General features: G+C 43.0%; 1 protein-coding gene across 5 annotated transcripts; it reads right to left on the reverse strand.

Annotated features, from left to right (window-relative positions):
- Window positions 1-282: 282 nt before the first annotated feature.
- Window positions 283-34,647, reverse strand: sulf2a (sulfatase 2a). Of its 5 annotated transcripts, none has more exons than XM_022199920.2 (22): window positions 34,218-34,647; window positions 27,081-27,149; window positions 11,427-11,688; window positions 10,435-10,674; window positions 10,171-10,322; window positions 8,859-9,028; window positions 7,106-7,256; window positions 6,654-6,829; window positions 6,386-6,514; window positions 6,046-6,102; window positions 5,801-5,927; window positions 5,158-5,365; window positions 4,459-4,717; window positions 3,901-3,997; window positions 3,707-3,801; window positions 3,571-3,630; window positions 3,318-3,484; window positions 3,003-3,145; window positions 2,711-2,819; window positions 2,586-2,619; window positions 2,029-2,082; window positions 283-1,640 (listed from the first exon to the last, which is right to left on the reverse strand). In XM_022199920.2, the coding sequence occupies exons 3-22, from the start codon at window positions 11,620-11,622 to the stop codon at window positions 1,610-1,612; spliced, it is 2,655 nt and encodes an 884-aa protein (XP_022055612.2). In that variant the 5' UTR covers window positions 11,623-11,688; window positions 27,081-27,149; window positions 34,218-34,647; the 3' UTR covers window positions 283-1,609. The 5 variants fall into 5 exon arrangements, with proteins under 5 accessions (XP_022055612.2, XP_022055610.2, XP_022055611.2 ...); XM_022199918.2 differs by having other exon boundaries at window positions 4,459-4,741; XM_022199919.2 differs by lacking the exon at window positions 27,081-27,149 and having other exon boundaries at window positions 4,459-4,741.
- Window positions 34,648-63,262: the final 28,615 nt, after the last annotated feature.

A 63,262-nucleotide genomic window follows, 5' to 3' on the forward strand; every position in this document is an offset into this window, starting at 1 on the left:
AACGGCATAGAAAAAGGAACACTGAGAGAACCAGGGTTTCTTGGGAACATTACCTGAACATTTCCTGAATGTTCTTGACCTTGCACATGGTCGGGGTCATATTTGAATTTCATATCAGGGATAATAAAGTGCTCATTTGTAACCTATTTTTGCATGACTCAGCCAGTCACAGATAATGCTTGCACTGTTGTAACTGACTTGTGTGTACCTTCATAGTGGACAAGCAGACAGAGACACCTGCTGGACAAGAAAACAAGTAAACCAGTAAAAAGTTGAGTCACATTTAAGGTCAAACAACACTTTATTCACAGTTACTATCAGCACTCTAGGTCTATGGAAATATTCGCTAAAAATAAAAATCAAGAAGCTAACAAAGGCAGGTAGCTAAACTTCACATCAATAAGTATTACACTGTTGTGTTTTTCCTCTGGCACAGAGTAAACTATACATCCATTAATGTACATCGCTTCACAGTGAACCCTTTAAGTGCTTTTCCGATGGAAATAAGGAAAGGACAAACATACAAACCGCGGGCAATGAAATTTTTCAAGCTACACTTCTCCCTATATTTTGTCGACTCATATCATACAATGAGGTCTGCCTCTTCAGTATTATAAAAAATATTGTAAACATTTATATTAATTGCACAACATACATTCAAATACATACTGTACTGTACAGCAAGATTTTACTTTCTGTATTGTTATCCTGTAGCACCATGTATAGCAAGCTGAACAAACTGTTTGGATACTTTTACAGTGTGGTACCGACAATACAAAGGAGTAAAATGGCATTCACTAATGACACATTCAGTCAATGGTCAAATATTCGGGAGGATTGTATCGTTGTGAGATAGTGTCAGTCAGCCTGTTCAGCGCCATGAAAAGACAGACACTGAGGCCTGTGTATGGGGTTGAATCATTGCAGGCAAACGCTGTTCACCTCACGTCTCAGCTGTGAGGACAATGGCGCTTCATAAAGGACATTCATCAGTGTTAAGTTCAACTATAATACAAAAGATTATGGCGAAAAATCTGATACAGTTGGTCGTTAAAAAGTCCATGTGCAGACACGTTGGTGCAGAGAAAGAGAGAACATATGTTTTATTGTTACTCCGAGTGTGCTAATCATTGAGTTTATCAGCCGGTGCCACAGAGACATCATGAGGACATGACATCGACGTGGAGCAGCAGAGTTGACATGTTTCCCCTGGGTCCCGTATGATATGAAAGAAAGCTGATTAAAGCTGACATATTGTATATTATCTACAAGCTTTGTGGCTAGACTGCATGGTTTGTGGACACCAAACTGCCCCACTTGATTTAGAGGATCCTAGGTGGGCTAACAGAAGATGGAAATCGGTATGAAATATGTTTCAAAGTAGATAATTGCAGAGTCTTTAAGCTTCCTCTCAGCTTTAGTGTCTCCTCCACCTGGGTGAGGGCTACGAAGAGCAGCTCTCACAAAAATTGTGCCCAGATTAGAGAAGAGTAGTATCTCAGGTTAATGTCCATCGAAGTGTGGTCAAGGTCCTTGGGTTTGCCTGCACTCCCCATTCTCCTTCCTTCGCTGGAGGAGGCCGATATGGTTGGTTGTGGGATGCGAGTGGTTAACCAACCCACCCTTCCCAAATCTGCCCTCTGTGCAGGGAAAGAAAACATACTGTAAGTTAACTGTAACACTTGTGGCATCCACTGGAAACCATGGCTCCAGTTGTGGTCTGTTCCTACCAACACTGCGAGGAAAAGTAAGAAATGACAATGACAAGACTGAAAACACAACGTACTGAGACAATGTCACGTCTGCATTGCTTTACTGAATTCGACTTGAGAGGGTGAATGAAAAAGAAGGTGGTACAGCTTTGCAATGCAGGTAAATGATCGTTACTGTAAGTAGAGGAGTACAGAACTACAGTAAATAGGAGAACATGCTGCTGGGTCATCTGACCAAGCTAATAAAAAACCTGGATGGAGACAGTAGTAGAGCTTGGCTGACTATAAAGGAGCAGATGGGTTATGACAAACTCACAGCGATTTGGAGGAGGGCTTCTTCACTTTTGGCCTCTTTCGACGATGAACTGGTCTGAAGCATGCAGAGCACGTATCAGGGCAAATGCACGTGCATGGAGACAAACAGACAGGTATATACACACAAAACACACACACAAACATACACACACAAATGCACACACATACATGCATGCGCACACAAGCGGGCACACACACACACACACATACACCCCCACACGCACAGCAGAGACAAGCAATTAGGCTTCATTACAAAAAGGGAGCAGCAGAAGCTGAAAAGCAGCCTTGCATTTTAGTCCTCTTTAGCTTCGGCTTCTGCATGCTAAAAGGCTTTGATCACAACAGTAAGGAACCATGGCAGTTTGAAGAGGTTCAATTTCAGAACAACATCACTGTATTTTATTTCCCTTAACTCCCAAGATGACTCGCATTGAGCAGAAACATAACCAAAGACTCACTGGGGAGGCTGTAACCTCCCTGAGTTCATATTGTAACTTGAATTCCATCTGCAGTGTTTGTAAAAGTAATCAGCTGTGAGCCGTTAAGAGGAAAAAGTACCTGTATTCACTGAAGTAGTTTCGCTCCTTTCCTCCTGTAAGGAAGTGGATGTAACATTAATCTCAGTCTGAAATTACTGGAGACACCACAATCAATCATGTTTACCTCAGAGACTTTTTACTCACCTTTCTCCGGGTTGCACTGCTTATGTCCCTTGCAGCCCCGTAAGTCCATGAGTTGTTGATGCATTGAATTCAGAGCATTGCGGTCAAGAGTGCTGACAGCATTTATCAGCTGCAGGAATAATAAGGACAAAATGTCAGCGAGGGTTCTGGAAACTTTGGAAAATGTCTGGAAAACAGCACCCCCTGCACTCACAGGAATGTACCATGAATCATGTTGTGGGCTCTTTCTATAGTTATTATTGGTACGTTATTTATACCTGCCACAATATGTGTGTCTGTACAAATGAAATACCTGGTATGGGTCAGTGTTCAGGTCAAAATACTCCAGGAAGCCAGTAGCAAATTCACAGAACAGGAAGTTGTGCGTGTCATTGATGGTCCTGAGGCACCAGTATGTGTTGTTGTTGGCACTGGTGCATGCACAGAACGGACCCACTGAGGGAGAAAGAGGGAGGGAGGGGGAGGACAGGAAGGGTGAGAGTGGAAAACAAGAGATTTTACGAGTGTCTCAAAACAGTGCTTTCATCCTATCTGCTCTGGAAAACAGAGCAAGAAACAAAAACACAATTCGTTTCTTATCGTGTTCTGTAGATATGTCATTCCTCACTTGTCCAGAAGGGGGCAGTCTGCCAGTGGTGGTTGTCATGGGTGAAGCAGGTTAGGCCTGGCATGCTGCAGGTGTCATTGTTCTGGAGCCTCTTGAGGAATTTACGTAGCTTCTTCCTGCGTTTCTGCTCCTTCTGCAGCCATTGAGTTTTCTGCTTGGATGGCATTCTGTTGTAGACACAAACATTCAGCAGAATAAGATTTGACACGGAAACAAAAATCACAACTTCACAGTTAATCAATGCAAGTTTTACCTGAGTGAGTGCATTCGTCCCGCACTCAGCTGGAAAGTGTCCTTATTCTTGAGGAGATAGCTGGAAAGACAAGAGACAGCTGTCACATATGATAGATGTCTGTGTTGGTGACACTCTGGCACTGATGAATTCCCACCTGGGAGTGTTACACTGGCATTCTTCTGGCCGCACTTTTTTCAGGTGACCTTTAACTTCACGCAGGTTCTTGATTTTGGTCTGCAAGGTTTCAATCTAAATGCAGCAAGAATAATCACAGAGTCACCCAAAGCTCATTATACACGACAGGCTTCTGACAACCTGTAAAATGAGCTCTATGTCTCAGAACAGTACCTCGTGCTCGATGTGCAGTTTGTGATCCTTCCATGCTTGGAGGGATTTATAGAGGCCTCCATCACACTTAACTGTGTCATTCATAAGGATGGAGCACCTGCAGGACACACAACACAATATAGTAAGATTACAAACCGTCCACATGAGAGAAAGAAAAGAAAAGAAAAGAAAAGAAAAGAAAAGAAAAGAAAAGAAAAGAAAAGAAAAGAAAAGAAAAGAAAAGAATATGACCCAAAAACTAGTTCTGGAAATAACTGTATTGTACATGTCAGTGGTATTGCACAGATTTTTTCATGAATAGACATACTGAGAGAGTATTAATGTTTATTGCACAGATTCTACAAAAGTATAAAAAATAACAATATAACATATTGTAGAATATGTAGAAAAACAGATATTGCAAAGGTTTATTAAAAGTACAAAATATTCACAGTGTGTTGACATTATACCAAAGAGAACTATGACGAAGTATGATGAGGAGCAGTGCTGGTTACACAGTCTAAGCAATTTCCTAACTTTTCACCTTCATTAATAATGCTGATAAATGCATGCACACACCTATAGGTGACTTTAAGAGCAGGAGGAGGTGTGAGTTTGTTGCTGGTGGTGGGCTTGGCTGTGACGCCCATTCCACTGAACTCCTCATTGTCATCGTCATCCGCTGCTCCTGTCCTCCTGTCTCTGCTCCAGCTGCTGTTCTTAATGCCCATCGGCTGGTAGCCCTCCTCCAGGTCCACAGCATACAGATCTCCATCCAGCTCAAATGAAACAGATCGGGCCCAGCGCTTTCTAGACACAGTCTTACTGGATTTCATCTCTGCATAAGACGAGACAGAGGAATCTGAATAAGATGAGAAAAAGGAATGTTTTTTTGGTATTGTAGCTCAGGACGTGTGGCGATGTAGACAAGTGAATACCAGCACATGACAACAAATACTGATGTGAATCAAAGTTCCATGCAATTAGTATTATATTACATGAATAATTTACTAGCTTTGGTGTCTGATACTTCATGATTAAAGTCTCACTTGTCTACTCTAGTCCACCACTTGATGGCAGCACTGACACATCCGTCTCCTCTCATGAATACTTCAAAAGCTGGTTATTTTAGCTTGAGATTAATGGCCCTGTTTGGCAAGGCTTTGTAGGCTACAGCAAGGACATTTCAAAGTAAAGAACAAGTGTCTTTCTGAACAAAATCACATCTATAAATAACTACCCGAACAATGGCAGGCGTGAGTGACAAGAGGAACTTACTCTTTTTGGTTAGCAGCCTCTTCCTCTTCAGGATGGATGTTTTGAAGCCCACGTCATCACAGTTGCAGCTGTCCGAGTTGGATGTAAGAGACAGCTGGGAGGCACCGCTGGCCATCAGAGCCTGCATACGCGGGGCGAAGAGACTAGCCATGCCCTTGCACTTATACAACCTCAGCTTGCCAGTCGGGTCCTCCACACACTGCCACTTCTGAAACGGGGCACAGGAAGTATGAATAAAAAGAGGTCTTCTGGCTCATTCTACAGTATAGCATCATTTGGGAACCATTCTTAATGGCTGTATGTTAAAACGACCATGTGAAGACCTCTACTTGTGCTTTGTAGAGTCTTTAAAATATCAGACTTAATGCAGATCAACATTATTCACTTTTCTAGGATGAGTTGTTCTTTTTATCCAGACTTTTAAAAAGCTCTTTATTTACATACACACAACTAAGCACTCTTCATGTTGAAGGATTTAAAAAACAGTCTGATGTCAAACAGATCTCTGTGAGTATGATGCCAGCACATTGTACTCAGTAAATTGTGAATCTGATTAAAAATATCACAACAAATGAGCTATACTCCATTATGTTCTCTTGAAACTTTAATAACCTCTCTTTCTTAGCTCCTGCAGGTCAAGTACCTGTCCTGGCTGCTGGCAGGAGGTCTGGTACTCTGCTTTCTGGCAAAGATCCTTCACTCTCTGGTATTTTGGCAGGAAGTTCTCCTGGGCCATTTCCTTCCCATCAGCTCTTTTGTGCGGAGGCTTCCTGAAAGCACACAAAAATGCACCTTTTTTTTCAACCAAAGACAAGAAGCCTGAGGTTGCCAGAAGACAATGTACGGAATGAGAACATGTCCTGCAAAAGGTCAATCAATAAAACATACCCTCTCTCCACCAGGAAAGAATCTCTCCATGCTTTAGCCTTCCTGTTCAACTGGAACCTGGAAATGAGTAAAAAGAAAAAAAAAATCAGACCTCTCTGTGGTAACATGCACTGCATTTTAAAATGCCATCCATGCACTGAAAATTAAATGCTGTTACACATTTATATTTGGATTGCAGATTTCACTACGTCTAAAAAAAACACAAAGAAAGTTTTAGTGCAAAGTCCAGGCAAATTGCTTTCTGACATATATCCAACCAAATCTTGGCATTTCAAATGCCATTCTTGAATTGTGTATTGAACGCTGATATACTGAGTTAGAAAGAGCAGAGTGTGTTCACCTATTGACTGGCCGCTCTGTGTCCAGCAGCTTGAGGATAGACTTGCCATCCATTTCTGCAGGAATATCAACACCAGCCATGTCCAGCAGTGTGGGTGCCAGGTCAATGTTCAGCACAATGTGAGGATTACTGCAGGGCAACAATAATAAAGCTTTCTAGAGAATCTGGCAGAAGAAAAATATCTGGCTATTGTGCTGCAAAGTGTTCCACTGTGAACTAATATCAGGATATTGAATATAACAGAAAAATAACAGTCTGAGTCACTCACGTGGCACCTTGCTCTACATTAGGTCCTCGTACGTAGAAGGGCACACGGATATCAAATTCATAAGGCATTGATTTACCCTTCACCAGACCGAACTGGCCAATGTGGTAGCCGTGGTCTGAGGTGTAAATGAGGTAAGTGTTGTCCAATTCACCTGTCTCCACCAGCATGTTGTACACCTACGGAAGATATGATTCATTGAAAACCCATAGAGTGTTAAAAGTTACACTTCACATTTGATAGCTCAAACCTCTTGTGCCAGTTTCAAGGAAAAGGGGATTGAACAATTTACCAAGTGTGTCAGTGAATACATTATACAGTCCCAGTCAGAACAAGCGCAGATCTCTCAGGATTTGAGGCTGTCAGACAAAATATGTGTGTGTGTGTGTTAAAGTGTGTATGAGTGTTTCTATGTTTAAGCATATGTCTGTCTGTCTGTCTGCTTGTCTGCCTACCTTCTCCACACTGTCATCCACAGAGAGCAAAGTCTGCATCCTCCTGCGCTGAAGCATGTTCGTAAATTGCATGTGGACAGGCTTCATGGGTCCAGTGTAACGCAGGATCCAGTGCTTGTCTAGGTTGGGGGCATAGTTGTAGCTGGGGGTTCTTAAAGAGAAGAGCGTTAAGTTTTTATCTTATCACAAGACTCTATGTGGCATAATAGACATTTCTATCACTTCTTTAACATCTTGAAGGAGTGAAACACATTTTCGCAGAAGTCGGTGCCATTCACCCTGTATCTGCACTGCAATATTTCCATATTCTATAGCTGTAAATTAGATTTCAGAGAATATACAGTCACATTGTGCTCCTACATCAATATTCTCTACCTGAGGTGGCTAATGTCTCCCATCCTTTTCTTTCCAAAGCAGCCAGAAAAGTGTTTATGCAATGCTAAACCGGAGGGTACATAAACCATGTAAAATGCAAAGTGTTGCAATCAATAGGCCTGCACACAGTGAGCACAGTTTGATCAATATTTAACTCCAAGCCATATGGAACTTTAATTATTTGAGAATAAAAACTGCTAAATAGCTAATGAGATCCAAGAAGAAAATATCTTTAACGTTTAAAGTTAATCGATTTGACTTTAAAGAAATGCTAATGTCTCACAGCTTAGCGTGCAGTGGCAACTTTAATGTAGTGTGAAGATGGGCCTGTAAGGTGCCAAGGTGAGACACTTAATCACCAGAAGAGTGCAGAACTTTTACTGCCTCGTTCTCTTTGTGCGAATGATAAGGACAGAGGGAGACGGAGTGAGAAAAATAGCCAGAGAAGGCGCTCTCGGAAAACATCACCGGAGGGAGAGCAAATTTATGGAGAAAGAGCAATTAAAAGTTTGCACAAAGACACAGGGGTTGAATTTTCTGAATATTCTGTGTATAAAGCCTTTGTGGCACAGGTTAATGATGCTGGAGGGATTAGATGAAGCAGAAGGAAGATGTGAGTGGGTTGCAGGGAGGGAGGTGGAAACTGCAGTCTCATTACTGGCTTTAGATGCATCTCTAGAGGCCAATGGTGAGTTTGCCATTAGCTGGCAGCACTAGACGGCCAGTTCCAAGCATGGTGGGTTAGGAAGACAAAGGGTGAAGTGTCAGGTACGTGTGTGTGTGTGTGTGTGTGTGTGTGTGTGTGTGTGTGTGTGTGTGTGTGTGTGTGTGTGTGTGTGTGTGTGTGTGTGTGTGTGTGCATCCACACATTTTAGATCTTATTTTATTACCAGTGTGATAAATATACACCGTCTTTGCCTCTCTTTGATCATGACTGGTAAAATGGTACAAATTGGCTGAAGTGGTTGTGGTTATAACAGTAATATGAAAAACACAGGAGACAAATAAATAAACTGGAGGACAATAATGGCTGTGTAAACAAAGGCCTCAGCTGCCAACAGCATACTGCAGGCAGTGGAAGATGAGATTGAGCGAAGATTGTGGAATTTGTGTCATTCTGGGTCAGATGAAAGAAAGCATGAATGTGTGGATGACTCACACGCAAGCAAATATCTGTGGATGTGAAAATGTAAAAACGTACTCTTGCACTTGTCAGCTTTATCCCATTTACATAAAATGGGCAAAGGCAGCCCTATTCAAACAGTTTGCAATTATTTGTGCATGTATTATCATAGAAGATCCCAAAACCTGTCACAATCCGAGGGCTCATAGCTTGGCTAATTAAATAGCTTGCGTTAGCATTTTGAAGCTTGCTTACATGTGCTGTGATGCGTTGGGGAACGCAGAGCTGTACTGTGGCGCTGAATCCTCTGGACCATGTGGAGCAACATGGCTCAGGACCATCATGACAGGCCGGTGAGGGTACATCCTCTTGGAGATGCGGAAATAGTTGACGCTGTCGTTGGTAATGATGTCTGTCAGGTAATCCTGTGGAGCAAGTAAATATCGTCTGTCAGGTCCTCAGTTTGTAACTGAGGGAGGGACAGAGCAGATGTCAAAGCTTCTAGTGCTGAGCAGGGTCAGTGTCCACTGCTGATATTGAGTCAAAGCCAAGTATTACTGACTGTACTGGAGACCCTCAGTCTCAGATAATGACATAAAAACATGCAGTATAGTGATTTTGCAAGTTAAATAAAAATTACTGATTGATTAATTTTTCAACTCTTGAACACTTCATTTTATTAATTCAGTAAAGATGCTTTAAAATATAATTTCCACAATATATTTAATTGCATAAATTCAGGGAAATGGTTGCGCATTTTAGGTTTCAACACTAAAAAAAAATTGCTGCTATTCAAGTCCCAAAGTCCCAAAAGTAGATATAGATAAAATATGGTTACTTCACCGTCTGCCAGCAGCTTTGAAAGACATGTTTTCTTTTTAAAAATGCCCAAATGCCAAATTTTTATCACTGTCAGGAACAGAACAGAACAGAATGAATTATCATATTTTCAAAGTCAAATCAAAGTCAAACTGAACAAGTCTTGTATGACATCCAGTTTATTTATAAATTTACCAAAGATATTTCACATACTAATCAGACTCTGTAAATACAAAATATTCTTAATCCACTAAAGATTATTTTGTGACAGTCATGTGACAGAAATTCAGGGATTTTTTTATTGAAGTGTGGGTGTTTAACCAGTACAGATAATATGGAAAGTCTGGAAGCAAAATAAAAAATGTGAGTAAGAAATGATCTATATTAAGCAGAGCTACCATTCTTCCCAGTACTGGTAACACTTGTGAGCACTTGCAAAAATATTGTACATGTTAAATTCCTTTGTCCTCAGTTTTTGTAAAATAAATAATCAAAGAATTACATTTTTTTTTCTTTCTCCTGATTCATAGGTCTCTATGTCTGGTTGTGCTGTTTCCATGGTTGCACGGGACTTTATATGGCAGTAAAAAATGAGCCCACGATGTCACATGCGTAAATGAGAAGATAACTACATCTCAAAGCAATGCCAAGAATTATTTGCTCGACTTTCATTTGCATCATGCAGGGAGTTATTCCGTTAAGGTAGGTGTGAAATCTCCTGGAGAGAGAGAGAGGAATGCATCAATACCTTTTGGTAGTCACTGCTGTGTTTCTCTCGTACTCCATTTCTGCAGAGGGTGTAGTTGTAGAAGCGGGAGTTTTTCACCAGTGCTACCCATTCCTTCCATCCAGGGGGCACATAAGAGCCATTATACTCATTCAGATACTTTCCAAAGAAGGCTGAGCAAAGAACAGGTGAGGAATATGTTAACATTGTTCTTAAACCCACATTAAATCTCTTAACTTTAACCAAATGCTTGAAGTTGCTCTGCTAGGACTCGACAGCGCTCACCTGTCCTGTAGCCAGAGTTGTTGAGGTGCACAGCGAAGGTGTGTGGCTCATGGTGGACCTGCCACGATGGTGAGGAGCAGTTCTCGTTGTTGGTGTAGGTGTGGTGGTTGTGTACATACTTCCCTGTCAGGATGGAGGAGCGAGATGGGCAGCACATGGGCGTGGTGGAGAAAGCGTTTGAAAAATGTGTACCGCCCTTCTCCATGATGTGCCGAGTTTTGTTCATGGCCTGCATTGAGCCTGGGAGAAAACAGTGGAATAGGGAGAGAAAGGGGGGAGTTTATATGAGGGGACAGGAGATTCAAAGGCCAACGATTGAAATGAAAGGGACCCGGAGGGATATAAAGCAGTTGGAGAGGAACAACAGTGAGAGATTGAGGAAAACAGAGAGGGTAAGGAGTGAAAAGTAAAATAAATATAGGACATGAGGGGGTAAAACCATTATGGGCACTGTAAGAGAAAAAGAAGAGGGAACATTAAATGAGGGAATAAATCTTTTTGGTAAAGTGTAACCCATTTGGATTCCTGTGTACTAAAAGCTTTTCAGGCTGATGGTGATTGTTTGGGGAAACAGATGCTTGACCATAAATTCCTGCTTTTCAATGGGAGTCTTCTCACTAGCGATCACAGGAGGACAAAGGATGTCACCGAGGCCATTATGCAGCCACTCCAGTCCAATACGCCGCTAAAGGACTTAAGCGGGTAGGGAGATGGCCAGGGTTTGGCAACCAGACAATGGAAGCCATAGGCCGCACTCATTTCATGCCAGCAACAGAGGAGTTGGCAAAAGGAGCACATGACTTTGAGTGGGCCAGTTGTTGTGGTGCCAAGAGGCAGCATTAGGCTGACTTTCCCTTGCTGATGCTGTTGGATACACATGGACAGAATATCCATACCAATGGGACATGGAGACAAAGCAAACAGAGAGAGACAGATGCACGACCACATAGTAAACACGCACAGCAAAGTATCAACGCAGAGAACCAACTTACCCAGTTCTATGTCCTGGTCATCAGTGAGAATAAGAATGATGTTGGGTCGGATGTTGCGAATATGCCGGTCCCTCTGCAAACGAGTCCTGAGGCGATATCCAGACAGGTAGCCAGAGCTCTGGGCCTCGGGAAGGACTCCCACCAGGACAAGAAAGAGAAGAAGAGGGAGAGGGGCAGGGAGCCCCTGCCCTGCCATCACGCTATCTTGCAGTCACCTCCTCAGTTCTTCGTTCAGAGAAGAGTCAGCAACTCCTCACTCAGCCTGAGAAACAGGACACGGAGGGCAACTGATAAGAATAAAATATACAAACACATGCACGTACACATGGACGCACACAAAACATGCTGAAAAATAGCAGACGCAAGCCTTGCACAGCCATTACAGGGTGCTCTTCCATAAAAATGCACCCATTTGGGCTGAGCTCAGCTCGTTAATCAATCATTAATGATGCATTAGAGTGGTGTCATTGGCTGGTTGTAATGATCTCTAGTGATGAGCACATGGCTGCCAGGCTGGGGCTAATGGGCCTGGGCCCAGGGCCAGCTCAGGCCTCACCTCCCCCTGAGAGGGTTAGGGTAGATATGAGGGATGTGGGGAGGTGGGGCTGGGAGGAGGACTGGGGGGGCAGAGGTGAAGGAGAGACAGGATGAGAGGAGGAAAATAAAGACAGGGGTCAATGAGCAGGGTGACAGTCTGAAAGACTCTAAAGAAAACGCTGACTTCAAATTGTACCAGGTCAATACACAATGTGTACCACAAATATTCAAGTATCTGTGAAAATTAAAACAGGAAAAATAAATGTGGCAACATCACTAAGTAAATAAAAACGGCCGTTAGATGTGCAGAAAATTACAAATTCTACTCTCCTCGCACAAGTTTAATACAGCAATTAGAGTCAAGTACGTGTTAAATTGAGCTTTTACTTAATTAATCTCTACATGCAGTTTGCTAAAATTACACTTCAATCCTATCAGCTCTCTAATAACTCATCCTCATTAACAATATATCCCCTCTGAGTTTACCATGGCAACTGTTGGTTAAACTCCCCTACAAACACACAGCAGTTGTTACCTGCAGTGTGAAATAAAAGCTAGAATTACAAGGAAACTCAAGGAACAATGACTGCTGGAACTCACAGAAATACAAAACAGCAGTAGAATCAAGAGCACTGTAATGAATTTCAATACATTATTTGCTGTTCAACGATGTTCACTTCATTTAAAGCTCATAAAATAAAGCAAGAGTCTGTTGTATAAATGTATCACATTGCAGAGTATCATTTTGTTCAACACAAGATACCACATTTTGCATCAATGAAAGAACACACTTTTCAATGAGCATCTCTTCTTCATATATTTAGCATTCAATTTATATTTGGGGGCAAAGCAGAAATACTGAAATGTTGTGTCTAATTTATGATGACACATAATCAGAGAAGCTACACACCACAGTGACCATAATCGTAAATACAGTTTACAAGCAGCAGCAGCAGCAGCAGCATCAGTGTGCCCACTGAGATGCTCCACTGTCACTGAAAGGTGGGGGTTTGGGTATGTGTGTTTGTGAGTCCACAAGGAGTATGTGGCCAGAGAAAACCCTGTTTGAAGATGAAGACAATAACAACACAACGGCAAGCGCTGTCTTTTGGGACTGACACTCCTTAACAACAACCTGACTGGAATAAGTTCGTCGCGGGGATAAGTAGGAACAAACAAACAGACACACACATGCAACTGTGCCTGGTCGCACACACAGCTGAGACAGTCATCAAAGACAGAACGAAGAGCTCAAAAGCATGAATCTGAAATGTATTAAACATTTAGGGAACGGCCAATTACTGAAGAGGAACTTTACTCCTGTTAATCTTTACCTCTCTGCAGAGTCGCAGCAGATGAAACAAGTTTGAGCTGAATGTAGAGGAGCTCCTCTCTAACGCAAAGTTCCCTTGTTCCTTTCTCGTCTATGCTGTTGTCCAGATTGTGCTCATTAAGGTCCTCCCTATCGCACAAACACCCACACACGTCCTCCATCTTTCTCCATGGTCCTGCTTTGCAACAAATGCATACACCTACACATGCAAATACACACATGAGCATGTGAATACATCCATACACACACAAATAAAATGTATAACAGCAGCAGTGTTTGCTCTGGTTTCCTACTCCCAGAGCATTTGGTTCTCCCCTGGAGGAACATGCGAGCTCTGACCCGGGGCGCTGTGCTGTTTGAAATTGTCCTTGCTCCTTTTTCATGTTCTCTCCCTGCCTGCATCCCTCCTTCACTTCTGGCATGGGATGAAAAACAAGGCACCAGCAACAAGGAAATCCACAAGAAAGAAAAAATCCCAATGAAAGAACACACATTTAACCAGCTCCGTCTGCATTCATCAGTGAATACCTTTCCACCAAAATGGATTCCAGGACATCTACTGTGAATAAAGAATAGATTCAGTGTGCTGAAATTAAGATAATCCTTCCCCACTGGCTGGTGATTCAGAGTGGTTTGTGCTGTGGAAGGTAGAGTACTTGCCTTTGATAGTTGTTTATTTGCTCAAAAAGCTGATGTGGGCAAAACCCATTACGGGAGGCTAACAAATATAGGCCTGACTTACAAGAAAACATTGAGTTCGATTTTTCACGCTGATCTATCAATAGCCAAGTATGTAAATGCTGTGTTATTGTCATGCTGCCGTGATGGATACTTCCTGACATTACTCCCATGAGGCCTCCCTCTTCTCCCTGATACTGAGGACTAATTGGATTTTCAGGCTTTTATCAGCTCTAACTGACACATACAGTCCTTTCTTTCCAGTTTGTTCTCTCCTTCTCTCTTTTATCTAGCCGTATTGTTTATCTCTCCGGGTGGCAGATGCTACATGAAACCACAAAGAAAGAAAAAGCAGATGAAACCAGCACGTCCACACAGACAGAATTACAGATTGAAGATGTGTGGAAAAACAGGAACGGACAGCAGTTAGAAAACAGCGGTACTTAGCAAAGCCACTCTCAGTCGCCAACAACATGTCCAATGTGAGGGTTTGTACGCATTCATAATGCAAAGGAAGCCATGTTGTTTCTGTAAACTGGGATGATGTAGAGCTCGTTTTCCAGACAGAGCTCTGCCCACATCAGCTCTTTGCACTAAGTGAACTGCGAAAAGACAATGCTGATTCAGCCCGATAAGGCAGAATGAAAGGGGAAATTTTGCCATTTAGACAGAAGCACAAGACAACATGGGTAAATATAACTCTCAGCAAAACTCATTAAAGGCTGGGGGCTCGGAGAGGAAGGCTGTGGGAGTAAGCCGGCAGAATATGAGATCATAGAGAATAAGCTTCTATAAGCATGTGTAAGAAACAAGGATCATCTAAGGTTACACTAATGCCAAGTGATGCCTGGAAGTCAGAACAGAGAGGGAAAGTTTTGCTCTTCAGTCATTCGCTTGTAAAGAGGCTCTAAGAGACAGCAGCACTGCATCACTAGATAAAAACTTAATGCCACCCATCTTTTATTGATAAGACTGAATTATAAATGTAGTGACAACAGAGCTGGCCATGTCACAGCATGGGCATGATGGTAAGACGGTGGCAAGAGAGGAGGGATGAAAACACACACCACATCGACAGACAGATACGTTACACTGCCCAGCAACACACATCTGTACTTTAAGTATCCAGTTCAAGAGAGGCGCTGAGGAAGCTGAGAGAGTACTTGATAAATCTTCCAGAGACTTTGCAGGGGCGTTAATGTACTTTTTCCCTATAAATAAAACACCTTGGGCTTTGAAACAGGCATAAAGTCTGATTCATCCAATCTACAGCCTCCTGAGAAGGCACAAAACACAGATAGAATATGAGAAAACCGAGGGAAAAAAACAGACATTTATTATATATTGAAGGAGGACGAGTCATGGCTTACACTTGCAATTTAATCAGCCGTGTCTCATAATGCATATGAAATATGGAGGCAAAAGCCCACAAGCTTGAAGCCAGACTCCTGGATTCTCTATCACAAATGTTCAGAGAAAGATTGAGAGAAAAACATGGAGAAAGTGTGAGAAAGAGAAAAAAAAACCTCTAGGCGAACAGTCTGGAGAGAACAAAGACCGAGCACTTCCATTGCAGATGGATTTTTCCAAAACATGAAAACCAGATACACAGACCAAGGCTTCCATATAAAATAGAACAGAATGAAACAGAATGCGGTAGCAGCGAACCTCCATATCTCCTCTGTGTCGTTCTTGACACAGGAATTTGCCATCCGCTGTACTCTAGCGCTGAACAACATAAAGGAAGTGGCCAGGAAAGTTTAAATAGACACATCCAGTGCTGAATGTGGCCTGCTGCAATGCTATCAAGCCAATCCCTTTGGTCATAATTGAGGCTGGCAGGGCTTTGCTAATGTGTGACTTTGTTCCCACTGGCCTGCCTAGCTCTGAACAGAATGTGCAAAACCTCCAAGGACCCTTGAATTTACCAACAAAAGTTGGTATTCAGATGCAAATCGTCCAACGGCATGCATCTATGTGAGAGTAACTTTTTCTGAGAGAAGTTTACGTGCGTGTGTGTGTGTGTTCGTGTGTGTGTGCGTGTGTTCACCCATGTTTGTGTGTGTGTGTCAGTGAAAGGAGGGGTTTGCAAATCTCAAACTGTATTGAATGCCTTTTTTATGATAATAAGAAGCCATGGTTTGTTGCCATCCCTCATCTATCTTTCTCTGCTCACAAATCTCTGCTCCACCACCAGATTGTAGAGAAGCACAGCAGCAAAATTATTCCTTTCAGTCAGGTCTGTCGGTTTCAGATACGTGAAAAATATATTCTTAATATTCAAATATGACCTATATTAGCATTTTTGCACATTTGACCCTACATTTGAGGTAGAGTAAAACCTGCAATAACAGGGGGAAACAGAAATGACTTCTGAACATAGTGCTGGAATGTCAATGCCTTTTGAGTTGGCATGGTGACCTGAACTTAAATACATATTCAGGAGTCACAGAGCACCATTAACAACTAGTCCTGCTTCAGACCGCCTGGTGGACAAAAGGCCAATAATTACTCTCCTTTGTCTCTGTTTTGGTCTTGACTTAACATAAAAACACAGAAAAAAAACTTTAACGCTGAGGGCGTAGCTGCAGCTTCAGAGGATAACCATCCATAGCGTATTAACTACAGCTGGGTTTCCATCCAAATGTATTGTAAATGTTAATCACATTTTCAGATAATCTGCAAAATAAAATGCAAAGCTATGCGCGTTACCATCCAACACTGTTATGCAAATATTAGGAGTCTGCTCATCAAGAAAATCAGTAGGTGGTGTTAATTCTCTCGTCAGGTGTGATGTACCTCAGCAGAAGAACAGAACATTGTGGGACTATCAATAAATGGATACCGTGTTTATCCATTCGAGGAAATTCAAAGCATCTAGTAGCTCACGCATTACATACAGATAGATAAAAGCAATGTACAAAAGAGCATTATGTAATTGAAATAGCACCAGTCAAATCTCAAATGAGGTCAAATGAACCACAAATGTTTTAGCATGATTGAAAGCTTTGCCGCACATGACAATGAGAGTTTTAAACAATTAATAATACAGCTATGTGTTTTTGGAAGAGTTCTGGTAACAGCAAAAAGTTGAGAAACATTTAAGCCATAAGATTTCTGTATATCATCACTTCTGTACAGCATTTTCTTTCATATTGCCACAAGTGCTTCACAGTGTCATTTGGTTGGCCGATTAGATGATTTATTAGCTACCGGCGACTGGTTGTTTTCATAACCTGTTAGTGCTCTTTGGGGGTGGCAATTTTTGGTGGATTTTTTGTCATTTTATTTTGCTATGGTGTGCCTCGTTCAGAATTAATCTCTGCAATTATTTAACCTGTAAAGTTAAACTCAAATGGCTAATTTGAATTGGCAGTTGGAGTTGCATAGTTGATTGTTAGCAGCACACAGAAGTATTTAAAGTGGACGATTAAAAATGTGGTTAAGTTACTGTCATCAGCCACCTAGTGTGTAGAGATGTCCAAATTGAGTATAACTACCTAAATGTTGTGTAATGTGTTCGCTGCCTCAGAAAGGGAAGGAATGGCTTAGTTCATGCAACGTTGTGTCTCTGCAGAGTTGATTTGAGCAGTAAAGGCTAGTTAGCATCTACGAGCCTGACTAGAGTGAAGACACACAGTTAGTAGAGGTCTACTATGGTTAGGAGCTGGGGATTTGCAAATTTTACGCAGCATCTTACATGTTTACAGTAACATCTCGAGGATAAACAGCAATGTGTTAAGAACGGACACTAAACTATCAGAGTTAACTGATACATTTGATGTTAATGATTTGCAAACTCTACATTGTTTTTATTCTGTGGGGAATCCCAACATCAATCTTTCCTCTGATAAAGATTCAGATTGTGCACTGAGATAAGAATCTATTCACAGACAGGTCAGCTGTCAATGTGTTTGCAAAACAGACAGAGAGACAGAGAGAAAGGAAAGAGAGAGCAGAGTGTAATTGCATTTTACCCATTTTAAATAGTAAAAAATGAAAAATCAATATGTGGAGGTCAGTGTTGCGATTGTGCTGGGTTGCCACAAATGAATTATGGTGTGAGAGTCCAACATCATCAGAACACTGTTTTAAACAGAGTCAGACACCTTCACAAATACATCAGCAGTAACCAGCTGTTGGACTCGGTTGCCGTTTGGAGAATTGTTACATATCACCCAACCCTAATAGGAATGTTCCTGCTTTGATACTGAGTGTAAACATGGGGAAGTTTAAGCAGTTGCAGCTTATGATGCTATCGCAGGAAAGTCTTGCTTTGACTGGAGCCATAAGTATCCATGTAGCACTGCTGCACTCCACATCGTCTTTTCAACCGCCGACTACTAAACTGCTGGCTTGTCAATTTTTAATGTTGCTGTGATGACACCCAAAAACAATTACTCCTTTAACAGGTCAGCTTGGTCCATCCAAACTCTGGCTGATAACCCTGAAATCATATCCAATAACACTCCAGCTGCTCTTTGGTTTAAAATAGCGCCTGCACATTCTTTTGACAAATGTGCCTTTACTTCCTAATAACTAACTTTAATAGTCGAGAATGACAAGAGATAATGCCGAGGCTGATCCCATTCACCAGGAAGATTTAATTTAGATTTCCCTCAGGTTCCGATAAGTTCAGCACTCTGCAGACATTTTAAGATGACAGTCAGAACCTGCGCAGCAATTTTCTGTTTGAATACGCAGACACAAAAGAGCAGTGGTTAGACTTTAAAGTGAGAAAATGAGATTTCTGCCGCGATGAAGTGACTCAAGTGTAAAACATTTCCTTCTGCAGTTACTGTTAAACTGTTTTTCTCTACGTTTGTGTTCTTCTTCTTGTTTATACATAATATTCTCCTCTAACCTTTAATACCAAGTGGAATGTGCTGCTCAGACGCTGAAATATGAATGTGTGTAATTTTAGCGCTTAACACATCATTAATCCTGCAGTGAGTCTGTTGCTCTGTGAAAAGGGGTGAAGCCGTGACTTGTTCTGGCTGGAAATCTCTCTATATCTTTCTCTCACACTCTCTCAATTTTATCCAGCAATAAAAGAATGTTTTTTCTTTTGCATAGAACACAATATTTATACGTTAGCAAGGCCAATAAATAAGCCGTTCTCCTAGTCTTTTGTAGAACTTGATTGGTCTGCATAAAGCACAGACCTAAACTGAATCCAACACCTTCAGGATGACTTATCACTGGCCGACCTCATGCTCTCGAAGCTGAATAGGAAAAATTCTGTGTAGCCATGGTTGAAAAACCTCCTGAAGTTTTCATAGAAGAGGAGAGGCTGTCAAGCCAGTTTTAGAATAAGACATTTAGCAATTGCATATGGGTGTTTTTTTGCAGTGTGCAAATTATGGCCATGTGGTGTACCTCTTCCTTAATGATTTTAAAAATTCAGATAGGGCAAATAATATTTATGAAGTAGTATGTAAGCGAAAGTTACACGGAAGTAGGGTAATAAACAAACAAACTGATAAATTATAAATGCAAACACATGCACTTAGAGACTGTTCTCAGGAGTCATTTTCTGGTAGTCACGCTATACTTTGGAAGACTTCCTCATAGAGTTGCAGCTTAGTCCACACCCGACAGGCAAAAAAAAACATCTCCATCTCTGCAACTCCATAATCCACAGGGCCCATTATCTTTTAAATGGTTTCAACGCATGAGGGAGAAAGTGATGGGAAGCTGGGTGAATAGTTTGGTGGAAAAAATGAGAGGTTGAGGAAGAGACAGACGTAGACGGAGAGTGAGGGAGAGAGAGGTAGGAAAAGAAATAGATTGTATGATGGTGTCAGTTCAGACAAAAGGCCCAGTCATGATGTGTTCTCGCTAGAGAACAAAGAGCTCTGACAGACTCCCCGGGTCTGCTCTGTTGACTATAAATGTACACACACAGTCACACACACGCAGGCAGAGCGACAGACAGGCACACAAACACACCCACACTCTGCGTATCAGACTTCAAACTTCTCTCTCCAACAAGAGGACATAAAAGGAGAGAACCACAGTTAGGCTAATTATCTCTGAATCTGGAGGAAATGAACGGCATCATATTGTTGTATTGTTCTCAAATTGTTTGGCCCAGGCAGCACTGGAGGGACATTGCACAGCCACTGTCTGTCTTTCTGTGTCCTCAAGGCTTGACAAACTAACTCGGTGAAGATATTTCCCATAATGAGTTTGGACTGCAGCCACAGCACAAATAACAACGTCAAAATCTGCTGCAGTGGGGATGTTTTGGTGTCTGGATTCAGTCTTCATCCCTTAAGAGGCCGGTTTTTCACTTTCATTCACACACGTCCACTTTGCACTCGCTCTCTGTTTCCAGTGGCAACCGAGTGGCATGTAGGGCTAGCGTGGTGGTCTGCAGGTTTTTTAGGGGGCTTCAGTCAGGGTCCATGGCAGGGTCACGGCATTTACCCCTCCTCCCCTGCGCCCCTGCAGTACGCTCCATGAGAGCCCAAAGAGAACATGGAGGTGTTAAAGAAAACACAAACAGAGCCCCGATTGTCCCTGACTTAGGTTCAACCCCCCCAGCCCCACCTCCAGGGGTTTAAAATTGAGAGAATGAGCAACTGTCAATGGTGTTTTGTAAATATGTAGCTGTTTTCACTTCAGATGGGTTTATTCAGACGTCGAGGGGAAATGTGCCTGCTTTGCAGTCTGCGAGTGTCCTTGCCTTTCCTGTCCTATTCAGGTTTGTATGGGAAAGCCATTTGAGATGCGTCCGAAAGAGCGGCACAATCGCCAGCTCCTTTGACACAGGGGTTGACAGCTGAAACAAGTGAGCAAGCTGGTGGACAGGGCAGCCTGCTGAGTGATGACTGTTTCTTATTGGCACATATTGACCAGAGGCAAAGCCCCCCTACAGTGTGTCACATCTCAACTAAATGGATTACAGACAAATCAGCTGGGGCCCATTGTTCCACCAACCTAACTACCTCACTGAGACCTCAGAGCAGCCAAGTGACTTCTGTATGACATTGTGTAACTGCAGCACCAATGAGAAACCAAACATCACTCAAAACATGATCTACTAAGATGTCAGTAATATTAATAATGCTTGATGAGAGGAACATCACTGGAATGCACACAGTGATATTTATCTGCTCACTATATTGCAGTTATCGCTCTAAATAATGTTGTGTGCCTCTAGTTTGTAAGCCACACACATTTTGGTAAAATTAGATCTTGTTCCACAGGACTCGTAGGTTTTAAGCTGTCATCTGTTGTGTTTTAATTACATGCCATTTCTCTCCCATCATCAAATTAGCACCTGCAGTGGGAACTGCTCCTAATGGCCCTGACTTAATGATGATTACAGACAATATCGGTTTCAACTTTCAGTAAACAACTGCCGCCCGCCTGCTGAATAAATTACAGGCAGCTCGGATAAATCAATACACTGGCTGGAAGTTACAGTTGAGCTGTTGCAGAAGTAATCACTTCTGTAGACTTTGGAATCTTTTACGCCACTGATAAACAATAGCTCTTGAGTACTCAAAGAGGCCCTACACAGCAGAGGAATGTTTTACCGAGGGGTGGCTGTGGTCTGTGGGTGTAGTGTGGACCATCTTATCTGATGTTAAGCACACCCTTGGGGCTTGGAGAGGCAACGACTGCTTCTTTACTTCTTCGCTCCTCCCATTCTCTGTCCTAAACCCCCCAACTTTGCTAGCCGGCTTTCTCCTGGCACTTTTGTCAGCGGATTACTGGGGGTTTAGAGATGCACACAGTGATCCCTACCTCCCCTATCGGAACCACACAGGGGGTTAAGACTGGAGCACAGAGGGGAGACCTCAACACAATGACCCGAATTACAGAGGCTTTCTATGTATGGCCACTTATATTCCCCCCATTTGCTCTACTCAGAAATCACCACAGAGTGTTATTCAGTGTTTATTGTGTTGTGTATTCAGTGAGGTTTTCCCAGCAGGAATCTTGGGCAATATGCCAAAACCAAGATTTTTTTTGCATCTCTAACACCTACAGAGTTCACCAAGTGTGTTTTAACAGAACTCTTTGTCTTTTGTTCAGTTTAAACAAAAACATGCGTGACTGTCCTTGTGATCGTCTGCGCCGCTAACAGAACGACCAACACAGAGAATATCCATAGCAAACAAACGAGCCTCGGGTGAGACCGCAGAGGTGTGTAACTGCACACACTCACCACACACAGCCCATATCATCCCTCCATATTGCGAGAGAGCACAGGCTGTCTTCTCCTCTACAGGTCGGTATCCATCTCTCTCTGCCTCGTCCCTGGGACAGCTGCCCAGACAGCCCATCTGTCTGTCCTGACCTGTGTTTGGGACCATGGGGGGAGCCTAAGTGGCCCATGAAGGGGGTCTCTGGCATGTTGCCTACCCGGTAATGACAGTTAAGCTGCCAGCGGCTTGCCTAACGGCTTTGGAGGTCTCTCTGTGGTGCTACAGTATTGATATTGTATTGGGTTGCAAAGGGCTTGGCAGCCTTTTAATGAGAGCTCAGATTGATCAGGCTGTAGTGGCTCTCTCTTTACTGTGGATAATGCTTACTGGCTGTCCCTGCAGGCCTGACTTCGCTCTGATCTGTATTACTGACTGAGAATGAAGACATAAATTCATGCACACATGTAAGCATGTATACAAATAGTTAAATATGCCAGAATGAAGGTTAATATTAAATATTCATAATTATGTTGAACACATGGCTATGATTGTGTTTTGGGGAATTTTCACAATCCATTAAACTGAACTCATTACTAGCTGCCGGTGCTTTGGATCCATATGTCTCATTCTGTGTCCAGTCAATATGCAGTGATTAAGAGCTGCTTGACTAAACTTTAGAAAAATTTAACCTGTTTCTTTATTAGTCACATTTAGAGTATTCAAGGGCAAAAATATTTTCTTTACTGCCAAACATACCCTGAGCCAGAGCATCATAAAAGCTCTCACATTACCTGTGATTGGTTCTGCTGTTCTGCAACAGCTGAAACAAAATATAACCATCAACGGACTCAATCTGTCTCCAGGGTGATCAAGTTTGAAATGCTACCAAAAGGAAATATTTTCAACACTAAATCTGCTTCTAAAATAAACAACAATTCACTTTTGTTTTATTATATGCAGCATTAACAAAATTAGATCAAACTGCTGCAATCTCAATAATTATTCCCCCAAACAGAATCCTTGATAAGCACTTTCACAGAAAAAAAGCTTAGTGCATTTTTCACAGTAAAGAGAATAGTAATATAAAACAAATGTCATGAAGCAAACCTTAAAGAAAAATCAAAACAACATTTAAATATTTATTCTGACACATGCACACACATGCGCATTCAACTCCCTGACTCGACCACTCACACACAATAGAGAAGACAAAAATCTTTTTCCTTTATACTAAAGTTCAATGTGGAGTCACTGACTGGACAACAGAGGTACGCAAAGGTCAAGTAAAGAAAGAGAAAATCGTAGAGCGTAAGAAGTGAAAGAGATATTTAAACCACCTGCCTGTCAGCCTCTATAATGGCATTTCACCTTTTCATCCCTCCTCCTCTTTACCTGCCTCCACAGGCTCATGTCAAGGTCACAGCAGCGGTCCCTGGTACTCGACTCTCTCCTATTAGTCCTCCATTAGGCTCCTGTCAAAAAAGGCAGCCAGCTGTCGCCCCCCCCGTGGTTGTGATCATGACCCCCACTCAGCCTCTGGACCCCCCCTGGGATCTGCAGCAGGGGAGTAACAGGATGGAGGCAGAAATGAAACCCAGCTCGGTGCTCAGAGGAGAGGACATTGTGATTACTTTTCAGTGGCCTTTACGACTGAAGCAGCCGGGAGACCATTTCACGACTGCGCGGGTGATCGGTCACACCGAAATGTGACATGAAAAAATTCAAATACTGAATATTGGACCGCACAGGTGGAAAAGGTACATGTTTTGACTTTGTCCTTATCAAAATGTCCTCTACACACAACCGATGGCAACCTGCTGGCCCTCTATCTGGCCTTGTTTCTCTGTTTTCTCCCCCCTCTTCAATTAAAAATGAATTAGCAGGGCCTTGATGAAGTTCATCAACGTTGTGTTGTAATTAGTGCTGTGTCAGAGCACAGAGCGTGGCCCTGTTTCACTAAGAGAGTAATTACCGCACCGTCAGCCAGCTCTTTGACCTCAACCCCCACACACCTCCAGACCTTCCTCTCGCACCATCCCATCAACTCAGACAAAACATAAAGCACCAGACAGCAGACAGCACAGGAGATATACCCAGTTTTTCAACCATGGAGAGATTAACAGGCATCTATACCCTTTTACTGCGGATCACACCGAGCAAAAGGTCAATCAGATTCATGAAAGAACGCTGTGGATGAATGTCTGCATTTAATGAACATCGTATAGCACCGAGATCACTCTTAAGCTGTCCTACATGTGGAGTAGAAAAGCATTAAAAATAAATGAGGTAGCAAAGTCAATTCATGATGCACATAAAACGGCCAGTAAATTCATAGGGTAAGCAGACAAGAGAGGGACAGAAACACTACACTGCCTTGGTTTAAGGATGAGAGAGGGACACTGTTTTACTGCTGCACAGATTCAATTAATTATGTCTTCTTCGTAGTTAAGGGAGTGTAAAATACTATAAGCTACAGACACAAGGCTTCAACCAGAACCTCCACCAGCTGTCCCGTGTCTTTGTCCGAGTGGCCAGTGATGACATACTTGGTGTCATCCTGTGTTTGGTAAGCTCCTGTTTAAACACAGCTGTGATTAAAAGCTATTACAGCAATTATCTTAACGGCAGGAAAGCTGTGGATGGGAAGAGAAGAAGAGGGCCTTTTGTGGAAGTCAGATGAATGCTCCTTTCAGCGCCATCGCCCCAGATTGCTTAAGTTAGATGAGTGGTTATGCAAGTGGGCAGAGGAGATTTTTTTTTCTCAAGTGCAGACACACACACACACACACACACACACTTGGAGATACACAGTTTCGTCACAGCCAGCCACTTCCTTACAAATAGAGAGCCGACTTCCCAGCTAGCCGATGGGAGCTGACACACAGCAGAAGAATGAGCTGCCACAGTGTTGTTACTATAAAGCTTGGCCGGAGTGCCAAGTGGCCTCACTGTGTGTGGCGCCGCAGGTTGGCACACTCACAGGGGGCTTTATTGGGGTGCCGTCCTGAACGTCAGGCAGCATGCCCGATGTTGACAAAGCCTGGTATCGCCTGCTGTCAGCCCATTCTGTGTGCACCCGGCGGAAAGAATCAATTAGGCCGAGCTCACAACAGAGCACTTTAATATTTGACTTTTAATCAGTGGGCAGAAGGCAGGATGGGGGCATGGAAGCAAGCTGGCAGTTTCCGTCTTGCTGATGTGGAAAATGAGGGTCAGGAAAACGCTCCAAGAGCCCTACTGTGTGTATCACATTACACAGGGAGGATGTGAAGAACCTGCCTGAGGAGAAATTGCCACCAAAAACAGGCAAATCTCCCAGAGTGTTAAGGGAAAATATTCCTTTGTCACTCACACGATATCAAAAACACCTTACGCAACCGGCTGCAAGGAGTAGGGGAGAAACATCACATAACTCTTGTTAGTAAACAGCCAGAGCTCTGTGGAAGGGACAGTGGTTGAAAAGAGGAAAACTGAATTGATGAGGTCTTCACTCAGTGCATGAACTGCGCCTTTGAAGAGTTTCTCTTGAAGACTTTTGGTTTTTATCCCACATTGCCAAAGGCCTCCGTCTGCCAGCCAGAAGAGGAGGTAGAAAGAGAGAGGTGAATGCTGTCCTCACCCTGCAGTTTTGAAGTGGAGATCAGCCCTCAAACAGAATATCTTACCAAAGGCACATCATTCACCTGTCTGCTCTTGCTTGTGTCACAGAGACAAGAAGGAAAATGAGAGTTCAGCTCCCTCAAATGCTCTGTCAATAAAAGCTTCAAACCAGGCATATTTTCTTCATAAAAAACAGTAAACTATCACAGCTATATGAGAAGCCTTTGTAGCAAGTCGTTTGTTAATCAGAAAGGAGTGCTGATTACAGTCCCATATACTGATGTTTTCACAAGTGGTAATGAGTCAGCTGTGCACAGCTGTGCACATAATATGCCCACATGTGCAGAGAGCTGTTTCTTCTGCTGCTATCCAACTGTTCACACAGGATGACTCTGATCACCGCAGCAGCAAAAGCATGCTACTGGTAAACAGCCATCAGGACAGTGCAACACTGCAGTGCCTCTAACTACTAATTTAAAGCACAAAACATGGCCAGAGTCATCATTGCTTGTTTAGTAAAGACATGAAGCTAGTTTACAGCCCAAAGCCACAGGAGGTGAGGGCAATTTTTCAGCTATTGATTTAATAATTCTGAGCTTTGTAACTGCCTCATTAATTCTCAGAAGTATTTCCCGCAGCCCCATCTCACCCCCATTCTCTGCATCTTTCATATCACTTCTCTTCGGATCTGCCATTTGGACTGATGGCCACTGAGGGGGCATCTGCTGTGGCCACAACAGAGCCTCAACACCCACAGGCCTCTTTGATCAAAAATTCCATCTCTGCGGGGCCAACAATAACCACCCTCTTATTTGTGCACAACAAAATCCTAATCACTGGCATGCAGATCAAATGAGATGATGTGGTTTCAGACTGACTGAAACAGCGTGATGCATGAGTCGGCTTTGGAGGTGATGAATCTATCCCCCCGCAGTAAATAAAGTGTTGACACTAACTGTAGCCTGCTGGGTTGTTTGTTTCCTCAGGGATCTGTAGAATCCATGGTAACAGGAACAATAATCAGGCCCTGACTCATTTGTGCTCAGATGGAGGAATGATACCCAGAGAGGTGCAAAGATAGATACATATATAAGGAGGGAGTGCTCACGTAGCTACTGTAATTACATGATTTAAATGAACAAACATAAAGGTACAGCCTTGCATGCACTGACCTTAAGCAAACACATGCAGAAAACCAAACACCTTGGAATCGACCAGTAGCTATAGAAGCACAACAAAATCTCCATCCACACATGTACATCAGCTCTTTATATTAGTGTGAAAGGGAGAAATGAGATAGCAGACGGAGATTTCACTTTATGAGAGAGAGGTGAGTAGTCTTACCTTCCTTTCTAAACAAGCTGCCTCTGATGTTCTCCTCTCCTACAGATATGAACCTCTGACTGCCAAGTTCTGTAAGCAAACACAAAGTCAAGAGTGGATGAACACTTGGAACATATGCAACTTCAATTTGGGAGCTCCAACAGAGCACGACTATCCCATACCGTTGCCATTGCGACTAGTTTGTTTTTAAAGCTTTTTAATTATGAATCATGTACACATTCAATTCATCCTTACTTGATCCAGGTCTGCTTTGTCTCTGTCCTCCCTAACAGATGCCATAAACTGTTCTGATGACACTGCCAGACATCACTCCTCCCTCATACATACCCTAAGGATGGTGACACATCTGCTTTGGACTACAACACTGTGGCAAGGTGTAGGATGCAGAGATAAAAAAAAACAAACCACACAGGTCTCGTCAGTATTCACACAAGATAAAATCAATATCTGACTGATGATGTGACGCCTGCAGAAGCAGGCACTAGTTCAGGAGGGGGTTTAATTAGACCTGCGCCAGAAGCAGAGAGTAAACATTGTCTAATTTTTAACATAATTACCTCTCACCCTCCAGGACATTTTTAGCAATAGTGATAATAATCACTTTGTGTTTGTAATACTGTGTAAGCAGTGCTCACTCTCAGTCAGGCAGAAAAGTAAAGCCTTACACTGCTTTAAAGTAGGTGTCAGAAGCAGCTGAGGTACAGAAAAATAGCACTTTTCACCCAGCTCCTTCCATCAAGTTGCCATCTAACACTATTTCCATGTCTCCAAGTGCCGCTAGTTGTGATCTTGTAAGCTACCAGACCTTGTTCTGTGTCTGCCTGTGAAGACATGTTGACAGGAATGGAGCTGACTGATCCTTGTTTTGATTGGACAGGTGTCAGTGTCCAGCATGTAAACATCTGAGCTGAGCCACACAAACTCTGACATCTCGATAGCCAGCCTGTGAAATCTAGACCTTAATCTCTCTCACATACAGTCTTTGATGAGGTGTTTTGCACACACCGTTATGGTGATGCACACATGCATCCAACCGTTTGGTATGTGCAGCATGGCTAAGAATACGCTGGAGGACCTTATAAGCCCACTGTCATCTCATTGCCAAGGCACGCCTCTGACCCCAGCTGCTCTCTGCCCGAGCCGCGCTGCCAGCCTCTCATGGGCATCAAAGAGAGGTGAATCTGGACACCTGTGCTTGTCTATCTGTCTCTGTCTGTCCATCTGGAGCATTAAAAAAAAAGCCTAAGCGCCTCATCAAGGCTTTCTTGGTATATGCCTAGATAGCTTTCCACATAACTGACATCGGCATTCAAAAGCGAAGGAAACAACAAGGAGCAGCAACTTCAGCTGTGTGACAACGACACAAAACAGGAGAGACATCATTTATTTTGACAGGATTTTACTCGGCCAGAGATGACATCCACATAAACTTGCAGCATTCAGCAGACACAGCAGGCTGCAAATGGCAAAAGTGATTTACTTTTCTTTCTCTCTCGCTAAAATAAAGGAGTGACAGTTTTAATATAAATAAGCAGAGAGGGGGAGGAAGAAGGGAGGGATTGGAACAGGCTGTGGGTGACAAGGCAGTGTGACAAGCGTGGCAACCGAGAGAAAATGCGACACCTGGCCTTGTCCTTGATGTGAATAAGAGGATGATACATCAAAAAGTGACAGGGCAGAAAGATGGCTATTACCCAGGCAAAGAGCAAGATGAAGAGGAAGAAGAGGAGAAAGTGACTATTTTTACCGGTGAAGTAAAAATACACCAGGGGTTCGTTTAATACTCCTTTCACAATACGGAGTGTTTTATTGGTTGCAACGATCTCCTGTTCTTGCTAGTTCTACAACAAAAATGTAAAGACATTTCCAAGCCCTACATTTAAGTTAACAAATAAAAACTGGCCTGCAACTGTTTTCGTTTTCACTGAGATAAGTCGGAATGAGCTGTCTGTTCAGGTGGATCCTGATGAAGTTTGACCGAGAGGGTAAATGAGCAGCGGCCCAAGGACGTGTTTTCTTTGATTGGATGCATTTTCCCTGTTGGAGAGGAGGCTGATTGATTTCGGTGGGCTGGAACCTCGACTCTGCCTTTATTGATCCCTTATCCCCAGCCCTGTCTCTGCCCCAATTAAGAGTTCACTAAGCCACCACTCCTAATGAATACCACCTTCCTGCCAAGAGCTCGATGGTACATTCGCTACACTGTCCCCTGTGCTTTTTCACTTCATTTCTCACTTCTACCCACCAATCCTCCCACCCCCGTTCGCTGCTAATGCTCAGTCACATTCGATCAAAAAAAGATGGAATCGATCTACATTCGTGATGAGGTATGTTTGTGGGGGCGGAGTCAAGGTTAGTAAAGAAATCCCACAGTTCTTTAAACAAAAGCCTGAGGTAGACAGTGCAAATCTTTGTACATCACTGAGAATCAATTGCTTCCCCAGCAGCCAGATTTTAAGGATTAGAATGAGCTGAGCTACTTTGGATGTAGAAATCTGGGTGTCAGGCGAGCGAGATCAAAAGATTCATTAGATGAGAATTAGATCAAACAGAGTCAAAGTTGCGAGGACGGAGAGAGGAGGAGTGTGTAAGAGTGAGAATGAGTGAAAATCCAGACGTAGGAGCCAAAAAGCTGTCGGAGTCAGAATCAGTTTAATTGTCAGGTACACACAGATACAAGGACCCTGCCTGCCTGTCTGCCTCACTCCAGAGCGGTTGGCACGTCAATCTCTTGATCTGCCCACCTTGCGGGTGCAGTCAGGAAAAAAACAGTTCAGTCATGGGTTAGTTGTGCCCCGATATACCCGGCCTTCACTGCTGTGGTGGAGTGAAAAAATCCAATTTCAGAGATCTGTAATTCCATAAACCTTATTAGGCGCAACAATGGCTACTACACCCGCAGGGAGAGGCATGAGGGAGGGGTGCGGGTTTGCAGAGGGGTAGCGAGCTACACTTGTGACCAGGCTAAGTGCGGGGATGGAGAGAGGGTGACGAACACAGAAATGAAGATTAAGGTAGAGTTGGAGTGGAGCAAATCGGGGAAATGAAGAGACAGAGGTGTTCTGGCTCAGCTGCACTTCTAGTAAGTTACCATGACAAGGTATACAACATGATGAAATGAGTGACACGCTAAGATTTGCAGGGTAAAATGTTCTACTTGCCAGCCAGTATTTGCAGTAATCTTCCTCACGCTCGCTGAACTCGTGTGTGCTTTACCTAAGACTCACGCAATTTTCTGATGCCTTAAATTTCTCACAGATCTCGTTTTGCTTTGTTTTTACCATAGAACCTCTTCTTTGCTTGAAAACCCAGGGCAGGTTATGTATGAATTCCACAATAGGACAGAAGATATTTTAGTTGGTTTGGGGAAGCGTGTCCTACCATCACCGCTGCATCCTGTATTCATTTAATTGTAGCATCAATGGGCCACTTAGTCTGCTGTTATCTGAGTGCTCTCATTGATTGTTTGCCTAAATTCAGGGCAGTGGGGTGTGTCTGTTTGTTTTGCCTTCCTAATGGACAACATCTCAGCACACACCTCAGTTAGAGCAAAGCCGAAAGCGAGCAGTGGAGGAAACACAGCCATAAAAGGGAAAACATGGACGGAGATGAAAGGAATAGACAACAGATTGATCGATAAAAAACACTCTTCAGATGTATATGTGAGGGACCCAGGTTGAGAAGCTGCAGATGAAAGTAATTACGGCAATAATTACATCCATGGTGATAAGATTTTGCTTATCAGACAGAAAATAAGGTTGAGAAAAATGGCTTTGAACTTGAGCCAGATTTTGGCCGTGCTCCAAAATCTCCCAATCACTGCTCTTAGCAACCACGGTTAATTCTGTCATAAATTATTTACAACTGTAACAAAACTGTAGCAAAAGGCCACAGATAACCCCAGGATCTAAAGGCTGATTAGAGGGGGAGATTGGAGCAGGGATTTAATACAAAATTCTGAGATATAGCTGGGCTTTAGTGACATCTCTGCTTTTTGATATTGCAAGTGAGAATGGGCCTCCAGCCGCTGTCTCTCCTGAGACAGATAGGGCAGTGAAGCTCGTACTCTGTGGCCAGCAGGGTATAATTACATTTCCCTGTGGGGCACCTCCGCCGCAGCAGCTCAGCCATATAGAGGGAAGAGATTGAAATCTGATTGCACTCGCACGCAGCAGTCGAATGGCCGTCCACACGCGAACACTGGGAATCACACACCGATCTGATACAACACAAGCCAGAATCGCATGCACATACAAACACACACAAATGTACTTCTCCTTATTTGCTCCTATCAGCGGCAGACCGCTCTTCGCTTTCTTCGCTCCGTTCAGGGAGGAGTGTTTGAGAGGTATTGTCAAAGAGCCCCTCTGCCTCTCTATCATTAGAGCTGAGAGGAGCAGAAGCACTGAGATTTACACGCTGATCTCCTGAAGCCGCCTCATCGCAGGACCTGTTAACAGCAGCTCATACATACAGATTAACAGGGATTCACATGAGTGCTACTTACTGTGAGGCTACGTCTGATGCATTCTAAAGAAGCTTTGTGTGTAAGTGCATGAGTAATGAGCTGCAAATCAAGCTCAAATTTATGCTAAACAAAGTGGGAATTAATATACTGCCTAAATGTATGTGAATACTTTCCAATATAGCCGTAGTACTCACATGCAGCGCGATAACACAGCTACATAATTAATCAAGCTCCAGTAACTCAGATATATATTTGCGATTAATTGCCTCTTTTCACCTTAGATGGTATTTTGTGTGGTTCTTCTATTTTTTTTATGCTTCCACCCCCGACATTCTGGCTCTTTATAGTGGAAAGAAGCTATGTTCCGGTTTAGGGCAGGTTGACATGCAGGCTTTGTGCATGAAAGATGAAAAAGCAGGTAAAATTGGAAAATCTTTATGAGCAAAACCAAAATGTGCATAAAAAAATCAAATGGGATTGAAAATGTACCAATTGGTGCGGCCCCAGACACTGAATGACAAGTGGGAGGACAGGAAGTGGAGCAGGTGGAAGAAGCTGTTGCTCTGAGAGGGCTGAATGAAGTTAATGGGTGACATTAGCTTTAGGACCCTCTAATCTCACCTCACTGTGTCTAACCACAAAAGGTCAAGGCGGCGGTAAACCGAGCAGACACCGGCGCTGCCCCAGCCGCCGCCGGGCCCGCAGAGACCGTCGAGCAGTGTCACCTTGGCTGCTGTCACTGATATCTGCCACCTGTCACCACGCTGCCCCATTGGCCAGGGATGAGGCTACGCTGACAATAGGTTTGTCGATAACACTTCCTCCCAAGAGTGGAGACAGAGGAACGTGTCCTCTGCTTTCACCAACTGCTCGAGTCAACAGCCACGGCGTGCGGCATTAGCATACAATCCATATTCATGCCGGTGTCTCCCTCCGACTGCATCGCCAGCCCTCCTGCACATTTGCGAGCTATTTTTTTACAAACGGCATGTCAAGCTCCCCATTTTCGCCGGGAGTCCCACATGGCCTCTTATGAATTCACAACACGGCCTCTGCAAACAACATCAACAGGTCTCAAGGTCGTCGCTCCCACTGATTGTGTGTGTCTCAAGAAGAGTGTGTGAACAACTGAAGATCAAATACAGAGTGCTATGCATATGTAGATTGTGTGTGAACACTAATTTTTGCAGTGTGAGTACAACCATAGCATGTCTGGAATTATTGGAGTTCAAATAAGTGACTGTGATTTTTAGTTCACTGGCCATTACATTAGCGAGGGTAAGCAGGCAATTACTGCTTAGTGTGTGCGCAAACATAATCAAAAGGTACATGTGGGTGCGTGCATGAGTGTGTAGCACGCAGCTGCAGTCTTAACATGCCTGGGGATTAACTGACAGGTAGACTAAGCAGGAGCATCCTCCTTCAGTCCACTGGCATCTCAGTGAGAAAAGAGGCCAGTTGATGTGGGGGTTAGAGCTTCCATGGCAGAGTGCGTTGTGATAAATAATGAATGCTTAAAGAACAGATCTCTGAAGCTTCTTTACTTTCCACCCATCCCTCCATCTTTGCATTCGTTCATCCACCCACCCATACTGCTACAAACAGAACGGGACATTCAGCTGTCTGTCATAAATATTTCAGCCTCTAGGTCAGCGCTCGCATCCCCCTCCACTCCACTGATCTTAACCGCCACCACTTGGTGATGACACAGCCTTTTGACCCATAAAGATATTGACAAAACACTGATAGTGAGCACATGGACTGGGCCCAGGCTTTCACACTAAAGCCGTACAGGGCTTCTATAGGAGCGGCGGCGGCTGCAACTGTTGAAATGGCGACACTTGAATGAATGCTGGGTGGTGGACGCCAAATCAGTTTTTTAAAAAAGGTTGCCACAAGGTAATTGATCCAAAACTGGACTGGTCTTGCCTTTGGAAAAAGTTGTATTTTCGCAGTTGTTGTTTTCGCTTGAATTTTAAGCCCCCCGCACACACTATTCAGCAACAGTCAGGATTACATTTGGCTGGGTAAATAGAAAGCAATGCTCAGACAATGACTGTTCCATTTTTCAAAACACCACAGACTGTGAAACAGGAGGACAAAGAGATCTAATTACAAATTGGATTCAGCACCAAGACAGACCAAGGAACTGTAAAAGCTGTGCTGACTTGTTTCACTGAATAAAGAGGATTGTTGCGGATTCTCAACACAGCTTAGATGTAATAACTATCCATCTACGATATATGTAGAAACAGGAACAGCACTTAGAAGACAGTCACTTAAAAGCCTAATAGAGATGCAGCACATGTCGACAGCGTCCTGCCCAGAAACTACCAACTTGTTCCACCGAATAAACAACAGCCTGTTTCCACGCTGCTCTGTTTCAAAGCCAGATACTTCAGTGCATCCAATGAACGAGAGGTCTCATCTCTCTTACCCCGATGAGCAGTGCCGTTAGCGACTTCATGCATAAATCTCAGAGGCGAACAGAATGGATCAGAGCATTCAAGTGTAAACTAGGGCAAAGCTCCAGCACTGTACCTTCTAGATATGCTACTCTGGAAGCAAGTCCTGCAGAGAAGCAAGCGATCACATGCTGAGGGATACACATGCTGCTCTCTGTCATCTATAACAAACACACACACACGCACAAAGACAAATTCACACACCTGTTTGGCCAGTCCAGTACCATCCAGTCCTGTCTGATCCGTTCAGATCGGGTCCGCTGTGCTGGCGGAGTGAGGAGCTCGTCTCACCCCCCACACAGCCCGGTGCAGACAGCTCACTGTTATAGATGCACTGACAAGTGAAAGGAGGGAGGCGTGGTTTCACATGAGATAAATAAAAGAGGGAGGGAAAGAGGGAGGAGAGGCTCCCTCAATCTACAATTCAATTTTGCCCTCACTCCCTTTTTCAGCGGCGTTTTTGTCCTCCTCTTCTCTTAGCATATTCCTGCTGTTATGCGAGCGCTAGTTCTCCTTTTCCATCTCCCTGCCGGCACGTTATTAGTCACAGGTTCTCTCTGTTTCCATTACTTTTAGCCTTTCTTCTCCTGTGTTGCTTCCTGTTTCTTCTCTTTCTCCTTGTCACATTTTCCTCTGCCTGTTCCTCTTTCTCCGGGCTCTCATTCATGGGGCAGTAGTGTGTGCGTGTGTGTGCGTGTGCGTGTGGTGTGTGCGTGTGCGTGTGCGTGTGGTGTGTGTGTGCGCGCGTGTGCGAGACACTGAACCGGGGCAGCTCCGGCCATCTGTTGGAGCCTGTGAGCTTCACCTATTCACAGTCTCATAAAGGCAGAGGCACACAAGAGAGAAAAGAATGGGAGGGAACGAAGGATCAATCTTAATGCTACAGGGCTGGGGAGGGAAGCCACAGCCTGGCACACAAACCATATCTATCAGGCTGGCACCACTGGGGAGCGCTGGCATGGGCACGCCGGCTCACTGGGTCCAGGCAGCACAGGGAATTTGGCTCAAGGTGCATGGGCATGCAGAAAGGAACCGCACACCCAATTCAGTTTATGCACAAGCGCACAAAAGGCATATATGGGTGAGTTCACAAACACACACACACACACTCGCACAAATCCACAAAACCAATTTCCTTTTTTGACAAAACAAACAGGATCTATCAAGATGGATAATCCTACAAACTCAAAGAGACAAGGGGATGGAGGACTGGGGGACAATTCTAAAAACTCGCACATGCAAAGCCTGCCCTGACTCCTTCCATCACAGCACAGCTAAAGTAGGCGTTTTCCTGCTCAGTTTAAGCCAGGTATTTCTCCTGAGTGCCGGTGTCACTTCCTATCCCCGGCCAGGAGGGAGAGGTGCGGCGAAGGGTGGCGGAGGGCGTAGACATCCATCACTGTCTGCACCAGCCGTCCCATGATGGATGCGCCTGTTTATCCCTCTCTGCAGGTTATTTAGATGCAGTCACAGCCAGAAAGATTAGTGATGGAGAACCTCTGCACCTCTTTGCCTCTCCTCCCACCCCATCTAATCAATAACACTCTTATCTATTATCTGCATTTCAAGGTATTTCTCCATGGAAATTTGAAGCACAGAGAGAAAAAGAGATTAATTGTCCACCCCCTCTCAGTGTTTTCAATTACAACGTCTGCAATGGATCATCTATCTGTCAGCTTGGCACACTGTGCTATTTGTGTCACTGCAAAGAGATGAAACCGTGGTGTTTGGAGAAAATCAAACAGCGTTTTTCTGGCCACGACTGTCCCCTGCAGACGCAAAGCAAACTATTCAGAGAGGGGGATTTGCTTGGCATTTGAGGATAAAGAAAATTATATTTCCTGCTGTAACGTCAGGTGCATTCAACACTAATCCTGGCAAAAAAGAAAACAGCATTGTCATTCGAGCCAATTGGAGCTGCAAGCCCTTTGTAAGAATGGATTAGGCTATTCTAATACTGTTCATAATAATCTCAAAACAAAAGATACTGCAGGAAAATTATTTATTTCCCCAATATATGCATATAAGATGATGTCTGAGACTCTGGGACTGCTGACATAAAGGAGTCATCTAGCCGTTCTTACATGCTGAATTACAAACAATGCCCCAGAGATGGCCATGTTTTTCCTGAGCGATGCCGACATGCCAACACAACAGCCCAGTGACACCACTTTAGCACATGGTTTATTCATGCTTGCGCTGTCTCTCTCGCTCGCTTGCTCTCATGCACACTTCAGCTGTGTCATCCCCCTGACTTCTAATTGTGTCTAATGCAGACCAACAGATGTACTCAATGAAACGAGTGCATAAGAACAAGGTTGCTTTCCTTATTTAAACTACAGGGTGATATCTTCCAACCCCACTGGATTCTGGGGAATTTCCGCAGAGGGCGAGGAAGAAAAGACACAGAGAGAAAATGGAAAGTCAAAGACAAAAAAACCCCCAAAACAAGATACAACAACAACAAAAAAGAATACAATTGTCTGCATGTCGACAGAGAGAAATATCTGCACTTTAAAAGCAAAGGAAGGCTGTAGACGTTTGGGAACAAATTTTGCTTTTCTGTTTTCTGCTTCATTGGGCACAAAGCGGGAAAGGCCTTGTGCGCAACCTTTGCATGATAATGCCAGGGCAGGTGCATAAATAAAAATGAATGATTTCTCTTCTGATAGCACAGAAAGACAACTATGTTCTATCATGCTGGGATCTTGTCCTTGCCTGCGAGTGTGCTGTTACAAATGAATTTGTTCCTTTTTTGCACTGTGTGCCAGGCTGATAAAAATATCTCTTGTCAGCTGGCTACATGAGGAGGGGAGAGTCAGTGCAAATTAGACAGACCCCCTCAGCGTCCTCTCTTGACCAGCTCTCTCCATCTCTGAGAGCTCTACTCCTATTATTTCTTGGTATGGGCCACTTGGTTCAAGGCTGACTTCTCTTCCCCGCCACATACATTTCCCCAGCACCCTGGCCTCTGTCCACTCTGTGAATCCCTGGTTGAATGTGTGTGTGAGTGTGTGTGTGTGTGTGTGTGTGTGTGTGTGTGTGTGTGTGTGTGTGTGTGTGTGTGTGTGTGTGTGTGTGTGTGTGTGTGTGTGTACAAGTGGGACCTGAGCGCTGAGACAGCTCTGCATCACCATGGCTACCTCATGATAAGAAACAGAGATAGAGAAGAGAAAAGAGAAGGAGGAACAGAGGAGAACCCACGAGCTGACGATGTGGGGACTCAAGGACACAGGATTGACAGAACTGAGGATAAGAGACGTCCTGGCACTATGAAACACTTCTCCTGAAAATAGCACAGCGGCTACTGCAGGTAGAATAGTAAAAGGGCTATCTAACTTCTGAGCACATGGCCTCAGAGGCACACAGCCACATTACATCCTCCCTTGCCAAATGCACAGCCTGCATAGGCTGAAACATACTATAAACACATCTCCCGTGTGCATTAAACCACAATAGCGAGACAGAAAATGCACACACAAACATCTGAGGATGAAACATATGTCCAGAGGACAGCTTTCTTGGCTGATTACAAATGCAAATAGTGGAATCAGTTACATTCTGCAGCTGTGCTCATTGCTCCTGGCCTGTGTTTCCTCCACTCACGTTCCTGTGGTGCAGAAGGTCGTCAGCATGGCAGGCTGGATGAGCTGAATACCCTGACATCGTTACTCTCTGGCAGTGATGCACGCCACACATCGTCCTGTCATGTCTAATGTAATCTCCTCCTATTTATTTCATCCCTACTGTCACCGGCACGTCGCTCGCTCACACTGAAAATATAAATAGTTCATAAGTCTGTGATGAGCAACCATCGTTTTCCGGCAGTTGGTTCCATATCCTGAGGTGATGCTATAATTCATTCATGAGTGTCACAAAATTCTGAGTGGTACAATTAAAAAGAATAGAGGCTTCGGCAAAGTTTCTATAACGCGGATTTCAAATTTAATTGCTAAGCTTTTGGTCATTTTTCAGACTGAAGAAAGTGTGAATAAGAATCAAAGCTTTGCCAAAAAATATGCAATCTACAGCAACTGTGAGAAGCTTTTTTCCTCCTTAATTGTACCACAAACTGTAAAAATCCTTCCAGTTTTCTTGCTTATCTCACAGTAATTCTGACAGCGACAACAAAATAATGACAAATACAGCTACACAAGGGCTTGAAGCGAACAGAAAATGAGAAAGAGCGACTAAATGTCCTTGTTGCAAACATATACTATGGAGTTATCTTTCACTATGTACGCTCACAGTATGAAAATGTCCAAGTCAGCACACTAAAATCACCAGTGTGATTATGTTGGACACTGTTGTTTCATGAAGCAACGCACAACAGAAGCCAAAGAGCTGCAAAAGTGTACCTTTTGATCATCTGAGTTTTAAGAACGATTGATGTGTCATGGCCACTGTCTCAGTGAGTCCAAAGCATGGACATGAAACTCAAGGACCTGGATGAAATACAGTGATTAGCAACATAATTAGGTATACCTTAGTTTAATGTGTCAAAAATACCTTTATGAAAATGATTATTTTTTGAGCTGGAAAGGTTCTGAACATACTGAAAACTTATTTTCCAGGATGAAGCCTGACTCATATCCCAGACTGCTTCTATCATTTCTTGTTAGTACAAAACTGTAGACTGCATTGATTTCTTGTGTACTCTATCTGCCAAAACAGTGTGCTGTCAACATCAGTACATGGTGTACTATCACATAGTAATTAGAATTGGGACGCCCTGCCAGGCTTACTAACAGAGCGCATGCTGTGTGATCATCAGCCAGCAGGGGGAGGCGTACTCAGGTCTGGATGGAATAAATCTTCCACTGAGTTAAAAAACAACAAAAAACTGATGCATTACTTTGAGGTAGGAGACATGATTGCACTGATCTGAAAAGTTGAATAATATCTGGTTATTATCTCATTGCTATCGTAGAATTGGTAGTGCTGAAAACTGTGTCCCTGCTGTGAAATGCTCCTGTTCCTTTATGCAGCTGCACATTCTAAGCTGTTGCTTTCCAAAGCCAGAGTTTGGCGTATAAATAAAAAAGGTCAGTCTTTCTGATGGTTTTGTTTTGTTTACAAATATTTAGTCACCACTGAAAGAATCAGCCTGTGACCCTAGTGAGGATAAAGTGGTGTACAGAGAATGGATGGATGGATGAAAGGAGCATTTGTGGAGCATTTGAAGGTTATCACAAATAAAATTGACTAAAAAGTTAGAGCAGAATTTTATGTTAAGTTACATTTTTAGTTAGGAAACTGAAGCCAAACAGAATTCCCTCAAATATATATAGCCATCCATTTTTCCTCTGCTGCAAAAGGGGGGAAAAAAAATCTTCCTATCTTCTACAAATTAGCAACATGGACCATCGCTGTTAAAGTTTTACTCAACATCAGTGTTGACAAGCTCAAAGCAAAGAAAGTTTCAGTAAAAAAAGTAAAAATTGGAAACACATCAGATTCGCCACATATACAGGATCGTACACTCACAAAGATACACACTCCCTCACACACTTCCCTCCCATCTGTCCATATGTGGCTGCAATGCAGAGGTTGAGAAACTGGTAGCAGACCGTGGGATCCACAGATCAAAGAGCGGCCTCCCACCGAGGTCTGTGGTCCCCAAGGAACACAAGTCGCTATGGGCCAGAGCCAGCATCGCATCTCCAACTAATTAACTAAAAACCCTTTGACGATGTGTTATTTGCATTCGTAATGTACAGCACTCAGAGTAATATCTGCCACACATATTAAACAAGAAGCGCTTGTGGGTTTGTCTAACAAGGCACCCCAGTGTTTTTAGCACAAATACATTTGTAATCACTTTAAATCGTTGTGAGGGCGGCTACACAGAGGAGTCGAATTACTCAAAAATGAGTGAATTTTACAATGTAATTAAATGAACATTTGCGTGAATTTGCTGAGTGCACATGCAGGGTTTTTTCCCCCCCATTTTGATACAGATTGGCAAATGCAGTCCTGTACTCTCACACCTACTGTAGCATATGCACACACACACAACCACACATGGCCGTCGCTGTAAAGACACACCTTGCCCCACTGCAGATTCAAGTGCTCTGAAGTGCAGCCTTCCAATCTCAGCACTCATCGAAGTGAGAGAGCAGCCTGAATTATAAATCAAGGGCCTTTAAACGGCTATGTAGATCAGCAAGCATTCGTGTTTTGTGCCCTCAATAATTAATTACTTGTTTGCACCAGAGTGGACCTCGCATCTTTTTTGTACGGCTCTCTGTGTCTGCAAACAAACACTTGCTGGCATGCAATCAGGAGCTGTCAGGGTGTGAGTACGGCTCCTGAAGAGCCTGGTGTAAGGACCGACATCACAAGGAAAGGTCATCGCTGCAGGGGGGCTGTCTCGTAATGTGTTTATTTTTACACTTGTGCTGACTAAATCTCTCTAAAACGAGACAAAACGTTCAAAAGTGAAAACATTTTGCTTGATTGCATTGCTTCAAAAGGACAGTTTAGGCCGAGTCGCTTCATTTGTGGCTTCCATTTAGCACCAATACGAGGGATTGAGTTACGCTTAAAATTATCTATGTAAAGTTTTATGTGTGTTAATGTGAGCATGCATCCACTTGTAGAGACAAACGTTAATTGAGCTGCAACATTCTCGCAGCATATGGATCACTCACTGCCAACTACGGCAGAATGACACCGGTACAGCATGATGTGATGACAAAACAACCTTCATCATCTCTCCTTTGTGTTCTAAGAAAAAACATCCTCTCCATATCTCAGCCCTCTGGCCACTTCTCTGTGTCTGCCCTGAAACAGCCCAGTAAGCAGACTAAAGACAAGTGGGAGGATGAAGTAGCACCTCCTTCTCCCCTGTGAGGTGCAAAATGATGAATTGTGTAAAATCTTATTTGGCACCTCATATTAAAAAAGTCAGAGATTAAGCCAGCAACGCAGAAGGCAGGAAAAGAGCTGATGCAGGCCGAGCAGAGGAGGGCCCATTAGAGAAATGCTCCTGTCTGTCTCTGTGTCCGGTTGGGTGACACCTCGGCCCTTAATGAGCTGTCTGAAGTCAAACAGGAGAAATACCAACACAATAAATTACCGTGCTCATCGCCTCCTGTTTGCCTGCACTCAGATACGGCTGAGTAATCTTTCTATCTGGACTCGCATCATCCAGAATGAGATTCTGTCAAATCACATTCTACGATCCATGGGTCCATTTGCATAACTATATTCGATGTTTCCAGCCAAACTGGTGACATGTTTTTCTGCAGTTAATTAGATTTCGGAATTAGTTTTCCAGAAAGAAAAAGAAAGAAGAAAAAAAAATAACAGAATGATTTCTCCTCTGCTTGGTCTTCTATTCCCATTTGGAAGTGACAAGATAAAATTGTGTATAAGGGTAATTGCGTGGCAGCGTTAGAATTAGAGCTGGAGAGAGAAGGTATTTTTTGCAGTTAGGAGCTAATACTCTATTCCAATTTCAGCCTGTTTAGCATGCATGCTCTGAACTGTTCCCTCTGACATGGCAAACCTCATTAAGATAGAGCAAACTAATTCACTTGAGGACGAGAGCTAATTCTTCACATCTTTTTTTCTTCTCAGAGATATAGAGACAAACTGAAATCGGGTGTTAGGGTTATATACACTTCAAGGTAGAGCTCTTTTCACAGATCTTTTCATAACAAATTTACTGTAGATTAAACAGAAAATGGAGAGGACATAACCTTAAGCTACCTTTGAACTGGTGCTGGCAGATACAAAGAGCGGGCTGAGCCTTTGTACGGCAAGCCCACTCTGGACAAAACTGTCAGGAGCGTGGACATCTGAGCTGCATGGGATCAGTCCGCCTGTGTGTCTATTCCTGCTGATAAAGCACAGCTAACCTTTTATAAGGCAGAGGAGGCGGAGAGGGCAGGGGAGCAGAGGGAAGGAGGGAGAGGAGAGGAATGAGAGGAGAAGAGAAGGATGGAGGGAGAGAAAAGAAAGGGAGGGATAATGCTGGGCCTGCAGTGGGCAGACATCCATTAACCATGCGCTCAGCATGGGATATGGCATTTACCGAGAACAACCAAATGCCATGGCAATTAATCAGGGCCGTGAATGCCAGCTGTATCAATACCGCTTTAACACAGTTATGGGTGAACTTGTGCACACATCACGACACACACACACACACACACACACACACACACACACACACACACACACACACACACACACACACACACACACACACACACACACACACACACACACACACACACACACACCTCAAAATAGACCTATACGTTTCTGTTTTTATGGGAAGAACACTCTGCGGATTGAGTACTGTGGCTTGTCTCTAACCTTAATATTATTTCTATGTCTCAAACTAGGACGCGCACAGAGAAATGGAATGAATACATCACTTACACAATCACAGAGCAAGGCCTGGGAGATGGCACACATTTTACTCTGCAGGGAGTTGCAAATTGCTTTTGAATAACCAAGGTCTAATTGACAGGAAAAGAATGCGCTGTCATTTCGCTAGTGCGACTGTCATTAACACATTTTTCATTTTGTACATGCTCCAAGGCATTATTGTTTTGTTGGCCCCAATCCCTCCCCGGTGCAGTGAATATGTTTTAAAATGGTTGTGAGCAGAATGTTGTTAGCTACACAACACTCCCCGAGGGGAACAAAACACAAGAACAATTGGCTCATTAGAAGCAGAAACACTTCAAACCACAATATGGCTGGAACACACTCAGAGGAGAGCCAAAGTCAGCGAGGGAAGAGCACAGATGGATGGATAGGAGGGCCGGGGGGAGACAAAGGGACACCAACGGAGGAGAAGGAACCCTGTGTTTAACACACAGTGAGCTTAGCGTGCACAAGAGAAATCTACTGTTGAGATAAGGTGAATTTATAAGACTCCCAAACATGAAGCGACTGATGAGGGAGGTGTTTCACATAATTGGATTATAGTAATCTGATTATAGTTTGCACTACTTGCGATATACAATATACTGCATGCTTATAACGAGTTTACTCTAAAGGAATAATCACTTTATACTTTTTGGAATTTACTCAAAGATATTTGTTTACGGAAAACAGAATTTAGACTGCGTGTTTGTGCACATTTTAAAAGCAAGATATTTGTGGTTGATGACAACATTTCTTACGTCAACTAGTACATTCTGTAGAACATTAAAATTTAGCTCGTAATAAAACAACTATAAAAATAACTCTTTTGAGACTCGTCACTGAAGCAAAAGCTGTGACTGATAACTTCAGCTCGAGCCTGCTTGAATTCAAGTGTCCCAGTAAGTCATGACAGTCTGCCAGCACGCACATGCCTTAATTGAAACAGCTAAATGGAATGTAGCTATCATTTTAAATTGTGTAAAAAAGGTCTATTACTTACATGCTGTGTTTCTATCCGTACTACATATAAATTCAATTCAGGTTTCTCAGTGCTGGTCGCACTGGAGAAGTATCAAAACCGAGTGCACTTACAATAGACAGAGCGCACAGTAAATGCAATCAATTTGAGAGTGCCGTTGATGGATACTATCCTCCCACAGTGTAATGTACAGAAGAAATGAAAGCCTTGCTCACTGCAAGAAAAGAAAAGTTGTGATGACCCAGCTCCACTGTGGAAAAATGAAAAACACAAAAATGAGTTTTCTCTTTGCCCAGGCACAGTTCGGTTGATATTACAAGCATTTTTATAATTTCCTGTTAGTACCAAATATCAAATTCTTTTTTTGCAGCTGTGTTTTTTGCAGCTGCTGAGACAGCATACTATGAGTGTTAGTCTGTTGCACTGAGAAAAGTGCACTAGTCTGGATGTAATATGGATATAAGCTGTCTTTTACTTGCTCATAAATATAACTTTAAATGTTTCTTTTTATCTTTTACTTTGAGTTTTTGTCTTTTTTATAATAGCGTTAATTCAGTTAACATTGTTTTTCTGTGTTGTTATTTGAGCAAATACAAAAGCTACATTAAACAAAGTATAGTGATGATAGGGTGAATGTGGATCTGTGTGAGAAAGTAACTTGTATGTTACATCACATATTGTGATATTAGAGAGGTAGTTGTGAAATAAAGCTCTTTTCACACATGACGACACTGAGGCTGCATCAGTCTGTTAAAGTGACAACATTCTGCTATTTAGACATAGATCACTTTTATGTTAATGTTCCTCACAGCATCATTCAGACAGACCCACCAGGGACTGAGAAAGTCAAAGTACACATGCGATATTTGTCATTCGTGTGAGTTTGGACAGTACTCAAGTGACAGAATGCATAATGATGCGATAATAAACAAAATCTAAAATCTAAACAAATAGCAAGCTTATTTAACTCATAATGACTAACAGTCTAGTTTATTTATGATTTTCTAAACACTGAAAATTCTGTTAATGTTTGATGTGCTGAGTCATCAAGACAGATTGGACTCTTCCTGAATGCTGGAAAGATGATGCACCTTATCCCAACATCCGAAGAGACATTGCATGCACAAGGTGGGTCAGAAATTGAAAAAGTTCATGATTTCCTATATCTTGGAGGCGACACCAACACAGCACACAATATAGAAACAAAAACTGGTAAAGCTTGAGGAGCATTAAACTCTGTCAAAAATATGGGTACCTCCAATTAAAACGACAACCAAAATGAGAGGATTCAAGGCGTCAGTGGAATAAATGTTACTCTATGGATCAGATTCCTGGTCACTATCAAAGATACTCTCAAAAAGAATTGATGCGGTTTCTACCAGAATGCTACAGATGGTATAAAACATCTCCTGGAAGTCACACCTCAAAAACAAGCCGCTATGTGGCTCTATGTCAACCATCATTAGGCAACGTAGACTAGCCCTGGATGGACATGTGGTGAGACACAACGAAGCAGCTGGTCAAGTACTGTTATGGAAACCTGATACTGTCAGAAGGGTTGGCAGGCCGAGCACAACATTAAGGAAGGTGCTAGAAGAAGACACTGGTCTGGAAGGCAAAGAACTTTTGATTGCAGTGTTGGACAGAGGGGGCTGGAGGAAGAGCTTTATTCATGTCACCGATTCCGTCGGATGCAACTGACTGACTGACTGTTTGAAGATCTAACTTGGACTTACCAACAGCAAAATCGAAACATCCACACCTGTGATGTAGTCCAGGACATCCGAGGACAGTCGCATTTTAAACAGATGATTTACCTGCAGCTGATAAACTGCGACACAGAGTGGCAGCTCACCTGTCTGAAGTGAATAAAAGAAGAAGTGAAATTCAAAATAATAAATGACGCTGTAGTTTTCTAATAAACTCAGAGGAAAAACTCCTAAGAACAGCTGGAAGCAACAAACTAAACTTCACCTGATGCCGTTTTGTCAAACCTGCATTACATTCACTATTGGTTGTTTATGTTAATTGTGGTTGTGTGCGACTGTCTGTTAATGTGAATGCAGTTCAGCCTTGCGCCATGCTGAAAGTGATACAGAAATTTTACAAGGTCTGACCTAGTTAGAATTCCGTCACGACTTTTACAGAAAAGTTACTAGGGTGCTCATTCAGACATGAAGGCGACAGGTGCAGAAGCAGTCAGATTAATGAAAAGGAGTGCATGTCTGAAAGAGGCTTAAAGAAGAAACCTGTGTGCAGTCAAGTGACTCCTACACTTAAGTACACTTCTGAGGTACTGCTCGTTTAATTGAGTGTTTTAAGCTTGCGTTGTTATATATGTCTACCTAATTTATCTGACAGTTTGTTAGTTTAAAGATGAAATCTTTATACACAAAACACATAACTCGAAAAAGTGATGTATTGGCTAAGATTAAACACAATATAAAGGAAATTAAATTGCATTTTAGATTTTAATAGCCCAAATGGGGCCATTACTCATAACAGACACTTTTACATCTTACTGCTAATACACCTCAGCTTATAAGGCAGCATGTGTACAATGCAGTATTGTTGCAGTCAAAAAAGATAGGAATTTCACCTCCTGCAATTGTAACAAACAATCTCTCTTGCTTACCTTGTGTGTGGATGATTTCAACCGCTCTGCTTTGTCAGGCAGAGCTTCTTCACTGCAGTGTTTGTCACAGGCTGTCTATAAAAAGAATAACAGAGTATAATTCAGTGTGAGTGACCTTACTGTGACAGCCGCACTGAGACACAGATGCCCCAAATACAAGTAACAACCGGCCGAGACGTACCACTGACCTGGGTGTGTGGAAGCGCCTGTGTGAGACAGACAGGCAGACGGAGAGGGAAACAGTGGGAGTATTTGATGACAGACACCAGCCTGTCTCTCTCCCTCACTGGGTGTCGTGGGCCAGTCTAGCTTCAGAGGTCTCTAATGTTCTGTTCAGAGATTAGAGTAATATTTTCCAGGACACATCATCTATAATTCATTTAGTCTATTGAATCTTCAAACATCACTCATAGTCTATTAATATCAAATTCAGACACTTACAGTCTGATGAAAGTATTCTCCTGCATGACACAACAGCAAACACTTGAATTCATTGTTTCTTAGTATAACAAACCGCATACACACTGCTCAAATCAATGGGGCCCCCGGGGCAAATCTGGCCCCTTAACAAAAGTTGATGTTTTCATGTCACAGTTTTGCATCAGGAGTTTTGCATAATTATTCACGAATCTGTGGTTGGTAATTAACAGGCGTGTGTAAATTCCAGTCAACGCTGCCTTGTAAGACGAGTATGTTATCAATCAATAATTCGCACTGCAAAAACAAACAGGTAGCAGTCTGATACACACATTGAGCTGATTGAATTTCGAAAGCAGCAATTACAACCTCATTTTTATTCAAGCATAAACAAAACAGGTCACTGCTGCTGAAGGTGGATAACTTATCAATTACATTTTAAAAAGCAGGCTTTTTTTGCCAAATGAGTGTGACGGTACCACACCGTGACCCTGTTCACATCCACCCTCAGATACAAACCTAATAAAGCAAGTTTTGCTAATCTAATTTATTCCCTAATCAAATAGACCACGCACAAACAAAACACTTGAGAAAAACAGACTTTCAGAAGGAGCTCACCCTTGGTTGAACCGAACAGCTGACTGCTCCTTTGAAGAAATCTGACACTAGACGCAGACTCAGAATCAGCTCTGTTAGCTCAGTTTGTGTGCACATATAATTTATCTGAAGGTTTACAAAAAACACACACTTGCATTTAAACAAGGGGTACAGGTTAAAGAAGGAAAATAACTTTCAACTATTATGTACAGCTACAGATGTGTGCAAATGAGCGTAATGTTTATATGAGAACCACAAGTTTGGTGCATTGTGCAGATTCTGTTGGTGCAGGAATATATAATGTTTTCAACACTAGACACAGGGATATTTATATTCTCTATACATGAGGTAATCGGATGGATCTAGCACATTATGGATATGACTTTATTTTTTTAATCCAGTGAGCAGCTTTTGTATATTAAAGACACATTAAGGAGCTGTTTATTTAGGAGTATACTGTATGATTAGAACACAAACGATAGGTTTAGCTAAATGAATGAGGTCAGTGCTCATTAATTTTGGCACTGTGGACATTTCTAGAAATGTTTCTTACAAAAACTTTGACACCTCGTGCTCTGTACCTGCTCCTGTAGATCCTCTGTTGGTCCCATAGACAGTCCATGGTTGGTCCGGGCTAACGTTGTTTCACAGCGGCCTCTATCGACTCCAATCGACCACAGACTGCAGATAAAACATTAAACAAAGAGAAAAAATGCTTAGAAATAGATGTCCTGAAGCTTACCGCTGTTTTTCGAAGCAAATGTCCACATTTAGCTCATCCAAAAAGCGAGGTCGTCGAGTAAACTGCTTGCTAGCTAAGTTTTAGCTAACTTCTCAGTCGGCAGCATCGTTTTACGGACGTTCAAGGTAAAACTATTACTTGTTTCTATCACATTAATATGAGTCCTGTTGAAGGTTGCAGTCTTATCTGATTGTTACAAGAGTAATCAGTATCTGAATGCTAACAGCTTCCATTACTAACAGTATTAGACACACCTGTAGTGACGATCAAGGCCTCATCCTACATCATTTATCCTTAATTGTTCCAACAAATCAGGTAGAAATGCAAAAGAAATTAAGCTTTATAATACAGCAACATTAAAGCAACAGCTGTAAAGTCGATGGGTTTTCAAGTAGAACAACAAGATTGTTTTTACAAATAGGTATGCCCAATAAATGTGACCCTTGAGTGGATTTATCAGGTTAATTTGCCTTAGTAATTTAAATGTAAGGCTTAACACCATACAATATTATATCAAATGTATATATAAAAACTTTACCTGTGTATAATATTACAGTCAGGTAGAGTTGTATTTATATATACATTACCAGTCAAAAGTTTGGACACACCTTCTCATTCAATGCTTTTTATTTGTAATATTTTCTACATTGTAGATTAATACTGAAGATATATTTAAAATAATTCTACATGCATTCTTTTATAGTTTTGATGTCCAGTATTAATCTACAATGTAGAAAATAATTTAATAAAAACTATCGAATGAGAAGGTGTGTCCAAACTTTTGACTGGTAGTCTACATATATATAAAGAGAAAGAGAGAGATAGTCAGTAAATAATAAAGTAAAGTTCCTACGGTATTGTTAATGATGCAGATTGACCTAGATAATTTTACATATTAAAGTTAGAACCTCACAGTGCTTTAAATTATTGATATCAAAATTAAAGTTACAACCCTACAGAAATATCTGTGAAAGCATAGGCAAGCTTTATATTTTTCTATATATTTTTCTTACCTAGTTTTAATTGTTTTTCATTTATTTACTTACTTTTAAAAATGTATTTATTTTATTTTATTCTGTCATCTTTACATACCTAACTGACACACAAGATGGCGCCACCAGCTAGTTTGACAAGTACTTTAAACAGCAGACAGCTCTGACTCTAGTGCAGTTTCTGTTGGCTGGACTGAGGAAAGAACATCAATGTTTTGTCAGCCGTTTCTGAAAAACATGAAAGCTTGTTTGTGTTGTAACTCACTGAGCTAGATGGATTTCTTTTGGTGGCTTATCACCAGAACCCAAGAACCCCTTCTACATTACTGTTCAAAAGTTTGGGGTCACTTTGAAATGTCCCTATTTTTGAAAGAAAAGCATTTTTTTTTCAATTCAGATGACATTAAATTGATCAGAAATCCAGTCTAGACATTGTTGATGTGGTAAATGACTATTTTAGCTGGAAAAGGCTGATTTTTAGTGGAATATCTACATAGGGGTAGAGAGGGTCATTTCCAGCAACCATCACTCCTGTGTTCTAATGCTACATTGTGTTAGCTAATGGTGTTGAAAGGCTAATTGATGATTAGAAAACCCTTGTGCAATTATGTCTGCACATGAATAAAAGTGTGAGTTTTCATGAAAACATGAAATTGTTTGGGTGACACCAAACATTTGAACATTAGTGTAGAATTTTATTGCTAATTTTATTTTATACTGTATTTAGACTTTAACATTCCTTTCATTGTGAAACACCAGTGTGATTTTGCACCTTATTTCTTCTCCCTGCACAATTTGCACATTATTTTTGCATGTTATTTTACTTGTTTTTCTGAAATGTAACATGTGTGAGCTACTAGATACCTTGAATTTTACCCCAATTACAAATGCCATATTTGTAGATTAACATAACTATCAAAAAATACAGTTTTCTGCTTTCCCTGCGATGAAAAATTTACATTATATGCAGGTTTAGACCCTTGGGAACGGAAGTATCTCTCAGTCAATTATACCTTTACCTCTCTACACATGCAGTCTCAGCTTTATTCAAATGTTTAATATGCCTTTTCTTTACATACGTTACATGATGTCAGTGTAGTTATGTGTCTTTTTGTAAACTATATGAATGTCTGGTCCATACATAGATTCATAGATAACTAGAAAAAAAGGCTAGAACATTTAGACAAAATAGGAACAATCATGACACATCAGGGTTTAAAACCACAATGCATAGATGCTACAGCACTGGAGAGTGAGTTGCTGCTTCCAATTCTAAGTTGTATTGATCAAAATGAGCTAATTGACCCTAACCTAAGATGAGAAATGTCAGCGCCAGAGGATCGGTGTCACAAATAGCCTCAATCCTTCTAACCATTACAGCTACAGAGCAATAGGTGTAAATGAGACATGACAACAGCATCTGACATCCATTGCCCTGGAGGCCTGAGTGTGTGTGTGGAGGGGAGTAATGTGCTATTACATAAACTCATCCCAGAGTCATGGGAGAGCAGGAGAAAGAAGGGTGCAGCAATAACCTGTGGATCACTTCTCCCTGAGTCAACATCAAGGCTCCGTGTTTATTTTTCATTATTCTCCCAAAGGCACTGAGCTCCTGGAAGAGAGGCCTCGTGCACACGGACGGCATCTCATACAAAATCTGCCTTAACAGCCCTATTTTTAGTCTCTACAAGTACTGCAACTATGACGACCAAATGACAGCTTCTCTCTCCGTTAGTTGCCAGTTTTCTCCTGCAGATGAAACAACAGGCTACACCCAGACACAGGAGCCCATGATCTTTTTAAATATGCCTCTGAGAGTTGTTGTTGTAATTACCAATAGAGCTGTTATTACAGGCATCGCAGTGAGTGTGACAAAGATTTGTTGAGATCCCAGATGGCAACAACAGCTGGATGATAGATGATGCATACAGAGAGATAGATGGTTTCTCTTCACGTGTTGAAATGAGTGAATCAATTGTATGATGAGACCAGGCGTGAGTGACAGAGAGAGGTACAGTGTGGACGGAGGAAAGTTGAGTGAAAGGTTAAGTGCCACCTGCAGACAGCAGACCATTCAGGACGTCATAACACAGTCGTAAAAAAGCCCTGTTAAGGCAGTTTGTTACAAACCAAGTTAACACACTGGGGCTGTTTACAACTGGAGCTGATGCACTGTAAAGCTCTTTACACAGTCGCTGTGACGGACTGGTTTGGCAGATACCACCACACACACACAAAAAGGCTCATTCACTCACAGAAATTTGAAACAATGATCTATTCTGACATGATCCAGGCGAGCGAGCGCAATAAAAACAAGTCACTCGTCACTGAGACTGTGCTGGCCTCGTTCTACCTGACAGGGCATGAACCTTGACGCCGCTCTTTCATTTTCACTTCATTTTTAACTCCCACATTCAAGACAGCGACCTTTGATTGCACGTATCAAATAAATTCTTGAGCAGTTTTAACATGATCATATTTAATCGCTAAGTTTAAAATTTGAAACTCTACAAACAAAGAGATAGATCAGTCACTACAGATCTATAGTGACTGTTCACACAAAATTTAAAAGCTGCATAATTCCCAATAATAGCAAAGCCTGGATTAAAAATGTTCCCTCTGCAGAGTGAATTAAAGGAACATAAACATACATCACAGTGGGGGAAAAAAGTAAAAACAGAGCAACTCTTTGTGGCTTTTGGTCAACAACGGCCACTGTCACCGCAAGTTATACTTCCTACACAGTGGTGCCTTAAATCGTTAGTGGATAAAATTTAGAGGCACTCTGCAGTGAGATTGCAGATTTAACCAACTGAGGCCACATCCACACTGATACCTTTTCATTTTATAATAGAGTTTTTTAAACAGAAGCAATCTACATCCGTCCAAATGTTTTAGCTCTGCTTTAGAAATAATCCTTGTGCATTCTACATGACCGTTTGGGCATGCTAACGCCCATATAAACATGAAGCAGAGGGTTAGTAGCTTAGCTTTATAAATTACTAAGAAGAAAGAACAGCAAAACTAAGACCACAGATTTCCTGCAACAAGATCAACAGCATCTGTAGTCTAATCTGAACATGGGTGTTCTTTGTCATAGGTTCCAAATGTCTCATTTTCTGCCTGCACAGACTGAAATGCAACCATGAAGTTTTCAAACTAAAACAGAGTAAGCAGAGTTTCTGTTTTAGGGGTCAGAATGAGCCAGAGTAGTGTCAGTGATAATGGTAAGGATAGAAGAAGTTGTGCATTTTAAAATGAAAAAAAAAGATCAATTGTAGATGCAGCCTGAATCATCCCTTCCAACCTACAGAGGTCGTTACTTCTGTGCACAAACTTTCTCTAGATTAGAAAACATAGACTGCAGCTAGATAAAAGATGGATGTAGCTTCCAGGTCTGAAAAATGAAGCCTTGAACCTGCATTCTTTCTAACAGCCAGTAGGTTGCGAATCCTCTGCCTGCACAAAGAAGTTGGATTGACTACTTCTCATTTAATTTGCTCGCTCAGTAAATGATTAGTTAATGAATTTATGATCCCAGTTTTTAGTTTCAAGTCTCCTACGATTTCATTTAGAGTAAAATAGACAATAAACACAATATGATTTGTCACATGAGATTATTACAATGATAATCCAGATACCAGGGGGTGACAGGTTGGACATTTTCCTAATGTAGATATGAGGAGCTCTTTCTGCCTTAACAAAAACACAATTCTTATTTTCAGCTGATTATATGCTAATGATTTCATAATTATGAATATTCTAATCACTTTCTGCTAATAGGTCACCTTCAGTCCTGCACATTTAACTCACTTGGACTGTTGTGGGAGATGAGAGGAATCACAAAGTGAGACAGCTCACTTTTACACAACCTGTTAGACATAAAAAACATCAATAACTACAAGCTGATCCTCATACTAGACTAACTGGTACAAGAGCTTAATGCAAATGTGTGTTTTTCTTGACTTAGATTCTGCATTTGTACCAGGATAATCGTGTTATTTAAGGTTTCATACAGCTTTATTTTCAAGGGCATTTTAAGGAAAGCGATGAGTTTTATAAAAAAAAAAAAAAATTAACAGTATTTGTTGATTTCATGAAATCAAACAGATGGTAAACAAAGCAATTTTCACCTATTAGGGCTGTGTAATTAGTTTTCTTTACACCTCCCTTCAAAACGTTCTCACCACTTTATCAGCAGTCAGATCATAAACACAGCAGTTTTCATCTACTGCAGCTTTCTGATTGCTTCTCCTTTTACCTGACTTCATTACTAGGCAGATTTATATTTTTCTAAGCCGCTGGATAACACGTAAAGCTTGTGTTTGTCTAACTCTCTGAGCACAAACACAACTAATTCCAGTCCGGCTGCACCACTGCTGCTGCTGAGCCTCTCCCTGTGGGGCGTTGGGCAGACTTGTGTTGACAGTGGTGTTGCCTTAGTAAGCCCGATGATTCACACACAATGCTGTGCCAATCTGCGGGTCTCAACACACCAACAGCGCACACGCCTCTCCGACTAACCGGTGACTTATTGCGCAACACCGGGACACCAAGAACGCTCTGTAACTCCACAGATTCATGAGCAGAAAACTAATGTCTTCTCTCTCTTGGACACGTATTGTTCACTATACGGGTCTCAGAAGGACAATGTGATTCAGCACTTTGTCCTAAAATAACAAAATATGTTCAGCTGTCTCTCACTCTGGTTTACAGTAAATCGCTTAGTGTGCGTCAGCAGCGTTTTGACCGCTGCCGTATTGTTTGGAAAGTGTCTTTATGAGTCTCCAATGAATTGAGCATTTTAGCCAGTGACCAACAGGAGGCATTTCAGGATGTCGCTGCAGAAAACTTTTTGTTATCATGTCAGCCAGGGTCAGCTTCACTTTTGATCGGTGTGGCTCCTCGACTTTTGTCATGTGTGACACTCAAACCCCGTGGCCTTGACGCAGGTGAGAGCCGTGGCGACAGTTTGCACCTGTAATCTGAAGAGCTGAGGTCACCTCCAGCACTTGGGACTACTTGTTCTCTTTGTCTTTCACACAAAACTCCCTCCCCCCCTCCGTTGTATCTGGTGTCTCTCCCTTCTCTCACCCTCCCTATCTGTCCTGTGACAAAAAACAAGGGTGGGAACCAGAGCTGATGCAGGTGGTGAGAAGATGTGCGAGGTTCAACCACAGTGAAACGTGAGAGTGAGAGAAGACCATTCAGATAGAGCAGGAAAGCTATTCGTCCTAATGGCTTCCAGAGAAGGCAAACACCAAATAGCGCTATCCAGATGTGATTGCGTTCTCGGGCTTCTCTCGAAAATGAATATTACCTTGTTTTACATAAGTAGCTGGATAATTTGTTCCATTTCAGAGAGGGGGAGGCAGGCGACAGTCAGTCCAGCAGCCGCACAGGTTCAGGCCTTGTTGGAGAGTATCACGTAGCCGCCTTTTATGACCTGTTTAACACCAGAGGGTTGAGCGCGGCCATGTATCCTGCAGTGTAAGACATGGTGTGAATGCAATAAGGTGAACACAGCAGTAAAATAAAAAAAATAAAAAAATCCCACGGTCATGTGCATGAAAGGAAATTAAGCTTCATGGAAAGAAAGAGAGGTCCCTGTTTGTCTGCAGTAAATTACACTGACGCCTGCCTCTCCGGATCCTCCAGACGTTGCTTCTGCTACAACTTTCCACTGTTTAAATGGGAGACACTATTGTGATTGTGCTCGTGTGCGAAGGGGGAAACCCTGATGCGTGCTGTTCACCGGTGACACAGTTTAAATGGTAGAAAACAGCCACTGTCACGCACGTCAGATCATCTACATAATGACTTGTGTCTCCGCTAGTTCCTCGCTTCCTCTCAAGACCATCCCAACTACCAAAGCATATTTATCTTGCGAGCGTCACAGTTTCATCCATCATGTCGTCGTAATGAGAGATAACACACATGTCTCTGTTTACACATCATGCTCTCACATACAAAGTTAATGAGCGTTCCCTCGTGGGATGTATGTGTGAGAAAGTGATGAAAAAACATCAGCATAAGAAGCTTCATCTCTTCGTGTTTGAGTAGAGATAGATGGTGAATATTACAGTAAGAGATTATGTTTTTATGTTTGACGAAAGGAGGTAGAGGAAGGGAGGATAAAGTGCAGGAGTGTCAGATTGGACAGCAGCCTTCATCTTTACAAGGTTTTCAGCAGAGCAAGGAACATTTGTCCTGACAGCTACCAACAGGAGCCGCCATTAAAACAAGGCCATGAGTGCCAGAGAGCGAGTATGTGAGGTATCATGTTTATCACTGCTGTTTATTATGTGTGTCAGAGCCAATGTGTTTATATGACCGCTCTTTGGCTCAGGCGCCTGATCCTCAATTCCTTGAAAGATCACTGGAGGGACCCTTTGTGAACACTTGGCTCCGGCTTTCAGAGGGAGAGGAATAACAATCCCCTCTATGATATCTTCCACATGCGCTCCATGACGCGTACTTCTTTTTTTTTTGTCCTTCATCAGAAGAGGTTGGGCAAGAAAGAGAGAGAGAACGAAAGAGGGAGAAACAAGGGTGAAGGAAAGTGAGTGGGAGACAGGAAAAAGTGAGAGCTGATCTTAAATTTCAATGGAGCCCCGGCAGCTACACAAACAGTGGATGAAGGTTGGGTTTGGGGAGGGAGGGGGACGAGCAGCTGAGGCAGAAGGATGGATGGATGGATGTGGATGTGGAGAGAGAAGAAGGGAGGGAGCGAGGCGCTCGGCAGAGCCACTCAGTCTAGACTCCAGATGTGCAGGCAGCAGCAGTGTGGCTGTTTTGGCCCCCACCAGGCTGCTCTGGGAGTATCCCCGGCACATGTCCCCACGCCGCCTGTAAATCAGCCCAGCCAGGCCTCAGGCAGCACCGCAGCCACAAAACCCCTCCGCCCGGACCCCCAAAACGACCCGGCCAGCGACAGACGGACGCCGATGAGCCCACTGCGCTGCGTTACGCCTGTAATAGTCTCCCTCACTGCCTATATGTGATAAAAAGCGCTCCAAGTTGGAGGCAATACCACCCTTTTCCATGCGCACCTTTTTGCCTCTTGTTTTTATGTGCATGTTTGCACGTGCGTGTAGGTGTTTTTCTAAATACAGATGATGCCCGCCAGTGCACAGCTGCCTATAGATCAGAGAGGAATTCAGCTCTGTGTCATAAACGCTGCCGTCTCTCCTCATTTAGCTCCACCACAGCTAGTCTGCCGCTCTGCTCCCTAGTCTCACTGGCACCAGGGCATTCCTTCAATAGCACACAGCTTCCCATACTTCACATCCACTCCAACATCCACAGAGTGCATTCACACAATTACAGATTCCTACTGGATGTAAGTGTGTGTGTGTGTAATCCTTTCCCATCAGCGCTCAACACATAATTAGATGTTGGACTGGGAGGCCCAGCCCATATATAGTAAGCAATGCAGACCACAAACATGCACTTAAAACCAGATTTCTTATTGTACACCGTCAGACCAGAGTGAGTTATTTTAAAGGGGAAACAAAGTCTTTCAGTGGGTCACCGGGCAGCGTTTAACACGTCCAAGTCCACACGAGTGGTAGGAGCACAGGAGGAGGAGGCCTGTCTGCGTTTCCAAACCAATCCCGAGCCATTGTGCAAAGTGCTAAAGTCAACGCTCAGCTGTTCAAACAGGTAGAAACATTGGAGCTGTGTTTAAGTTGATCAGGCTGCAGGCGTCCTCTAAACAAACAGGTGAGCTCAGGGGAAAAAATGTGGAGGTCAGTGTATATGTCTGTTTGTGTGTGTTTGTGTGTACACTCAGCCGTGACTGTGGCCCAGTGAAAACAGGCTGCTTCCCCTTCTGTCCACTCTGTGTGTGTGTGTGAACAGGTGAGCATGTGGACACAAACACACATACACACCTATTCACACACTGTCGTACACTCAAATCCCAGCTGATCCTCTTAAACAGACCTTCTGGTGGTGAGAATCCAGTCACAGCATCGCTCACACACCGTCTTCCTGGGTCTATATAAATGTGTGTGTGGGGTGTTGTTTAAACATCATGATTGAGTTGCTTCTTGTCTCTGGGATACAGACAGAGGTTTCCCAGCATTAAGGCCCAGACCCTCAATGGGACACTGCAGGGAAAAATAGCTGACAGTCTCAGGAATTCTCCTGGACGTATGAGGTTAACTGGGCTTTAACCTCTGCACCGTGGGAGGGGAGAGCTGCTAAAACACAGCACAGACCTCTGACTGGACTGTCATCAGCAGCTTACATTACACAATGAAGTGTGCAAGACTCAACAACATGAGTGCGATGAGAGTGATGGTCAGTATTGTACAATGAAAACCTACAGTAGGTTAAAAGACAGAAATATTTACGAGTTAACAGAGTAATTTGGCAATTGATGGAGAAAAATGTCAACAATTCACTGTTTACAAAACTATAATATGAATTTCTCTGGGTTTAATTGAACACAACAAGCAAATTGAAGACATATTAGACTCTAGGGAACTACAATCTGTTGCGTCTGAATTGTCTGATGCACCTCTAGTGTGTCTACATATGAAGCCCCACTTGGCACAGCTCCTCATGTTCAGAAGGGGAACATGTATTTTTTTGTCTTTTGGTTAACTATGGATTTGCACGGCTACAGCTTGACCTGCAACTGAACTGAACTTGAAACAGAAACTGATTGTTTTACCCGTCATTTATCATCACTGACAGCTGACACTTTAATCCATTTTATTTTTAACTGTTTCCACCATCAGTCGAAACATTTGTCTTGGACATTTATCCACTACTATTACTTGACTGTGAAAACTGGAAGCTAACAATGCAATCTATTGCTTTTTCAAACTATTTACTATTTACTTTTAGACAGTTGTTCAGATGTCTCTCTTGCATGCTCTCTGATTTTTCACACACTTTCTGTTGCAAAAGTGTTACAGTTAACGACTCATGGATATATATTTAAATGAAATCTTAGTTGCTATGCCACAACAGGCTGTGAATGAAAGGATTATTTGCTTAATCATATAAATAACTGACAGATTAACTGATAGTGCCTGTAATTAATAGCTGCAACCCTCACAAATCAAACAGTTTTTATGCTTTTTACTGTTTGGGTTTTAGAAAAAGAAAAGATTTTGAGGGACACAGACAAACCTAGGAAGTTTGAAGATTCTCCATCAGCCTTCATTTTGTACCACAAGGGGGCCACCTACACCGTCTCTGATCCTCTTGGGGTCCACAACAGATTGGAGACTGTGTGTCTATGCTGTGTATTTACGTCAGTGTCAGTTAGCATGCATGCATGAGCAATCCTGAGTGGGGGGGACTGCAAGAGACAAGGCAGTCAGTCAGAGGGCCCTGGGCTCTCCCAGTTAATTAGTAGCAGGGCTCGGCCACAAACAGGCCAACAGCAGTCGCCTGGCTAGCAGTCATCATGTGAAACGGCTGGAGGGGAGAACGTCTCCCTGACGCTGCAGATAGAGCCGTTCAAAGAGCTTATCTGAGGCTGTCTGGCCTGGCCTTATCTGATCTGACCCCAGCTCATACGCCTCCTGTTACACTACGTTTCATCTGGTGCAACGTGTGGAAGCAGTTCCTATGTGTGTGCGCCTGCATTTCAAGCTTTGTGTGTGTGTGTGTGTGCAGGAATCTGGTTATAAAGTTAAATGCTTGGGTTGGATGTCAACCAGGCTAGTGTGAGGTCACCGTCAGTTGGAACACAGTAAAATAAAGGAGGTAGGGGAGGGAGTTGCATATCAAATCAGCCACAGGTAATGTTACTGTTACGATGCAATCTGAAATCGTTTAGGCGTACATTTGTGCAGTGATTTATGAAGTGATTTATGGGAAAGTTAGTCAGGCGAGCTCTGTGGCCCGAGCAGGATACGTTCAAAAGTGTGTTTTTGTTTAAATGCGTTAAGACCCCGGCTCAACAGCTGCAACAAAAAACCTGAAGTTTACAGAAAGTATGGTCAGATATAGTTATGTGAACAAAATACCTCATAGGAGGAATGTGCAGATGCTATATCTAAAGCCAAATAGGTGCACGAAAAGCAAAGTGAAAAACTCTGCAACTTCAGTTTGCTAATAAAGACGAATCTTCATTATTCATCTTCATTATTCAGCTGGTGCTGCCGAGTTGGTTGCTCATAAATGTGGGAAGTAATCAGTAATCTTTACTGAATTACATTCTTCGAACAGACCTCTGAGCCTTGCATGAGTGTGTACTCATCCTGCAGGTGATCATATATTTTCTATTATATGCTGATAAGCAGTGATGCATCTTTCAAACGAGCCACTGCACAGTAATTACGTAGCCACTCTAAGCTTTTCTCTGCTGGCACTGGCTGGCTGTGGGCAGGGACGAACAATTCAGACACAATTTAGCTACAATGCTGCGGTAATTGTTGTTGCCCACTGTCTCCCCCAGGGGTGACCCCTCACTTCCCGAAACACAAACACATGCAGATACAGATGCACATACCCACACACATTAACACACAATGTTGACACAGCTTCAGCAGGGACACCCCCCCCCCCCCCTACACCATGACAACCCCCTCCTCCTCCTCCTCCCCCCTTTTGCCTTCTTGATCCCTCATCCCATCGTCCCTCCCAACACACACACACACACACACACACACACACACACACACACACACACACACACACACACACACACACACACACAGACACACACACACACAGTGCTGTTTGGTGGAGATCAGAAGCCCAGCTCGGAGGCCCCACACCTGGGCATGTTTGCGGAGGAAGCGGGCCCTGGGCGGGCTGCGCTCCATGCGCCTGTCGACTGGCTCCACCAAGTCTGGCCAGCTGTGCTCCTGGCCTGGCCTCGCGCTGTGGGGGCTGTGCAGCTGGGAAAGGCATGTTTCCCAAAAGAGGAGAAAAAAAAGGACAGAGAGGGGAGGAGGGAGGGAGGACATAGAGAAGAGAAAAAGAGAGAAAAAAGGGCTTTAGGTTATTTCGAGCTCATTACACATTCATCCTGAGCTCTTCTAAAGCATCTCCTTTTATATGAAAAAAACATTCTGAGCTAAGCTGGTTAATACCTTGGAAGTGTCTGAATTCATTATTAGATTTTTTTCCCTGTCAACCAAGTTTATATGATTTGAAACAAGCAATAAAAGTCTTGCACTGCAGAAATCCTAATTGTTGCTATATTGTAGCAGTGGTAACATTTGTTGACACATTTCCAGATAAGAGATTTACATGTAGGATTTTAGATAATTAGTCCCACTTGTAATAGTTTATACTTTGTGAGAACATGCCAAGCAGTATATTTTTTCAAGAAAATGATGAACAAACTGAAATTGTTGGACGCGTTCTGCCACAGTTTCGTGAAACAAAACTTTTAATTCATGCTGAATTTGAATTTTGGATGCTTTTATTTCACAGATGCTCTGGTGTGACCCGTGGATACCATGCACACACAGAACTTTCACCACTTTGCAGAGATGACAAACAAACTGTTGCAGCATTTGCTGTTTCAGATGTCACCTCTCTCTGTGTGTGTGTACTTAGCCTGCTGCCATGTGGAGCTCATGAGGGCTGCCGAGTCCAGCAGTAGCTCAGGAAGCGAAGGACGTGTGGAGAGACTCTGCAGTGTTCTTCTGTCACTCAGCTCTCCAGGGAACAGGCAGCTGGGCCGAACCAGGCGGACCGAAGCCAGAGCAGGAGAGAGCTCAGGGTTCTCGTTGTAACATGCCCAGAACACAGGTCTTATCTGCCCCCCTTCCTCCATCCCTTAGGATGAGTCCCAGAACCTACATCACCTTAATTATGATGGATTAGGAAGGAGATTATATCACCACTCCAGTTATTTTGGTTTAAGGAAAGTGAAACTGTCACAGGTTGCTACAAATTGCTGCTATCTCTCTGAGGCACCTTCACTGTTCAGTATCACTTGTCCACTTTTAGCTCTGTTTGCATAGTTTAGATTCTAGACACTACGATAGTATCTGTGTGGATGTTCACTGCGGTAATATAAACCTGAAGCAGACGGACACTTCAATAGGTATCCCTTGGGCTTGTTTGACTACAGATTGAGTGTTCAGGTGAAACAACACCAGTTATCAAGTCCAGCTATTTATTGCCCCGGCCAGGCCGTTCCCCTCAGCGAACCTCAAACATTTGAGAGCAGCTGCAAACAGAGGAGCAACACACTAAACCCATTTGTCCGCTGCACAAAGCATCGAGCTGTGTGGAGTCCATATGTGAGCCACATCCCTCCGATTCATAGCTCACAGTTTGGCCTCTGTGCAGAAGGATGCTGAGGTGACATACCGCGGCCTCTCTTCAGGTTGGGCTGGCCGACACACCATTATCCAGCCCTCCATCCTCAGGCTAGTCCTGTTCTCGGCTGCCCTCTCTCCTTTAGCCTGACCCCGAACCTGCCTCCCTGCTGTCACCGACGGCCCAGGTGGCCACGTACAGAAAGCAAGCAGCATAAGGTGAACATATGCTGGTTAAAAGAGGTGGGAGCTATGGCAGGAAGTTTATTTGTTCCAATTTAGGCTACACATGACATCCAGAGACAAAAATGTTGCAGTATTTGCAGTGATAAAATAACATTTATAGACGATGTGTTGCAGGATGGGATACACCACGAGCACAGACAGAAAGGCGTCTAAACCCAAACTATGTTCTCTCCTTCACCTCCTGAACTCTCACTGCTCGGGTTTGTTCTCCTTCTATCGCTGCCTGGTTCTCTCTGTGGGCCTGTGTTTGCTCACCCACTCTTCTGAGGCCTCCTCCTTGCAGCCTGTCTGTGCTTTGTCCTGTCTGCCCCATCACAGAGGTCTGTTCTTGGGCTTGGCGTACCGACTAGAGCCAGTCTCTGCTCGCTACCAGGGGCCACACACCCACACCCAGTACATTCCTCCACTTAGAGCCAGAGGGGAGGGTGAGGTGCCTGTTGAGGTGAACATCTCTCCTAATGGATGGGACTGCCTGGCGCGATATTGTGGGATATTTTCTCCAGGTCAGCAGGTATAAAGTGAATTTGTTGCCTCGGTCTGATATCATTAGACTGCATGATATCTGCTAGGCTCATTTTCCTGTGATGCTGTCCGTCACGGGGCTGCCCTCTCAGAAGATGATCTATCTCTGGGGGATCAGATTCGCTTTGCATCGTATCAAAATAAACCTGCAGCTTAGCAGAGTAAATGGAAAAACAGTACAGAGGGAAAAATGACCTCTGGAGACCCAGAAAGGGAGAGAAAAAAGTCCTGACAAAGGCAGAAAGAGAATTATCTCCCCAGCTGTCCGTGCATCAGGAAGTCTCTCCCAGAGAGTCAGCTCTGACCGGCCTGATCACAGAGGCAGCACAGGAAGACCCACAAAAAGAAACGGAAGTGAGCACCAGCTCCAGGAAGAGAGTTTTTGCAGCTTCGGCTCCACGAAGTCTGGACCCTGAAGGGAGGGAGGAGGGAGGAGGAAGGGAGGCAGCCCAGCTGAACACCAGAGTGTGAGAGAGGAGGAAAAGAGAGGGAAAGACACATAGAGGGAGGGAGAGGCAGATTAGGGCGTAGTGACGGCAGTGACAGCTGTCTCTGTGCCGCCAGCTGTGTGTCATTTACTGAGTGCTTATAAAAATGAGCCTGGCACCAGGGAATGATGTTCCTGATGCTGTGGCGCCAGGCGCTCCGCTTCAAATGACATTGGGTGCCACCACCGACTTCCTCTCAACCTACACACATATATACGCACACAAATGAAAGAGCACAAAAAGCTCAATTCAGCACAAGTAAATGCAGGCTTGTGAGAGGCACATGTTCGGCTGCTTCTTCTGCAGTCCCCTACAATAGAAAACTGAACTGTGGTTTCCACAAAGCGTCTAATTACACAATACTGCGATTCAACAGCATCAGAGCAAACACGAAGAACGTCAGGACAAACAGATTAGTGGCTCCAGCAACAACAAGCCCATCATGTCCTGCTCACACACACACCTGTGTTCACACATATTCTGACTGAGCTCAGTGTTTTGCATGTAAATAGAGTGTCGCTGTGCTGAGGAGGTGCTAACTTCCTCTGTGTTGCACCTGGACTGAATGCTCATCTGCATAAAGAGAGGGGGAGCTGCAAGGACAGAAAGAAGGAGAACATGAAAGGTGTCAACGGGTTAAAACCTGGTAATTGGGGGACACTTAAAATGCTCAGGTTTACACTCTGTGAAGATCTTTGGAAAGTAAAATTTTGGAGGAGAAAAATGCAATTTTAGTGTGGTTGGAGGGCTGAAAAAGTGAAAAGGGGTAGAGGTAGAAATAAATTAACTGGATGCCTTCTTAAACAGCTGTATCCACTGTGAAGTCAGATGGACAATAGATGAAGCTCCATTTGGATTTCTTAAAGTTAACACATCCCTATAGTGATAACCTGTTAGATCAGTGACAACATTTATTTTTTTCCTCATCCAATCTAAACCTTATGTGTGCTGTATGTAATATCTATACTGTTTAGTTTTTTAACTTTATTTTTTAGGGC

Source organism: Acanthochromis polyacanthus, chromosome 5, assembly GCF_021347895.1.
Source record: "Acanthochromis polyacanthus isolate Apoly-LR-REF ecotype Palm Island chromosome 5, KAUST_Apoly_ChrSc, whole genome shotgun sequence".
Lineage (NCBI taxonomy): Eukaryota > Metazoa > Chordata > Actinopteri > Pomacentridae > Acanthochromis > Acanthochromis polyacanthus.

What these genes read in the sequence shown, in the direction of transcription:
- sulf2a (XM_022199919.2), bottom strand. Translation starts at nt 11,622, where the DNA reads ATGGCAGGGCAGGGGCTCCCTGCCCCTCTCCCTCTTCTTCTCTTTCTT. An exon ending in GCTCTTAAAGTCACCTATAG is followed by an intron (nt 3,998 to 4,458) that starts GTGTGTGCATGC and finishes TGTGTCCTGCAG; the next exon opens with GTGCTCCATCCTTATGAATG. An exon ending in AACTGCACATCGAGCACGAG is followed by an intron (nt 3,802 to 3,900) that starts GTACTGTTCTGA and finishes TGCTGCATTTAG; the next exon opens with ATTGAAACCTTGCAGACCAA.